At 42.2% G+C, this 56,053-nt stretch overlaps 2 protein-coding genes across 2 annotated transcripts; one reads left to right on the forward strand and one right to left on the reverse strand.

Annotated features, from left to right (window-relative positions):
- Window positions 1-4,532: 4,532 nt before the first annotated feature.
- On the forward strand, window positions 4,533-9,572 carry LOC306972912 (protein-lysine 6-oxidase-like; the record flags this gene model as incomplete). The annotated part of the gene is made up of 7 exons (XM_079569619.1): window positions 4,533-5,481; window positions 5,987-6,095; window positions 7,760-7,897; window positions 8,073-8,229; window positions 9,142-9,237; window positions 9,327-9,442; window positions 9,518-9,572. 7 exons carry the CDS (start codon window positions 4,533-4,535, stop codon window positions 9,522-9,524), a joined length of 1,572 nt encoding a protein of 523 aa, XP_079425745.1. The 3' UTR covers window positions 9,525-9,572.
- Window positions 9,573-25,172: 15,600 nt separating this feature from the next.
- On the reverse strand, window positions 25,173-51,003 carry LOC306973007 (uncharacterized protein). The gene is made up of 3 exons (XM_079569799.1): window positions 49,444-51,003; window positions 42,910-43,547; window positions 25,173-25,425 (listed from the first exon to the last, which is right to left on the reverse strand). The coding sequence occupies exons 1-2, from the start codon at window positions 50,398-50,400 to the stop codon at window positions 43,032-43,034; spliced, it is 1,473 nt and encodes a 490-aa protein (XP_079425925.1). The 5' UTR covers window positions 50,401-51,003; the 3' UTR covers window positions 25,173-25,425; window positions 42,910-43,031.
- Window positions 51,004-56,053: the final 5,050 nt, after the last annotated feature.

Genomic DNA, 56,053 nt, shown 5'->3' on the forward strand with positions numbered 1-56,053 from the left:
TACCTGCAGTCACAACCTGTGGTCCACTCCCGCCTCAAGGAATTTACTTCAGCCATAAATGAATAAATGATAAATGGTCTGAACTGAATCTGTGCAGCACCTTTCCACCTGTATTCGGCACTCAAAGCGTTATTAGTGAAATATAATAACAGTGGATGGATTCTCTGGACCTAAGCAAGGCCACTCACACACAGAATCCCTCTGCGCTTTGGTCAAGGGCATTGTGGAAGTCTGAAGAACATTCAGTCCACTTTCCCACATATACCATCACTAAACCTGTGCAGTGCAAAAATATGAGCTGTCCACGGGAAAGCTACCGGGCAAGAGCTCGTATTGAGTGGACAGACACTCGCAAGGCCGTAAATCCACTTTTTATTGAGTTTCGAAAAGCCAAAGCTGGTGCATTATATTATATTATGCTGTAACCTTGGCGGGGAGACTGCAAGACGCACGCCTGACAAATCAATGAGATTCTAAGTCTGCTTGCATTTCGCACCTGCTCACCTCTCATGGTACAGCATTCTGAGAAAACATGTGTGGCGGAAACTGGCAGACCCTATGGAGCAGGGTGTGGGGGGCATTGCAGAGGGGCCCTCGTGGTCTTGTGATGCCAAGTTTAACATGCCAACAGCTGGCCCGGGACACAGAGACGCTGGCCTGTCCACTTTATATTTAGGCTAAGTGCTCCAAGTGTCAAGGGAGTATATTTTACAAAAGGTGCACGGCCAATTACTGATTGCAACACAAACCACTTGACAGAGCGCCGGCCCCGCCTGACTCAGAGGCCAGCGCATGGAAAGGTGAGAGTGGAGGGGCCGCGCTCACGTCAGCGTCGCCCTGGAAACCCCCAAAAGTACAGACAGGGCGGCCATATTTGGAGCAGGCGTTAGGACATCTGAGCGCAGCAGTCACACGTCCCAGGGCAGCCTCCCGTGAGAGACGACTGAGGGGGGGGAGCAGTTGTGCCAGAGACTGACAACAGTATTCATATTTATGGGACAGGACTAACACAGGGCCAGGCACAAAACTGCAAATGTGAAATCTGCTGCTGTGTGTGTCACCGCTATTTTCATACTATCTCTATGAGAACATGTCTACAGTATTGGAGGAGGAACATGTCTTACACTGCGCTTCATAAACTCTGGGTGTCCAAAGTAAAAGTGGACAGACGTGACTTTATTAGAAACCACTTTTGTATCGTCTGACAGACTCCTAATGTCTTTTCAATATTTTAAATCATATACTCGGTATAGAGAGACGGTATAGTATAAAGATCATGAATTAGATACGATACTAGACAGACAGAAGAAGAAACATACACACAGCATCTTACTGTAATAACTTACTTATTACAAAGTAGTAAAGCCAGCTGTTAATGCACTCACACATGTCCACGGTGTCGTTTTAGTAATGTTATTTCAGCCATTTATTTGCATTCATCTAAATATATACAACAAATCGGAGGCGTATGCTCCTAACTCTATGCCCAAACTTCCTCTGTATCTCTTGGGACTTTTTCTAAAATTGTTCACTTTTCACAATCTATTCTTGAATACAGTTGTTTCTGTTCCTTTGATCTCTTCGATTTGTTTACACGTCTAAATTTGTGACATAATGTGCTGAATATGCCTTAAGCCTTTTTGGATTTTTTGCTTTTCTTTTCAGATGGTCGCCCCAGAACAACTCGCTGCCCTCGAAGTAGCTCATGTTTTCGGCTATTTTTGGAGAGTCATACGTCGGGCACAATTTCATTTACGATTTAATTTATCACCTATTCACCTCCCCACCTCTAGCTCACGTGTGGCTCAGTAAAACGTGAAGATATCTCTGAAACATGAGTGGGCGTCTATCAAAGGCGCCCGGGGAGATAAGCGCCAAGTCACGGGACGCACTAACAGTCTGCACACGAAACATTCTCTAACCGCCGCCCTCAATATACAGAAGTGCCACAACATGAACATAAGTGCATAGAATTTAACACATAAAATGATGCATACATGAAATGAATTTATTTTTGTCATGATTTTTGTCCATCTCACCTGCATTGTCTTCCCATGCTCTGCAGTAAACCATCTGGATCTATCATACACTCCTCAGAAAGGGGCCCCAGGGAAGACAAAGTATAATCCTTGTGGTTTCTTGTTGTAGTAAAACCATTTTAAGACCATCATCTGCTCTTCTTTAAACCTCAAAAGGAGTGAACAGCCTGGATACCTAGATTCATATTCAAAGCGTAGAAGAATTAGTTTTGCCGCAAAGTCTCGCCTTCTGTAGGTGAACCATTAAAGCAACGACAAATTGTAGCTCATTCAGTTTATTTCCAAATTTTCAAACGTCTAATTTACAAGAATATATTGGTGTTAAAGCATGTTGTGATTTGTTTTTTTTACTTCACACAATAAATGCTCAATGTTATCGTCAATACTTACTGATTACACTTGTTAGCTTAAATGTCCTGCTTCTCGAGTCTTGTGCCAAACCAGTGTCCAGGATCCCGGGCTCTTATAAATGTGGACCACCAGGGCACTGTGGAGCGGGGCGGTTCTAAAGGATAAGAATAGCAGGGCAAATATGCCGAGGCCGTATTTGGACAGGGAAGTGCACTGACAGGAGCATGTGTCTGAGGGGTGACCTACTTCATGCCAGGGGCCGCCGAAAAATAGGAAATTAAAGCAATCGATCATGAGGAGGTTGGACATGATTTTTTATGTTGTTTTTTTTAACAGGTCACATTTAGTTTAGCAGGTCTTCTTATGGGTGAAGGTGCCGGCCCCCTGTTTCTGTTGTCCTTGAGCAAAACACTTCACCCACTTTGCCAGTGTGAATGTGTTGTGAGAGAATGATGGTGGGCGGAGGAACTGATGGCTGTCCCAGGACAGCTGTGGCTGCACTAGTACCACCACGAGTATGGACAATGAATCATGACAACATTGTAGCATTTGAGAAACTTGTCAATTCAAGCTTGAAAAGTGTAATACAAGTGTAAAGCATTTTATTATATTATCATTATCATTATTATTATTATTATTATTATTATTATTATTATTATTATTATTATTATTATTATTATTATTATTATTATTATAGTAACATGTAATCTAATGTAAGCGAGTAACTGTTCACTTTGGTTTCATGTCAGAGGAGGTATCTCTCAAATCTCAAGATCATATGAACTCGGATTTAAGATCTATTTATCACGTCTATGTCTAAGATATGTTATAAGATAATTGTTTATGGTGGCATCTGGTGGTGACGGTGTAGAACTACAACCAGCCATCTGTGCAATTTCGAAGAAGAGGCAAGAAAATAAGTGTTGTCTTTTACTGCTTCCTCTTAAATCAAGCATTTTAGGTATAATGCTGTTTTATTCACAAAACACCGAGGTTTACTCACGTTTTCACATGGTGAATCTACTGTGGAAGAAAAACAAGCTGCTCTGTCTTCAAGTCACGTTCATTTCCTCGCGTTGGTAGCTCGGCGCTGTAACAGCCACTGCTTGACCAGGACCTACTGCTTTGTCTTGAAATATCAGGAAAAAACTATAACTAGGCCTAGATTGACCGAGAGGAGCAAATTAATATGTGCGTGTCTTTGACGGTGTTTAGTCTTGTTGGGTGTTAGTAGTTCATTACTTAGCTCTAGTGGCCGGCTATTTTAGCCACTCCAACATTTTAAAACTTTGACAAATGATAAAGGACACAAGACGAGTACAAGGCTCTGGAAACTTAAAAGAAAAAGATACACAGTGACCTCTTGTGGGCAAGTTGCCAAACTGCAAGACAAGGACAAGAAAAGATGATGGCCTCAGTTGGTTCTGGAACTTTTCACACAAAGTAAAACCTCTTAAATAATTTTTGAAATGCAAGTAAAACGTCAAGCCAAGATCAAACACAAAATATGACTAAACTAAAAAAAATGACCAAACTGGACTAAATTATGCCTAAAATGAGCGTAAACCATGTCTAAACCTGCGTTACTCATATCAGAATGAATGAAGTCTAAAATTGCGAAAGGCCCTGAGTACAAACTAAAGAAGTACCACCAGTGGAACACGGGCCACAGTTTGAAAACCACTGTATTATGTCATTTTAGAGTCTGTGCCATGTGTGTAGTATAAATCTGTTTAATAATTTTCAAGCTTATACATTTCATACAGGGTTAAATAACTGTCATTTCATGTGTGGTTTCTGTAGAAACCCTGGGCTGTGCATTCCTATCCTTCAGATGGTCTCAGCTCAGTTGACACCTGTGCGTAACGTTTGCTAAACAAACCCGCCGCAGCCGCAGCAACGGACGGGTTAAAGGTTTTTGTTGAAAGTTTTACTCGGTTCGTGAGTGACTGGAGAGAGTTCGTTAAACTGACCAGAGCTCCTTTATCCCTCCTCTTCTGCAGACAGACCTCCTGGGTACTGATATGTTGTGTATTAGACGTGAAGCTCGGAGGCTTCGTTTTACGCGCGTTGGCAAACTCGTGCTACATGTTGTGAGCTGACTTTTGCCTTCAACAGACAGGACTAGTGTATTTTTTTGCGATGGCACAATGGCCACTTATATTTCTCTACTTTTGTCAAGCCCTAGCTCCGCTCACCAGAGCGCAGGCTCAGCGCGGGGACTGGAGACACCGGATCCAATGGGAGAATAACGGCCAGGTGTACAGCCTGATGAGCACGGGCGCCCAGTACCAGGCCCCGGGGCGATACAGGGGTCCGTCCCGGCTCTTGGTGAGCAACGGCGGCAGGAGCCACCTCCCTGGTTCGCACAGACCAGACCAACGGTACAGGCCCAGGCAATTCGCCGCTCCAGTCCAGTACGCACCGGTCTCAGCGCGTGTGTCAGGGGGCAGACATATGGAGATCCCTGTGCGCGCGGGAACCAATGGATTTCAGGACTTTAGAGGTTTAACCCCACAGTTTACCCCGTCTCGCTCAAACGTTTCTGCAGCCGCATTTACTGATCCTGGATCAGCGAGAGCCAGCGGGGAACCCACAATACAGCGAGCCAGGAGCGAACCTGTGGCCCGTGCGCAAAACCAACTTTTACGCACGGCGCCAGAGGCTTTGACGCAGACGCAGAATCAACCTTCTCGCATTATTCCGGAACCAATCACCAGTGCCCAACAACCTGCTTCACGCACGGTACCAGAGCAATTCACTCGTCCGCAAAATCTGCCTTTACGCACGGTACCACAGCCTGCCCCTGTCTCAAGGGAGCGCGTACAGACGGAACAGTCCATCCCAGGACCTGTTCCAGCTCTGGAGAGAGAGCCCGAGCCCTCCGTCCCTCTTCCAGCAGTAAATACGGACACAGACGATGCAACAAATACAAACCCAGTGGACGTTGTCAACGACGACCCTCGAAACCCGATTAAAAACCACAGGAACTCAGTCCTATATAATCTCTATCCTAACAGAGCGAGGCCAGCGGCACGTTCTCAGCGCCCTCCTACCGGGACCGGCTACGGCACCAGATTCTTCCAAAATGGTAAATTAAAGTTTGGTTTCTTTACTTTAACCTGAAACAAAATGAATTCAGTGCATTCAGTCGGAATAAAAGCTGCTGTGTCGTTATTAGTTGTTTGATAACAAAAATGGAGAATTAATGAAGGTAAAAAAATCAAATCATCAGGGGAAAAAAATGATATTAATGCTTCCCCTGGAAATAGGCAATGCTACTTAACACAGGAATGAATGTCACTCTATTCCAGAGATGAATCAAGTCTGTGCAACAGCATTTTGAAAGTATTCTTTATGCTTTGTGTAAACTTACATTTGCTATGTTTGGATAAATAACTGAACCTGAAAAACAAAAAAAAACAACTTATAATAAAACTGATCACATAATAAATATGAAGCAAAGTATTATAGCACAAATCTTTCTCATTCACAAAAAGTCTATAGGCCTGTAAAGAGTTTTAAACTCATTCAAACATATAAACTATCCTTTCAATGACTCTCCCTCTACATTTCTCTCCCCCTGTTTCTTGTAGGTCTGCCCGACTTGATCCCGGACCCATATGCCATTCAGGCCGGCACTTATGTCCAGCGAATGCAGATGTTCGCTCTGCGCTGTGCTGCTGAGGAGAACTGTCTGGCCAGGTGAGCGAGTTGCCAATGGTGATTCAGAATGTGGCACGCTCCAAACAGCACGTAGACGCTGTGCACAATCCACCTCCACACAAGAATAACTTCCTCTCTTCTCACACTTCAGACAGAGGCCATTAAAATGTGTGCTGTCAGGACGTCCCGCTTTGAATAATCATGGAATTCCATTACAGAGCATAACTCAATGTTCTGCCAATATAAAAATGTAATAGGTTGACTTTCCCAAACAGGCTGTTTTTTATGGCATGTCCAAGCTGCTCACATGGTGGAGACACACAACCAATAATGAGTCCCTTCTGGGGCCAGGATGAATCAGAGTGTATTTGTACAGGGATGAACAGCAGATGGGGATTAGCCCATGTCTACAATTCAGCGAGGTGTGTTTATATGACTGGGTGGCTTGTGCCTCACAGAGGGTCCCAGGTTTGATTCCTGGGCTGGGAGGGGCCTATCTGTATGAGGTCTATGTGTTCAGGTGAATTTCCCCTGAGTGCTCCAACTTCCTCATCAACCAAAAACGTGAAGGACTACGCACGGGTTAATCCTTTTGCTGATAGTAGTGCTCATGCTTCACAGCTAGAAGGTCCTGAGTTAAATCCCCAGCCGGAGGGGGGCTTTGGTTATGCTTGATGCCGTCAGATCTCGGAAGCTAAGCAGGGAAGGGCCTGGTTCGTACTTGGATGGGAGACTGTTGGGGAACAGCAGGAAGCTTGGGTGAATGTAGCGTGTGAGTGAGTGGTTGGCTGGCGGTGGTAGGAGGGCACAGACGCAGTAAAGCGTCTTTGAGTGTCCAGAAAAGCGCTATACCAATGCATTATCATTATTATTCTGTGTGGAGTTCATGTTCTCCTTGTGAGCGGGTGAGTGAGTGAGTGAGTGAGTGAGTGAGTGAGTGAGTGAGTGAGTGAGTGAGTGAGTGAGTGAGTGAGTGAGTGAGTGAGTGAGTGAGTGAGTGAGTGAGTGAGTGAGTGAGTGAGTGAGTGAGTGAGTGAGTGAGTGGTGGTCGGAGTGGCTGATGACACAGACTGGTAGTCTGCTGAGGCTACAATAGTGGCTTACCACCACCAAATATGGTGTGAATGAATAATGACTGCAGTGTGGCACTTTGAGAAACTTGGTAACACATGCTTGTAAAGAGCAATACAAGTATAAACCATTCTAATAATTTTATTCTGAATACAAATGTATACAGCAAAAATACAAATATTTTATGTAAGCTGAGAAGGAAAGGAGAGATTTGTTGTATTCTATTGGTGACAATTGGAAGTCTTGCTGGTCAAATATTCTTAAGGAGAAGTGAATGTCCAACACAATGTCCTGCCAACTCGCAAATGTTCTGGGATGATTTTCCACAAAAGCATTCGGCATAAATGGAACAAACCAAATATACTTTCACTCTGTTATTTTTAGACATTGCTTTACCTTAATAAAACTACTCTTTCCACCTCTCCGTGACAATGTCAAATATTAGTGCTACAGCTATGAACATTGAGTGTGACTGAGTGAATGAGTAATGCATTTTGAAGTGCTTTGGGCATTTCGAAAAGCACTGTGTCCTCCTTGTCATACTGGTGTCCTGGACCAAACAATAACTGACTTCTATTGTCACAGCTCTCATGTCAGTCCACTCATAGGCTTACATGTGTGCTTCTCCTCAGGTCTGCCTACAGCCCCACGGTGCGGGACATTGACTTCAGAGTCCTGCTGCGTTTCCCTCAGAAAGTCAGGAACCAGGGCACGACCGACTTCCTCCCCGTGAAGCCGCGCTATCAGTGGGACTGGCACAGCTGCCACCAGTGAGACATAAACTCTTTTTACTCCAATGCTTAAATCATACTGTTGGGATTTTACCGTGTCAAACTTTATCATCAAGGGAAAGTTCAGTTTCAACAATCGATAATATCATAATCGTGTGACTGGGCAACTCGGGGATCGTTACCAAGATGTATAACGGTACTGTTATTGTCATAGGCACTACCACAGTATGGAGGCTTTCAGTAACTATGACCTGTTGGACGCTGTGACGGGACGGAAGGTGGCGGAGGGTCACAAAGCCAGTTTCTGTTTAGAGGACACCAGCTGTGAGCCCGGCTTCAGGAGGAGATACGCCTGCACCTCACACAGTCAGGTAATGCAGAGATATAACGTGTCAATACTTTGAATGACATAACCTTGTTAAAATGTCTCCCATGGCAACAGGCCTGTTGCTTAAGGTTGGAGTTTGGGTTAGGTTCGGGTTGGATTTAGGCTTGAGGTTAGGGTTAAGGTTGGGATTGGAGTTAGGGTATACACATAAAACTGCGATTGGCCCTGAAATTCCATGGCCCTGGGGTTAGGGTTAGGGCTAGGGTTGGGATTAGGTTTGGGGTTATGGTTGGAGTTTGGGTTAGGGTTAAGATTGGGATTGGAGTTAGGTATACAGATAAAATTGCATTTGGCCCTGACAAGCCATAGCCCTCATTTGCATGTGACAGCATTTAGGGTTAGGGTTAGGGTTAAGGTTGGGGTTGGAGTTAGAGTTAGAGTTTGATTAGGGTTGGGATTGGAGTTAGGGTTCAAGTTAGGTATACACATAAAATGGTGATTGGTCCTGAAAAGCCATAGCCCTCATTTGCATGTGACAGCATTTAGGGTTAGGGTTAGGGTTAGGGTTAGGGTTAGGGTTAGGGTTAGGGTTAGGGTTAGGGTTAAGGTTGGGGTTGGAGTTGGAGTTAGAGTTTGATTAGGGTTGGGATTGGAGTTAGTGTTCAAGTTAGGTAAACACATAAAATTGTGATTAGCCCTGAAAAGCCATAGCCCTCTTGTGACAGCATTAGTGTTAGGGTTAGAGTTGGGGTTAACGATGATTGGTCCACAACTGTATCAATACCAACTTTTACCAGAAAGGAAACACATCCTGTTGAAGGAAGCCAGTTCTTACATGTCTCCTCTCTGTGATCCTGGCCTTAGTCTATTAATCTCCTGTGTTTGGTCTGTCTTGGTCTGTCACAGTTATTCCTGGAAATATCGGTGAAATCTGATCTTGTGTTTGTGTGTTTAGGGCCTGAGCCCCGGATGTCATGACATTTACGCTGCCAACATCGACTGTCAGTGGATCGACATCACGGACGTGCCTGCGGGAAACTACGTGCTGAAGGTGAAAACAGATCATTGAAAGAGGAGCTTCACTTCCACAAGATCATTTTACAGCCCGCAGCCCCGCTCAGACAGATTTATGTTTTCCAGATCACAGTCAATCCCAGTTTCCACGTCCTGGAGTCTGACTTCACCAACAACATTGTGAGGTGTGACGTCACTTACACCGGAGTCTATGTCCAGACGCGAAACTGCCGCATCGCACGGTGAGGCCAATACCAACAATCATTCATAGTTATGCAAGTCAACAAATCTAATCACGCTTTCTCTTCTTTTTGTAGGAGCTGAACCATGTTTCCTTTGGGACAATGCTCAACCTTTTGGTGCTACACAGGGTTCAACACTCTGCCAAAGTCAAGTTTTTGTTGTGTAAAGTTGGAATTCAACCAAGATTTTGACTCAATTTTGTTCTGTTATAACTTCCTTTAAGGTTTATGGCTTGAATTTGCTGCTTTGCCTTAATATTACATTGTACGACTTTTTACCACTTATGCATTAGTCTGTTTAGTGTTGGGAATGTGTAAATTGAATGCATGTCTGAATGCGAGAGTGAAATGGACGATTGGTGTAAATTCAAGTTTCTATAATGGTCTAAAATCTAAATATTTTGTATGTGCATTGCAATAATAAAAGTACGTTTTTTGTTGTAGCTTGGGAGACTTTCTGATCCATAACTTGTGTTGTTCTCTAGCACATCCAGTTCACTTAAAGCTCCTTTATGCAGCTTTATACAGAATGTAGCTTACAATCGCTGATCTTGGAGAGCAAACAAAAAAAGCATGGAACTGTAGAACAACTTTGAGCATCACATGCAATTACTTAAATTCTTAATCGTACTGACATTGTTTTGTTCATGGGATTTACATTCCTTTTCATTGCTAGTAAATGTGGCATTTCTCATAAAAAAATATATGTCTAATTAATGGTGTGGTAAATGGTCTCAACTAATAGCTTATAGCTAATTTTCAACACCTGTCCATAGTCGGCTTTTGGATTGCAATAGATAAAACACATTATTAAACAAGACCAGGCGCATTTTACACTTGGGAACAACTTTGGCCCGATTTGAGCCACATTAGTGCCTTATGTAATGTGGGTGATTTTCCACCTACATTAGGCTCTCAACACACTTTACAGTAAGGATCCACTCACCCATTCATTCATTCACCAATGTACCCAGACATTGGAGGCAAGGTGGGTGAAGTGTCTTGCCCAAGGACACAACGACAGTGTGCACCTTCAGGAGGCGGGATTCGAACCTCCAACTTTTCAATAATGAGACGACCCGCTCTACCATCTGCGCCACTGTCGCCCCACACACATCATTAGTAGCATTCTTCACTCTCATTATGAACCGACTTTAAAATTCAGCCTTTACACGCAGAAGAGCCAACTTCATCCTCATGTTACCAAGTCCTCATAGATTTCCAGTTACATTTCACATTGATTTTGAATTTTGAGTTCTTGCTTTGCAGATTGAAGCCCTCCAATGTATTGTGGATTTGTTGTGCAATTCATTACCATAGGTGAAGATAGGAACGTAGATCGATGAGTAAATCAACCACAACAGTTCGATACAGCGACTGCATTACTGCGGATACTGCATTGATCCGTCTGTCGATCTCACGCTCCGTCCGTCCTTCACTCATGAACACAACCTGAGATACTTGAATTCCTTGAGGACCTGGAGAGGAGGGCGAGCTGCCTTTTCCGGTGGCTGAAAGGCCAAGATATATACGAGATATAGATGATAAAGGCGGCCGAAATTAGTTTCCTAGGGCGAGGAGCTCTGACACCCGGGAGGAGCTCAAAGTAGAGCTGCTGCTCCTTCGTGTCGAGAAGGGCCAGCTTAGGTGGCTCGGGCAACTGTTTCGGATGCCTCCTGGTCGCTGTTAGAGAAGTAGCAATGGTGTTCGAGAGGATAGATGAAAAACAGGCAGCAGTCTGGATGTCTTATACAGGAGAAGTTTATTTACCATCGGTGCGGTACCCGGAGACATGAACTCGAGATTTTGCACTAGTACCATTGAAGTCTGTCTATGCTTCCACAGACAAGGGATAAATACCCTCTCAGAAAGTCATACTGATACGCAAGAGTCAGAGCACCACAGTCAAGGCTATGACAGAGATCGTACAACTGTACAGCCTGACCCAGTATGATAAATAGCGATTAAATGTTATCCTCTTACAGTCGCCTCCTGGTTGCCTCCTGGTGTTCCAGACGTGTCCCATTAGGAGAAGGCTCCCGGGAAGACCCAGGACCATGTCTTTGTGGCCTGGTGTCTTCTTGGGATCCCCCCAGAACAGGAGGTGTGTGTTTGGGTCGAGAAGTCTGGGCATCTCTGCTCAGACTGCTAGACTGATGGATGGATGGATGGATGGATGGATGGATGGATGGATGGATGGATGGATGGATGGATGGATGGATGGATGGATGGATGGATGGATGGATGGATGGATGGATGGATGGATGGATGGATGGATGGATAGATAGATGGATGGATGTGCCTGTATTTCCTTGGAGCTGTTTGATCGGCCCATCTCTTGGCCAGCTCTATGGACTTGTTCAAAAAGCAGCTCAAGGCACTGTCGTTTAGGAAAGCTTTTAAAATGTTGCGTGAATGTTTTTTCATTTGTTTGTGTCTGTAAACCACCTGCCAATGTCTGTGGTTACAGCATGTCCAGCTTTAGTGCTTCTGTTGATCTTTCAAAGGAGGATTTGCGGTTTCTAAGCCCAAAGTGACATGTCCAAACAAATGCACTTCGTCACTGGCTTCAGCTGAATCAATGTTTCCCTGTGCGGTGCTGGGCAGGCCGTTGCTTTGTGGAGGAAGCAGCAGATTGAGGCGCGGAGACAAACAGCAGAAGTGTTTGCTCACGATTCTCTGTGAAGGCAGCACTGACAGGATCTGAGACAGTCCCGCGATATCCACCAAACAGCACCCACCTCAGAATCAAAGAGGGCTTTTCTGATGCCGGCAGAGGAGGATGGTCACCGTATGAATAGTATTACACCATTTTCCAAGCCCATTTACTATTATACACTTGTGCTTTGTGTTAAAATACACTCTTTTTCCTTATATTACCAGCAGTGGAAAGTAATTATGTAAAAAGTCAAATTGTAGGAACTTTTACATCAATTTTATAATGAATTACTTTTGACTACATTTTAGAGCCTGTTTTTGTACTTTTACTCCACAGCACGTTAATCAGAAACATCACAGTAATAGTCAGAAAACACACAGAACTCATTTCTAGTTTTCATCTGTGATGAATGGTAAATGGACTCAACTTATATAGCGCTTTTCTACCTTTATCAGGTCCAAAGCGCCTTACAGTAAGGAACCAGTCACCCATTCACTCTCTCATTCATAAAACCAATGTGCGCAGACACTGGAGGCAAGAAGGGTGAAGTGTCTTGCCCAAGGACACAACGACGCGTGCCTTTCCTTTTAGAATTTTGTCCATTTGAAAGATTTGATAAGATTAACCCCGGGACATTCACACAAGCACTTACTGCGGGGGATACTTTAATTATTTCAGACATTAATAACTGTTAATCTGATGCCAGGATTATTTTTTCACTCGGTGAATGTTTTGTAAGATTATTTTATAATCACGACCACCAGAGTAAGGGGTAGCGTTCTGTTAGACACAAAGATTTTAGGGAAGACACAAAAAACACATACAGTATGGGGACATACATACAGTATATATGTGTATGTGTACACATATTAAAAATGTGTGGCTTTCATATCAATAGCAAGACACGATTGTTTTAGTACTTGAGATTTTCCATATACAACGTATTATTTTATAGCAAAATGTTCCTTAACTAAAATATACCTTTGTACTTTCAGTAATGTAAGGTATTTTTAAACTGACATGAGATTTCATATATTTAATTTGATATCTGATTACATTTGAGCACATATTAACACTCCTGTATTGCGGTTCATTTTCCATCTCACATTACTGCATCTGTCCCGTTGCCAGTGTAATCGTCCTGGACTGATTCGGTCTCCGGTGATAGTGAGCAGAGGCTGCCTCTGAGTGGGAGGTTGGACTGTGCAGCCACCAGTGTCTCTCTCCAACCATTCATTCAGATGTTATTCTATCACAGAGTGTTTTCATAACAGGCAGCAGACTGTTTCAAACTCACAAAGAGCCGCACCTGCCTCAAACATGGCGTAACCTTGAAGGAATGAAAAAGAAAAGCTCTCACATGTGGCCTCTGTTTGTGGGATGCAGTGGAAAACAGGCTGGGACATAAACAACGTATGCACTGTTTAATGTACAGACTGACGACTAAATGGAAAGAAAGAACTTATTGAAGATGTACAGTATGTTCAGCACAGATCCACATCTTACAGGTTTGATTACATCACTTGTCTTGATTCTGCATTGGTCACAGCTTCCTCTTTCTCCTATTGGAGTAATGCACTATATTAAAGTCTATACCTGACTATTTGTTTTATAGAGTTTGAGTTTTTGTCCCAAAAAGTAAATCATGAAAGCAGCTGTGGGTAGAATCAAAAAAATTACTCAAGTAAGAGTAATTTTACTCAAGGTGAAGTTGTAGAGGCCCAAATATTTAATCATGTAAAAAAATACTTTAGAAGTGTGAGTAACTGTTTGAGCGTAAAAGTTCATGTTTTAGTAGTGATATACATTATGAAAAACAAAACATGCAATCATGAAAAAAAACACAGTCAAAACATTGAAAAAATTATGAATAATGAAGTAACTAAACAAACATGTCAGAATGAAGATTTACTCACAGTAAGAGTACAGATACTTAAAGCAGTACTATGTAACTCATGCCCCTTGAGGCCATAAGCGGCACTGCAGGTGTCGAAGCATGTTGAGGTTTTTTACTCATTAATTGTCCGTGAGAGTAAATACTACGCTGACGGAAAAGACAAAGGGAGAGAGGGATATTGCACATTCAATTACACAATGGAGATATTTTTTTTCTCTCAAACTTGGTTGTAGATACTGTTTAAGTAGCGCTAGACCGCAGTTAGCTTTGCCCGTTAGCCTGTTAGCTTCTTCTTCGTGATTCCATTAGTGTGTATTGGGGCTCTGGGTCGGTGCAGGGAAAGCTGCAAGCGTGGTTTTCTGATGAAAGACCCCCCCCAATCATCCCATTAACACTTGTATTACTCCCAGAGGGGCAATGAAAAGGATTTATTAAGGTAGACAGGTTGCTTAGTACTGCTTTAATAATACTCAAGTAAAAGTAGAAAGTACTGCATGAAAAAAATTACTACTTGCAAAAGCCCAATTACTTCACAAAGTTACTCTATCAACCACTTACACTATGGCTATGTAATCCTTGCACCGCTAATTCTAAGATTTTTATTATAGTTTGTTTATTTTATTTTTTATTGTTTGTACTTTCTGCCCCTTAAAGTTTTTGTATCATTGTACAAAAAGATACCTCTATTTGCTATCTAATTATTTGCACACTTCCCGTTTATTCTGAGTGTTTTTCCTGAGAGCTGAATGTAACAAGTGAATTTCTCCATTGTGAGATCAATAAAGGCTTATCTTATCTTAAGTACATGTACTTAAGTAAATGTAACTGAGTCCTACCCACCTTTGCGTCCTGGAAAGATTGGTTTGTGCTGCATGGCCGAGTCTTTTTTGTCAAATCCTTAAATGAGCCGGAAAGTTTCCACTGACACTTGGGTTAAGGTGAAGGTGAGGGATAGGGTTAAGGTTGGTGGGTTTAGGAATTTTCCCCCATTCATCATTGTCTTCCCCTGCCATCCTGTAAACAAAAAATAATGTGTGGCCGCCGGGTCCACAATGAAAACCCAATGCGGCCCTTGGATCAAACATTTAGGTTTTTGTACCATGCAAGTTCCCAGCAAGCGGCTTTGACTCTACTCTTTAAGCACAATTACAATGCTTTGAATTTGCCAAGAAGCTGCTCCTCTTTGCCAGATTAGCTGTTTTCCCAATCATCTGGAAATCCCCCCCCCCTTTGACTTCAGCCTGCCCACTTCACATCTAGGTGTCTAGGAATTCAGTGCAAAAAAAAAAAATCTGTGTTGTCATGAGCTAAAAGTATCCCAACAATTCAACCCCGAAAGAATGGAGGTTTTGTGATCGCATAATCTCGCTCCTCGACTTTTTCATTTTGCGCCGCCTTGAGATTTTAAACATTTCGGAGAGAGAGGACACAGCGGTTGTTTGCTCAGCTGCGAGGCCTTATGCAGACATCTGGAAGCCGAGCCGTGTTAGTCCTAGACAAGTACAAAATGGTGGAGCAAAGGGCCAAAAAAAAAAAAAAAAAACGCATGAGGGTACTTGGAATTGGCCCGAGTTTGAAGGGAACAGGTACGTAGTATACACCAGGGAGTCTGGACCACTGTTTCACAAGCTGCATGTGTGAGTTTAGACAATCCTGGTTTAATCCCGCCTTCTGTAATCTAGTCCAGGTTTACCCTTGGTGTACTGCTTTTGCCATGTCTGAAAATTGCACACAATACCCAAATATTTTCTGGTCTGGGCTAAAAATACTCATGACGGGAGCCTGAATTTTTCCGGGTGAATCAGCAGATCCCTGGATGGGCCGAGTCGTCTGGAGGCCTGACCCCGGGCCGGGCCTGGTATTTGCAGGTCATGTCTCGGAACAAAGCGGGGCCACATTGAAACAGACAAGAGCGCAAGAGCGAGGAGCGGTTTGGACAGGAGGAGAAATGCCTCAGTGGACACTCAAGAGGGGAGCAGGAGAGAGGAGAGGCAGGAGGGAGGGCGGTCACAGAGGCAGAGCAACCACAGCGACGTGTGGGGAAACTGTCTCTCCGTGAAACAGGAACATGCTCTAATCCAAACTGAATATACTTTTCAGCTCTGATTAAAGAGGCATCTCATTTATATCGGATAGCAAACACAGTGGTCGATCTCTTTTCAACAGTTCAGCTTTACCTAAATCAGGAGGTGACAGCCTATAGGCCAGAGTAAAGCCTCAATTGAAAGTTCTTTTTTGTCATTTTTCATCTCATTTTTGTCACTTTTTTGTCCAATTTTCACCACTTTTTCATCACTTTTTTTCTCACTTTTTCATCACTTTTTGTTCACGTTTTTTTGTCACATTTTTTTCACTTTTTTCGTCACTTTTTCGTCACTTTTTTCATTACTTTTTTCACTTTTTCGTTACATTTTTCACACTTTTTTAAAAAAAAAAGTCACTTTGACATCACTTTTTTGTTGCATTTTTCTCACTTTTTCATCACTTTTTTTCACATTTCATCCCTTTTTTTCTTGAATTTTTTCTGACTTTTTAAATAACTTTTTTTTCACTTTTTCGTGGCTTTTTCTCACTTTTTCATCACTTTTTTTGTCATGTTTTCATCACTTTTTTCATTTGCGTCACTTTTTTGTTGCTTTTCTATTGGGTTTTTCTGTCTTTTTCATCATCGTTTTTGTCAATATTTTGACACTTTTTCAAGAAGCTTTTAGATTTAGTTAAAGCTGAACTAGAGATTAATGTGCTCAGTACAGCACATTAACAGGTCAAACTTTTTTTTTATTGTAATTTTTAGGAATTATTTGCCAGGACACAGAACATGGATAATTGGCGGTGCCCCGCTCCCCTGCATTCAGGACATTTACTCCACCGATCTGACCAGGCCAGGTCCAGCCGACTGAAGAACAGCTTTATCCACCAGGCTGCCATTATGTAGTATATACTGTATTGTGTACACATTTTTAGATTTGGAGTTCTCTCTAAATCTTTCAAGCTTGGACCCCACCAAAATGATCAACAACTCCCCCACAATTACCCCCACTGTTTTTGGTCAACCTCTTAACCCCCGCCTGAACCGAGCACATTTTCTCCATTTTGGCTTTACTTAAATCTAAAAGCTTCTCGAAAAAGTGTCCAAAGTGCAACAAAAATGAGACGTAAACAAGGATGAAAACGCAACAAAAAAGTGACCAAAAAAGCGTTGAAAAAGTGACAAAAATGTGACGAAAACCCCCCCAAAAAAGCAATGAAGAAAAAAAAGTCAAAAATAGTGTCAACAATGCAAGAAAAAGATCCATTCAGATGAGTTTTGTAAGTCTTTGCTTTCAAATGAGGCGCTGCTCTGGCCTATAGGCTCTAACCTTCAAGATTTGGGTAAAGCTGAACTGTAGAAAATGGGTTAAGAAAGAGGTTAAGCATGACATTAAATACACTATCAATACATGTCTTTTATATCTTGAAATCATCTTGGGACCCCCAGCTCAGTGATCCCCACTTTACTGTTTGCACCAAAGGTTTGAGAGTAGAGTCATTTCAATTCAGTGTATGTGCGACTGACTTTGATAGTGTGGATATGAGAGACACTATCTATGTATGTATAGGGTTACATTTCTACACTAAATTTAATAACCACTAACCAAACTTTACTCCTCGTTATCTCTTTGGGAATCGCTGTCTGACACGGGCGGTGTTTGCCTGGATTTACTGTTCTGTGATTGCAGATCCACATTTCCATCTCTCTCTAATCTCTGCATCACTTCCTTCAAACACCACAGACTCATTTTTCTCACAAACCGATCCGTCTTCATGCCCTGCAGAAGCCCTGAGTCATGATGAAATTGACAAACGTTCCCGCTCTGCTCGTGTCTTGGCAGCAGACAACAGCGTAAATGGGAGTCGTGTCTTTCCGGAGGTCGCGTCTTGTCTCTGGAGGAGATTCATGATTATATTCTGGGATTACCGCACAAATCATCTTAATGTAATTTGCTTTTCCACTCATTTTAGCGCCGAGAGGGATAGCTGTGGCCATAGCAGTTAGCCGGCCTACTTAGCCTAATGAGCTTAAGTCACAATGTCAAATCTGGTTTTCTTTATAGTGATTGATTTGACAAAGATTATGGACACCATGAACAAGAAAAGCTAAAAATACTCTTATTGTGTAATCGACAATGCACCTAAACAGATACACTGCATTGTTCATTCACCACAGTAACACTGGCTATAAATTACATCTGTTGTTTGGGATTGATAGAAACATGGTTGCAAATCTACGCCTACAACCCCGACCAACCCAATTTGATCATAATTACCAGACAGATTTTCATGGGTGTGACTAAAAATGTTTCCTTGGTTGCGCTGGTGCAGCTTCCCTTCATGATTTACGTCAACTTAAAGGAGTACTAAGTGTTTACCTTAATAAATCCTTTTCCCTGTGGGGGTAATACAAGTGTTTATGGGATGATTGGAGGGTCTTTCATCTCCCCCTGGTGTCTCTGGCCAGAAAACCATGTTTGCAACTTGACTGCCACCGGACCGGAGCAACCAATAAACACTAATAGAATCACGAAGAAGAAGCTAACATGCTAATGGGCAAAGCTAACTGCGGGCTAGCGTCACTTTAAACAGTATTTACAGCCAAGTTTGAGTGAAAAAAATAATTTCCATTGTATAATTGGATGTACAATATCCCTCTCTCCCTTCGTCTCTTCTGTCAGTGTAGTATTTACTCTCCAAGACAATTAATAAGCTAAAGAAAAAATCACAACTTGCTACGACACCTGCAGTTGCGCTTATGGCCTCTAGGGGCAAGAATACTGCTTTAATTCTATTAACTCATTTGTCTTAAAGGAACAAGCCACCATTTTTCCATACATGTTCTTACCTGAGCTCAGAAGAGTTGATGTGTACCTGTCTGGTCTATACGCGTGCGCTCAGTCACACAAATAGACCAAAGACGTTGTTAGCGTTTAGTCTCTCCTCCTCTCCTCCTCTCCTCTATGGGGTCAAACGGTGGTGAAGTTAGAGGCGACCAAGCTCTTCCACGTGTTTCCTACTTAAATACGGTTACGTGAGTAGTTACACGATCCAAGTATAGTTACACAAAATTAAACATGTCGATTTTCTAAGCGGATAAAAAGAGGATCTATATTGTGAGGCGTAATAACACCTTGGGAGCACTTCGACGTCCGCGTTGTAAAGAGCAATGTGACCAAAAAAGTGCAGAAAAAGCACCAAAAAAACGCCAAAAAAACGATTAAAAAAGACGAGGACACAACAATAACACAATGTGACAAAAACACGGTGTAATGGACACTATTTTATATTGAAGTACTTTCTTGTCGAGTAGCGTCACTTCCTGTGAAAGGACATGAGGAAGTGGTTAAATGTTTGTGTGCTCTCATGGCGGGAAGGAACATGGCACTTTACGATCCATTTTTTAGCTCCTAGCTGTACTGGGGGAAAAGGTCATTAATTGTTCATTTTATAATACATTTGGATGTTTATGGCTGTCGTGTAATATTGTATATGGTTTGTCCAGCTCTTACGGTGGAGATTGTTATGATGGAAGCGTAAAGACGGATTTATACACAAGATCCACTTGTACGCTTGATCTGTTCTGCTGGGATGCTACACACGGCAAAAGAGAGACCAAAAAATGTGCCAGAAAAGCAACAAAAGATCAACAACAAAGTGACTAAAAACATGTACAATAGGCCAGGATGAATGAGAGTGTGTTTGAGAGTGCACATGGGGGACGCAGATGAAAATTGGTCCCAGGCTACAATCCGGTGTGGCGTGTTTACATGCATGAGGCCCATGTATGTTCATTAACACGCATTGTCCCGACCAAATAAACCATAAATACATAAACAAAAACATGACAAAAAACACTTTAAAAATGTGCCCAAAAAAATATCGTCAATATCGCAACAATAAAAGTTACCATCAGTTTTGAAGGTCTTAGCTTTCAAATGAGGTCTGACACTGGTCTATAGGCTGTAAGCTCCAGTTCAGAAGCTTTTAGATTTGGGTAAAGCTGACCTGGAGGAAATGTGCTTGGTTAAGGCAGGGGTTAAGACCAATTTATCTTATCTATCTGTAGATTATAGAAGACACATCGAGTACACAGCTATAATTAATAAGTGTAGAATTTGTGTATAGTTTTTTGGATGTTTTTGAGGCATTTTCAAATTGGTGCGCTTGAATTATGAAACCGAAATGTTGCCGTTCACAAGCCCTCGCCAACTCTTATCTTTGTAAACACTGATCAGAATGTGCACAGCTCTAAGGGGAAGGAGGATTTACTCAGATGAGCTTTTTAAGATCAGGACAGTGATGGGAAACGAATCAAGCTGAAACTGACTGTCCACACTTTACTTTTTAGGCCCTGGCTGCCACAGTTACGGATTTTTGTGGAGTTTTCTTTATGTCTGTGAGTGTGGACTGTGGAAGATGAATTGACTGAGCAAATTGCTTGATGAGTCCTGTTTCAAATGTGGTGCTCCTAAATGAAAACACTTCAACATACCGGTGCAACAAAACCAAAAATGTTAGTCTGGAGCCTTGCACCAGCCACACAATCACATTACACATGCATTAGGAAAGGTTTAAAGTTAAAGGGATATTTCAGGATTTTTGACATAGGGCCTCATTTCCTAGTTATCCAGAGTGTTGCTGATTTCTGGAGATATTTTTTATGTAATTCATGCAGTTCTTATATTTGAAGAGTTTCGTGGTGCGAGGCTAGTGCAAGGCTAGCATATTTCTATGGTATCAGCTAGCCTGCATTAAAAACAGTCTTACTCAGCTAGCCTGCATTAAAAACAGTCTTACTCAGCTAGCCTGCATTAAAAACAGTCTTACGCACTCCACAGTGCACCTGAGGCAAATCACTTATAACACCAGACTAATGATATAAATGTCTGTGTCGATAGAATAATTTTTGGAATATAACTGACCTTGCATCACATGAATGATCGCATTTTGAGGGACTATTTTCTAGCAGATCACTCCGCCGCCGCGTAGCTTATACAACCATGAAGCTGATGCTGCTCAAATATAAGTTATTTTAAATGCAAAATGGTTAAAATTACTCTATCGACACAGACATTTGTATGGTCAGTCTGGCGATATAAGGGATTTGCATCAGGTGCACTGTGGAGCGGGTCAGACTGTTTTTAATGCAGTGTAGCTGATACCTTAGAAATGTGCTAGCCTTGCATTAGCCTAGTGCCACGTAGCTCTCCAAACAGAAGAACTGCATAAATGACAAAAAAAATATCTCCAGAAATCACAACACTGGATAACGATGAGGCTCTATGTCAAAAATCCTGAAACATCCCTTTAAGAACACAGCTCAGGACACTCACTTCTTACCGAAACCATGTTGGCCTTTCTGTGTGGAGTCTGGTGTCCTACATGGTTATCTCCCATCAACCTGAAACATGTTCAGTATACTGGAGGCTCCAGCAAAGTCCTGACCAAACGTAGCCCCTGAAGCTTCTGTCGACAAGTTGCCCCGTGGCACTTAAAGATGTGTCAAATTCTGTTCAGCGCTTACCTTAAACCGTTGTAATCTTCAGAGAAAAGCCCATGCACACAGACATAATCAGTGCTGACTTCTCCTTGCACAAATGTTGAAATCACTCCATGTTGCAACAGTTTCTCTCTCTCCCTCATCTTTTTATATAATCTCTGTTGCCTTTTATTATTTATGGGCAGATAAGCCGACTCTCAAATGTGCAAGTCACATCCGTGGCCTTTTTACCCCCCAAATTTCTGAGTTGCTTATATTAATCATGAGTCGGAGGCGAATTACCCCTTCACTCAAATTGCGCTTTTTGGGTGAGGAATTAGGCCGTTTCGGGGCGTTGTCCTTGTCTGGAAGAGCAGCCAGCCGTAGTGTGATTTATTAGCACAAAAAGGGTGGACGTTAGACACAGGACACGAGACTCATGGCCTTCCAAAAACCTTCAAGCGCTCGATTACAGATTCATTCATATTCGCACTCTCCCTTCAAAATCTCTGTGTGAGTCAATATATCTTAATCTGCAAGGTAAACATAGTCTACTCTGTCTTTTCTGATTTGTTTCTTGGCGCGTGGCCTTTATTTGACAGGAAAGGGTGTGACTTGAGACATTGTTATGATAGACATGTTTCAAAACAGTGCCTCTCCATTTGAGATCTTCTATTGAAAAGCTTTGAAAACCCTCTTCAGAGCCCAGTTTGCAGAAGCCTATTGATTGAATGGAGAAAGTGTTCTTTTCGAGCATCACCACAATATCTTTATCCTAATAGTCTGCGCTTGAGTTGTTTATTTTACAAAGAGTGTCTTTTCCATGATAGGTATATAACTATTGAACTTAAAGTGGAGTGCATTTCTCTCTGTCAGTAGCCAGGATGAGATTTAAACACAAAGAAAGATGCCTGTATTCAGCGTCTTCATAACTCAGTTATTTAGTAAAAAGAGAAAATGCTTCCATTAAAGGAACATGCCACCGTTTTTTCCATACTGAGATATGTTCTTACCTGAGCTTAAACGAGTTGATGCGTACCTGTCTGGTCTTTGTGCGTGCGCTCAGTCACGCAAAAAGACCAAACATGTTGTTAGTATCTTCCACGTTTTACTTATTTAAAGACGGCATGAATTCCTGAGCATGTAAATAAAAAAGTGAGTCTCTAGCCCATTCCTGTGCAGAGTTATGGATTTTTAACAAAATAACCAGTTTGCTCACTTCAGCCACTAGGGGGCAGCTAAAATTAAAAAAAGGAAAGAATTCCACACGTGTCCAGCAGAGGGCACTGACATAATAAGAGATCAGGATATAAACAGCATATTGTAGCCACATGGTAAATGGTCAGTCTGCCCCAGGGCGGCTGTGGCTACAATAGAAACTTACTGCCATTGAGTGGAGTGAATGAATAATGACTTTATGAAACACTTTGAGAAACATGTGACACAGTCTGATGAAGCACAATAAGTGTAAGCCGTTATTTATGAGGCCACAGTCCTTTACAATATTTGTGCCCCCGCGACCCGCTGTGGGGGCTGAATTTTGGCCCTCGACCCAAACGACTTCGACACCCCTGTTCTAAACGGATTAAAAGGGTACTACTATAGTGTAACACAGAAATATCTTCACTTTACTGCACGGACGTCGAAGTGCTCCTAAGGTATTATTACCATCCATCCATCCATTTTCTTCCACTTGTCCGTTACCGGGTCGTGGGGGCAACTGTTGGCTCCTCCTGCAGGTGGTGGGTCCACGGGAGAACAGCCTCACGATTCTAACCAGGCCTGTTGGTTTCTGGGGCTTCTGAATCGCTCTTTGTCTGACCCGTCACCTAGAACCTGTTTGTCATGGGAGACCCTAGGCTTGACAATGATAATTTTTTTACATAAGATAATGTAGAAAATTGAAAAGAACAGACAGCAGACTGATTCTTCCAAAGCCACAGGTTGGAATGTGAAAAATCTGGATAAAATGATTATCACTGTATATTGGTAAAGTGTGTCCAGTCTTTCAAAAAAAAAAAGGGGGCTGAATACAACATACATTATTTATCCAGCATGTGTGGATTACGACTTCGGGGTGTGTTGGCAAAAGCGGAGACTCGTCTTGTGAATGGCCTCTTTTTGCTCTGACTGGTGTTGTTGACATTTAGCAGCATCACATCTCGCTCTGAATTTGACCAAACTGTGCCAAGGAGGCAACAGTTGGTAGTGCGTCATCTCCATCTGCGCCCTGCCTCCACCTGCTCCACAGTATTATACTGTACAGTGCTGGGAAACAGGACGGTATATCTGAAACGAAAGCATCTTTATGATCAGCTTAATAATGACACTATCAAACTAAATGAATAATGGTAGATTTCCATGTCCACGCTTTTCCTAGTCTTTACAAAGACATTCAGATGGACGTGATAGACAAATTCATAAATCTAAGTAACGCTTTGTGTCAAAGTAAAAAGCATTTAGGTATTCGTCCCTATTTGATAAGGGAATTTGGCCTCTGACATTGACCCATCCTTCCATGCTATTGAGACAATCTGTCCCGCAATAGTTTTTCAGGCTCACTGCTGCAATGCTTTTTCACCACCAGATGGCGCCTATAAGCCTACCAACACTGCGTGATACTGTGTGACACAGTTTGTAAGGTATCATCTACCCATCACTACCCAGCCCTTGTATTTAGTATCTTAAGATTAAGAGTCAATAATATCATTGATCGCAATATTTTCCTGCCTCAATATATCGAAATTCTATTTTAATATCACCACAAACAGTGGGGCGATCGTTCCTTTGTTGTTGCCGCGCCTAAACTGTGGAACAGCCTGCCCCTCAGTCTGCGTGTTCTCACGGACCTGTCCCTTTTTAAATCAAGATTAAAGACTCATCTCTTCAAACTTGCTTTTAATACTTATAGCACACTGAATTGTGTCTAGGTTGTAATTATTTGGTGTTTTTAAAATGTGTTTTATCTTTCTGTGAAGCACTTTGGTCCTCCTGGTGTTGCTGTAAAGTGCTATATAAATAAACTTTGATTGATTGATTGATTGATTGATTGATTGATTGATTGATTGATTGATTGATTGATTGATTGATTGATTGATTGATTGATTGATTGATTGATTGATTGATTGATTGATTGAATATCGTTACCGTTTCTGCAGCAGACACAGAGAGACCAGGCTTTAAACAAACAAACAAACAAACAAACAAACAAACAAACAAACAAACAAACAAACAAACAAACAAACAAACAAACAAACAAACAAACAAACAGGCTTTGTTTTGCATAGGAATGGATTCTGGGATTCACCTTCAGATCCCGCCCGTTGAGATGAGGCTAATCCCCTCACTGGGGCCACATACAGTAACAACGGCGTTATCCAGTATTGTTAATTTCCTCCACACTGCAGCAATCCCAGGCTTTTCTATTTTAATGGCTCCTCCACAAATTCAGAGCGCTCTCTTTGTTGGATGCGACTGACGTGTTGTTTCAATTGTGAAGCTAAAAACAACGGGTCTGGTGCTTTTGTTTACCTTGTCACCTAAAGCATGAGTTTGGCAGCATTTAAAAATTCCCATTCCCAGAGATGCTTTACAGATTCATAGCGCAAAAGGAGTGTTTTTTATATCATATATTTATTTCAATATAAATATAAATGTCCAAAGTGGCTTAAGCTGCCTCAAAATACAATATAATAATAAAATAGATGTAATAAATTAATTTCTGTATCTTCTCTGTTGGTGGTGAATGGTTTGAGCAGTCCTCTTAATAATCATCCCCACGTGCATAAAGCATGTCCCGTCTCCTGTGGCTGGTCTCTTTCCTCCTCGGTCTTGCAGGACTGGGCTCTGGTTGTTGTCTTTGGTGCATGGTCCCTCGGTGATGCCTCTCTCTCGTCAGGCCGCGCTGTCAGCTCCTGAAACATGGCACACAAACAACAAGACAACGGGGTTATTAACATTCAGGGTTCAGCCTCTGCACAGTGTCTCTGCTCCTGGGGTGGGACGAGAACACAAAAGAGATCAACGGTGGTTATCAAAGTTTACACACCAGCAAAAGCAGATAATTGGCTTCCCGAGCACCACCAGATATAACTTAGGTCTATAACAGGGCTGAACATGCCGCAGTTTGAGGAACACTGCAGTAGATTTTAAAGTGGACATAATATGGTATGTATAATCGTAGCGGTAACACTTTACATTACGGGCCGGTAAGTCCATGGTACTTACAGTGGTAATTACTGGTAATGACAGTGGTACTTATTGTGGCACTAAAAGTGGTAATTACTTGTAATTGGGGCTAGGGTTAGGGAGTCACAGAGTTACCACTGTATCTCTCATTACTAAGAGATACAGGGTAATGAAGGTAGTACTTCTATTTACTATGGTACTTACTGGTAATTCAAGCTGGCAATTCACAGGTAGTAAATGAGGTACTTCTACAAACAGAAGTAATTTCTAGGATTGTGTGACTATAAAACAACATAAAACAGCATTAGGGAAAACAAGAAGTACACCCTTCATTACTAAGAGTTACCACTGTTTCTAGAAGTACATACCTTGTAATTCTCACGATAGTATCCTTTAAGTACCACAATAAGTACCTAGAATTACAACTGTAAGTACCACCATCAGCACCACTGTAAGTACCAAAATAAGTACCATAAGTACCACTATTATTACTAGTATTTACCACTGTAAGTACCACCATAAGTACCTAGAATGTCCACTGTAAGTACGACCATAAGCACCACTGTAAGTACCACAATAAGTACCTAGAAGTACCACTATTATTACTAGTATTTACCACTGTAAGTGCCACCATAAGTATCTAGAATAACCAAGGACTTACTGGCCCGTAATGTAAAGTGTTACCAACCACGGTATACAGTATGACAATGCATTAATCTCATAGTCAATCAGTCAACCACATGACACTTCATCAATCACTACATTTCATTCTGCATCAGTCCAATCCCCATTTCCTATTTACAGACATATTAAAATACATTAAAATCATTCAGTCCTGCCCCCGCAAGTTCACAGTATAGAATCAAAAAGCTACACTGGTCCAAGGACCTAAAACCAGCCTCTGTCAGTGCTGGCAGGTTTGGCCTCTCAGCAGCAACTTTTTCAATTCCCTGGTTAGAAAAAAAATAATGTAACTTGCTTTCAACATCATTTCCTGGACTCAAACTGAGGACTTGAGACTCAACGTTTGACTTGTTTGAGGAGGGGCAATGGCTCCCCTTAAGGTTCAGGCAAGAGCAGTGATTCCCAAAGTGAGGGTGGGGGGACACTGAAGTGGGGGTGGCAGATGATTTTGAGACAATATTTCTTTACATTCCTGACATTGCAAAGCATACTTTAGTAAAATGAAGCCAATAATCAAAATACAGACAGAATCCAAAGGTCGCGGCCTGAAAAGGTTTGGGAACCTCTGGGCTTAGAGGACTGTGAATTGTGGACCATGGATTCTGACGTGACTCTGAATAGACACTTTCAAACACAAGCTTTAAATGATGGTTTTAAGTTGAAAGGGAGTTAAATGTTGCTAGACTTCATAGGAAGGTCCATTTAGTGGCCTTGGAGGAAAATAGAAAGAAAGGTGAATGTGACTCAACGTAGACTCGCACATTCAGAACTTGTCCTTACAAATTGAAGTCTTGAACTTGGCCTCGGACTTGAATTACGCCAGTGCTAAGCATATGCGCCGATATCGTGGGTGCTGGGGGTTCAAGCACCCACCCAAATCTTTGTGCACACTCATGCAATTTTGCCCTGATTGCAAAATGATTCAATAGATATAACCCATAAATCACAAGAGCTCTGCCTATTCCTCTCTTTCCAAATGCGAGCGCTGGTCAGTCCATTACATTAATATCCAGAAGGTGCGGCGGCAGCACAACGTTACGCTCGCTTAACTCAGGAGTTTGTGAGACTGAGCCTAATGCTCGTTTATTTTATTTATAACTTTTTTGGTGGTTCAGGTCGTTTGACTGGGCACCCACTGTGAAAATCAGAAATCGGCGCCTGTTCTCCGAAGTGACTCAGACTTGTGCTTGAACAATGTGGACTTGAGAGTGACTTGGACTCGAAAGATTGTGACTGAAAAGTGACTCACTAAAATGACAGTGCCTTTAAAGTTGGGGTCTAGTAATAATAATACATTTTATTTGTGGACGCCTTTAAAATTCTCAAGGTCTGCTTATAGACAGCAAAAAAAAACTGTATAAAAAATATGCGGCGCAGAAAATATAACCATTAAAAAAACGACCCCGATCTCTGGGTCTCTTTTCACGAGTGAGGGACGGATGGAGCATGGGATTGATAAACAGACCGGTGGTGTATCGGACTGTTGTGGTGAAGAGGGAGCTGAGTCGCAAAGCTCTCGATTTACTGGTCGATCAGCGCTGAGATTTGGGTAATGAAAGGAAAAGATTGCGGATACAAGCGGCCGAAATGAGTTTCCTTCGCAGGGTGGCTGGGCACACCCTTCGAGATTGGGTGAGGAGCTCAGTCACCAGGAAGAGCTCGGAATAGAGTCACTGAGGAGGCATCTGTTTGGGATGCCTCATAGTCGCCTCCCTTGAGAGGTGTTCCAGGCATGTCCTATTGGGAGGAGGCCTCGTGGAAGACCCAGGACACGCTGGAGGGACTCTGAGCTGGCCTGGTGTCGCCTCGGGGTCCCCTCAGAACAGCTGGAGGAGGTGTGCGTGGATCGGGAAGTCTGGGCATCTCTGCTCAGACTGCTGCATTCGCGACCCGGCCCCCGGATAAAGCAGAAGAAAATGGATGGATGGATAAAAAAATTACAAAAGGACAAGTTTTCGTAGGAGTGGATTGGCAGAAGATCAACAATACGGTAAAAGAAATACAGGGGACTATGTGGGCGCGTCTGAACAGATACATTTTTAGACGAGATTTGAATGTGGTGATGGAGGTAATTGTACAGATGTCATGGGAGAGATGATTTCAGAGTCTGGCTGAAGGACATTTGGACCGGAGAGATGGAGAGGAGAGAAGAAGAGGAGGAGCAGAGTGAACTGGAGGGTGTGTAGGTCTGAAGTAGGTCTGACAGGTATGGAGGTGCGAGGTTGTGGAGTCCTCTAAAGGTGAGGAGGAGAATTTTGTATTCAATGTGGATAAAGAACAGGAGTAATGTACTGGGTGGATGGAGTTTTGGTGATGATGTGTGCAGCTGCGTTCTGAACCATTTGGAGTTTATGGAGAGACTTGTTTGGTCGGCCGTCGAGGACTGAGTTACTGTAGTCAAGGCGGGATGTGACCAGGGCATGAACCAGTGCTGCTGTACTGCTCGGGGTGAGAGCCGGACATAGACGGTCGATATAGCGGAGGTGGAAGTCGGTGGACCGGGTGATGTTGTTTATGTACGCTGTGAAGGAGAGGGTGCTGTCGAGGATGTTCCCCAGACTCCTAACCTGAGGGGGAAGGGGGGATGGTGCAGGTATATCATCTTCGAGACTTGAGATGAATTCTTTCTTATGAAAAATGGCTCCTCTCACCTCTCTCTCAAGCCATCTCTTCTCTCCAGCTAAAATTCTGACCTCACTGTCATCAAAAGAGTGGTCGTAGAGTTCACTTGCTCCCTCTCAGAATCCCTCCCCTGCTCCATCTGTGCATTGCAGCAGAACCATCAGCCGCTTCAGCCTCCCGATCTCCTCCTCTTCCCCACCACCACCACCACTGTAAAACTCGAAGCTGTTTTGCAGAACTACAAAAATGCGAGTGAAACAAAACAAAACCTCGTCTGTGCATGTCGTGTTTTCTCAGGCTTTATTCCCTTTGACTAGATCTGCACAAATCTTTACGGTAATGAAAAGAAGAGTCCAATGTTTATCTCAGGAGTGTCCTTGTGAGTCACTCTGCTTTGACAACTAAAAATCCTATTTAAACCTGATCAATGATCCGCCTACATCTAAATGGCTGTAATTCACTTGAGTGGGAGAGTTCAAGGGTAAGGAAAAGAAGTTGTTTCTCTAAATGATTCAGTCTTCTTAACAGCAATTTACAGCATGAACCTTAATATAATGGATGTTTAAAGGTGCATGAGCTATTCATGAGCAATCGGTTTGGACAGTGACAAAAAAACATAGTAAAAGGAGATGTAAAATTCTGTACAGAAACGAAAATGAATACTTACACTGAAGGAAATGAATACTTTAGCTAACTATTCTAGAGACATGGATAGTCCGACAACAATCTTATCAAGGGTTTTACACAACATCACTGTCAACTAAATTTCGAACACATTACTTTGGCAAATGAATCAGCTCATTTATGATGTTGATATTCAAGATTATTACCAATATGGCACCTCCACATGATCACATGGTTAAAATAGCGAGGCCAAAACAAAACCAAAATGAGGATAATCTGCCTTTTCTTTTCTCTCTTTATCTCTACATAAAACAACCTTCAATAAAACATTAAACATGAGAAGGGTATTGGATGAGTAAAGGACAACTAGCTTCATGTACTTAACTGACTTGTACCAAATGTACTTTTTATTATGCATTTAGCACACACTATTATGAAATGTTTTATGCTTTATCTGCACAGTGTTTTGTAAGTTGTTGCAGATGGAAATCCAAGGGCTACACTCTGGTGCAAAGCATCTTTTTCTGTTTGATTCAGGCTCTTTTGTACATGGTCCTTGGGGAATAAATAAAATAAAATAAACTCATTTTCATGATAAAAAATGTTGCATCGTCTTGGTAGAAGTTTAATCCACGTTTCAAGAATGATGAAGCTGGAAGAAAATAAAGCAAGTAACTCTCATGTAACTCTCATGCATTCATTCCTCAGAGATCAATATATATAGGCTATATATATGCACACGGGCGACACATGACGTCTGATTGGACGATTGAAGTCTGTCTCTCACATGTTAATGTGGACAGTAACAGGTTACGCAATCTTGAAATTGATTTAAAATTGAATCAATCCTTTTCATGTTTGGCCTCATTTCGAGTTTGTCCTGCAGTTCTTTGATCTAGGTTATGTTATATTTTAGAGCTGATAAGCCCTTGTTTAGGCCTGGTAAAGTTTTTAGTTCAGCTCAGAAACCCTTTTAGGAGGAACATAATGTGAAAACCTTGTGAGTTTCTCACTCTTTCTCAAATCTCCACTTTAGCTTCATGGACTTGTTTGAGTCCACCTTGACTTCAGTGATTTTGTACTCCTGCCTCAAAAGCACCATTTACGCCCAACACCAATTTTTCTTTTGTGACTCAGCTGATATTCCCTGAAGGCTTACAATGTATTACAATGAAAAGTCCTTCACCTCTGCCTCCTCCCTGCTCCTAGATGAATAAATCATGTAAAATACAAGGATAAGAAATTATTTCAGTCTAACAGCTCTGACACGGCGCTTCTTTAAGGTCTTATGTGGGCTATGTTCAGGCTTTTAAACTTATTAGACGCATAAAGAGCTAAAAAAGGTGACATTTCAGACGTCAACTCAGCCCTTTATCAACATGACCCTATGATGAAGGTCTGACTCCCGAAATGTAAATTTAATGGGAGCTTTACAAGTTGTGCCGACCTTTATTTTTGCCTCATCCAAGGCTTTTAAACCTGCATTGGCTTTTGTATTTTCAACATCTGAAAAGAGTAACATTTCACTGACTCAGAAATAACCCTGCCTGCAAGCTGAATTCTCGCTGTACATGAGTTCACACAAAAAAACATGAGAATCCAACTTGTGCTGCTCCCACAGATCTGTCTGATTCCAAGTGGATTTTAGCATCACTGAATGGATACAACATCAGAATCAGAATCAGAATTGTTTTAAGGCAAAGCAAGGCATGTTTATTTATTCCATGCATTTCGTACACAGGGAACTCAATGCGCCTTTATTGGCCATTGTTAGTGAACAGATTCACAACTAGGATTATTTTTTGGTTCAGTCGTGCAAAATGAAACATATAACAGATGATTTAGATGGATAATAAAAACTAAAACTTAAACCTAAGACTATGAGGGCATAAAGAAGATTAAAATACATAGAACAGTGTGTTTACAAACGAGCAGGTGCATTATGTGTTGGCAGCAGATATGAGTGTGGACAGACCACATAGAGCAATAGAGCAGTGGTTCCCAAAGTGGGGGTCGGGACCCCTCGGGGGGTTGCAAGACCTTGGGTGGGGGTCCCTATGATTCCCAGATGAAATAAGGTATTTATCTAGGATATTTTTGAGTGTAAAACAGCCTATAATTATTGAAATCCAGTCAAATATTTAAAATAAACAGTTTGAATACATAATACCTTGATTTTAAAACATCTTTCTGCCTTAAAGGTGCTAGATGCAAGTTAGTCATTTTATGCTCACTACTGCCACCTCAGGTCATATGTGTAACTGCACCTTCTAGATTAAGCTCGTGCATGACGGCAATTCGGACCCGAAGTGACACCTTTTTGAGTGACAGTGCAGGATTTTAGAGGCAGTTGTGGTGAACAGGTCTGGGCTCATTCTACACATTAGGACATTATTGGAACATGTAGGGGGAAGAAATCAGATAATTTTACCATTTTTGAACTCCGTATAGTCCCTTTAAAGTCGCATAAGAGGCAATAACTTTATTCAATGGGGGTCCCGAGTTGTTTTTAACATTTTTTGGGTCCCAGTCAAATACAGTGGGGGAAAAAAGTATTTCGTCAGTTCCCCATAGACTTATTGGATTTTGGCCAAATACTTTTTTTCCCCGCTGTAAGTTGCAGTGCAAAAGGCTGGAACAGGTTATTACATTCATGAGTCGGATACAGAGTTATTGGGTCTTTTTTTTTTGGTCACGAGCTCGCCTCCATGGACGCACTGCTGCTTTGTTTGCTTTGACCACAGGCAGCCAAACAAAAGGTTTAAATAGATTAGCTCCTTTTCCAAATGCTTTGTTTAACCATTTTCTGCATCCATCGGATCATTGGGAGCATGTTTGGTATCACTGTTTTTCACTACATAGCCACATTAGGGTGCATCAAAAAATATTTTTTGGGAATTTTGATATGGCTGGGTGCCAAAAGTGTTCCAATGTATGTTTTAACAACACATGCAAAATATTTTTCCAATACATCAAGGTTTAGGGGTGCCAACTCACATGTGTTTCTGTGGATAAAGGGGCAATGGTGCTAACCGGTCACCATAGAGCTCTGAGGTAATTTATAAGGTATTTATAAGTTTGTGTTGGGTATGTGAACTCTTATTACATATAATTACCATATCTGCAGTTGTTTCTTTGTATACTGAAATTCTTTTAGTGAAATGTAGTCATATTTAGAGGTATTTCGTGCTCACTACATCTAGGTTAGCTTGCTAGCAACAGTTAGCTGGATAAGTTAAGTTACCCTAAGTTCCCTTTATTAATGTCTGTAGAGAAATCTGTTGTCTTCATTTGGCCCATCCTCCACTTTTAGTGGTAGGGAAAACCAGAGTACCCGAAGGAAACCTATGCGAACACGGGAACAACATGCAACCTCCACACAGTCCCTTGGTGGGAATCGAACCTGGACATAAATATGTTAGCAAAGCTATCAAGCTTATCATCAACAGTAATTAAGAGAAAATCATATTCAGAGTATTGAAGTCTCAAATTTATTGAGTGTAGCAATGTAGCTGTTCAATTCACATTAATTTATTTGTGAGTGCAGTTACTCTGATAGTGATGTTGTTGTAGGTTCTCATTGTTATGATGAATTTTGAACACTATTGGTCTGATGTGATGGATTGGGGCCAAAACATTTGCCGGAACACTCTCATTAGACACCATTATATCAGATACATCTTTTGCCGGATCCTCCAAAATATTTCCCGGATCCTTTACCCTGAAAAAAATTGAATTGGGGGAATGCGTTCCCCCAAACGGGGGATCAAATTAAGCACTGCCTACCACTAAAAACATGTATAATAGGTCAATCCTTCAGCCAAGTGAATCTGACCATCAGCCTGGCTCCACATGGTGGCACTGCCGTTGCCCACTGCTCCTTACGGGCTGCCCCAAACAAACAAAGCCCCAGGATCCAGCTAAGATGTTGCCCTCACCAAGTGGTCCAAGCCAGACTAGCAGTCACAGCCTGGTCTTTGTTCTGGGCCCTAGCATCACCAGTAAGGATGGCATCATCACTGGCGTTGAGCTGTCAGATCTTGCGATGCATGCTTGCCAAGCGGAGGGTGTTCGTTTTGGGAACCTCAAAATCAGGACCTTCAGCGTGCTCTGGGCAGCTGAGTGTGAAGTGGCCGTGATGAGGATCAGCACCTCCAAATCCATGGCCATGAAAAAGGTGCTTCAGCAGTGATGTGGTCGCTGTATCGGACTGTTGTGGTGAAGAGGGAGCTGAGCTCTCGATCTAGGTTCCCACGCTCACCTATGGTCATGAGATCTGGGTAATGACCGAAGGGACACGATCGCGGATGCAGGCGGCCCAATTGAGTTTCGCAGGGTGGGAGTCATATTGGGAGGAGGCCCAGGACACGCCCGAGGGACTATGTCTCTGAGCTGGCCTGGTGTCACCTTGGGGTCCCCCCAGAAAAGCTGGAGGAGGTCTGGGTGGATCGGGGAGTCTGTGTGGATCGGGGAGTCTGGGCATCTCTTCTCTGTCTTTTGACTCCACGACCCGGCTCCGGATAAAGTGGAAGAAAATGGATGGATGGATTTTCCACTAGGGTTTGTCCTTTTAAGTGTCTCACAATTCAATGGGCGAGGGAAGCCCTTCTCTATGGTCCTCATGGAGCTGACATTGCTGTAGTACCACCCTCTGGCGACCAGGGGTGGTAAACAGGATTCTGTTTGGGACTTCAGACCTCCCTAGAACAGCTTAAAAGCCTAGCAAAGATTCATATTTTTTCTATGAGACAACGCTGGGTGACATATTTTAAGGAACAGGCTTCAGAGAAGCATCCATGTAAGCTTCACATATGACTCAGGACCAAAACTATGAGTGGGACTGAATGAAACACCAGCTATATCCAGTTATATCTATGGTAACAATAAAGTCAATTAGATGACAAAGAAAAATGTGAAGCATCATCCATTCCAACATGGCGGCCAAAACATTTTGTTTTGGATCTAACGTGTCTGTCCGTGATTTCCATTAGGGGTTTGGACCAGAATTACACAACATATAAAACAGATTTTAGACAAACTTGATGCAGGCTAGCCAACCTAGAAACACTAAAATGTTGGTGTGGATCCAACCCACAAGGAAGGTTCACAGGCCATGCGAGGATGTCCCATTGCCCTCCATTCATTTGTCTATAAGCTGGTGTAAATGAAGAATCTAGAAAAGTCAATTCTAAGAAATTCCCAAAGGACAGACACACTAATGTTGCTTGAGTTACCCTATAGAACATGTTTCTGTGTAAAATGTAACCTTATTTTACCTTTCTGGGTCAATTTTTTGGAAAATAGACTAAAAATTGCGCATTTTTCGATATTTTACAGAAGTTCACGTGCTAGTTGGTACCCCTAAATCTCAATGGATTTCCACAAAACTTTGCAAAAGTCATTTGTATATGAATAGGAACAAAATGCAATGCCAGCCAAATTGATATTTTGGAATTAAAATTTCACCATGTAAATTTGATGCACCCTAAGCCACATGGAACCTGGAATGTGTGACTTTAAAGAAAACCACTTCATGACATCAGCAGGTGGGGGTAGGGCGAGCGTTTTGTGTTCTTGAGGAGGACACAGACTCATAATGGAGAATCCGTCAAACATGTCTGAATGAATGAAACAAAATACAACTCCAGCGATGTTTGTCATGAAGGGACAGCATTACAAAACCAAGCTCAGAAAAGTCAGTTCAGAACAACAAGGTGTTAGAGTAAGTCTGTGAATGACAAAGGGCTCGCCACACGTCAGAGTTTGCAGCAGCACTGTGCCTCTTCTCCTCTGCCCTGGCACGTGTTCAGGCGCTTTTATGATCAAAACCAGATTGTGCTTGCCCAACGCGGAGCAACGGGGGAAAAACAGTCTGCAATGACGCATTTTCTGCACAAGAGGGCGGTGCAGAGACTTTGTGATGCGACTACGGTGAAGTTTGAACAGGTCGGACCCTAACTTTTAACCAACAACCATAGACTTTTGGGAACCAGTGTCCGGCTCATTATGCAACTATGATGTTATTTAAATCAATGTAGAAGCTTTAAATTTAGATATTTCTGACCAATTTATATATCAGTTTACCATGAACTTGTGATATGAAAGTTATATGCAAGGTTACAGCCTATGGGTCAGCGTAACGCGCCCTACAAAACTCATCTAAATGGAGCTTTTTCCTCATGTTTTCGCCACTTTTTTGACATTTTTTTTGTCGGATTTTCGTCACATTTTTGTCACTTTTATATTGCTCCTTTGTGGCTTTTTCGTCAACGTTTTCGTCACTTTTGGAACTATTTCATTGCTTTTCTGTTGCTCTTTTCTGACCTTTTTCGTCACGTTTTTTGTCGCAATTTTTACCAAGAAGCTTTTAGATTTGGGTAAAGTCAAAGTGGAGAAAATGTGCTCAGTTTAGGTGGGGGTTAAGAGGTTAATAGCAAGTGTAGGAAGGCTATAAACTTAGGGCATTGGCTATAATAAATGTATTTAACTTTGGATTGGTTTTGGTATGGAAGTATTTGTGCACTATCTCCTAAATACAATTAATTTAAATAGCCTATAGCTCGGGACAGCCAGAGTTCATTTGGATATTAATCATTTCCCTTTTTTTGCATTATGTGAGTATTATGTGAGTGAGTACTATTATAATTGATGGGCTCACATTGAGGGCCATTGCCATATTAACCTCCGACTTAACCAAGCCGATTATTTTCCAGTTTGGCTTCTTTACCCAAACTGGTCTGACACAGACGAGATGAAAATGAACTGACAACATGAAGACAAAATCGATGAAAAAGTGACAAAAAGAAGACCAAAATGACAATGAAAATGCAAGAAAAAACAAAACAAAACAAAACAAAAACAAGGCTGAAAACGCAGCCAAAAAAGACCAACAAAAAAGTGGCAAAAATTGTCAACAACACAGCAACAAAGCGATGCAAAAGGTCCATTTAGATCAGATCTGCGGGTCTTAGCTTTCAAATAAGGCACTGGCCAACAGGCAGTAAGAAACGCAGGCCTATAGATTTGGGTAAAGCTGAACTGGAGAAAATGTGCTCTGTTAAAGCGTGGGTTAAGAAGTTAATTAAGGCCTTAAAACAAAATCTATATTTTTATAGGCAAAAAGTCAATCTCATGGGAGTCACTTGGAGATCGTAACCACGGTGATACATAGCATACATAGCAACCACATAACTGTTTACCAACACACTATAGTCTATTTAAATCATTGTTCGCGACTGTAAATTCCAGTTACAGCGTACAGAAAGAAAAAGAAAACAAAAATACCGCATATTACTGCAACTCCCAACGTCACGGGGGCTTTTGACAACACTTCCCACATGTTATTCTTTCACTTTCTTAATCCTCATTGTGACTAATTTATGGACTGACTTCAAGAGTTCCCATTCTCAAGCAGATAAAGGCCTAATTCGAGACAGACTCCGGATCACACCGTAAATAACTAGGCTTTGTTTGCGTCACATGACCAAATGACTGGTTCCCTTTTACTGTATATCTCCAGATCAGGCTGAGCTCCTGCCAGCACACACATGAGTAACTGAGAAACAGGACCAGAAAAAGTTTCCACGGATAATGGTTTCTTGGAAGGGGTGGGCAAAGTCATTTAAATGATTGGTTTTATATTCTCGCATTTGATTGTGCTATTCTATGTGACGCATATAGATACAACAATAAGTGAAAAACAATGTCCTAATATAAAACTGTGTTGTGTAGTCACCTTTTATTTACTTAAATCAAAGTTATAGATGACAGTGGGGATCGTTTTTTGCTTAATCAATTCCTTTAAGTTAGGTGTTTTTCTGGTTTAGACATGGCTTGGTTTGATCTTGATCTAGACCTGCTGGAACTTGAAATGTTAAATGTTTTCTGTGGTGGCTTTGTGTAAAACGTTTGAGAATCACTCGGATAGAGCATGGATCAAGAGTTCAGCGATTTCAGTGTAGCAATCTGTCCCACGTAAAGCGCTTGCTGACCCTGAGAGTAAATACATCTTTAAAAAGACATGAAATTCACAATAACGTGATAGACCAAGGCTAGTTTACTTGCTCTTTGATCTACCTGTGTGGCAGCAGAAAGTCAGAAAATGTAAAAGGATGAAATGTTAATGTTAATTGTGACTTCTGCGAATGCCATAAAACTATATGGAGAAAATGGAGAAATAAATTGGCGCAGATTTAATTTCTTAAAGGGACTATACAAAAAATTATGTATTTTCCTCCCCCTACATGTTCCAGCCATGTCCTAGTGTGTAGAATGAGCTCAGACCTGTTCACCACGACTGCCTCTAAAATCAGTCACTCAAAAAGGTGTTACTTCAGGTCCGAAGTGCCGTCATGCACAAGCTTAATATAGAAGCTGCAGTTACGCGTAAGAGCTGAAGTGGCAGTAGAGAGCATAAAATGACCTACTTGCATCTAGTCTCTTTAAAACTTAAAATCTTAATGCCAGCTCTGTCTCACAATAAAATGTTGTTAGGTTAGAATTGTGCAGACCATCTCTGATGATGTGTACCGATTCAGCAAGAAGCCTGAGGGCCACCAAAAATAGGTCTGATGGCCACATTTGGCCCCCGGGCCGCACTTTGGACACCCGTGATCTAGACCAGCGGTTCTCAACCTTGTGGAGCCTTGACCCCCATTATAACAGTTAAAGAGGTTCATGACCCCCCACCCGGATTACACCGTGAGAAATAGGAACACTAGCCGACATAAATCTAAAATTAAATGTATCAAATTACCAACAAACAGTGGCACATGGTTAAATAACACACACATGCTACAATAAAATATATCATATGCTTATAAAAATGTATGTGTATTTTATCTGCATGATCTGGCGACCCCCCCAAATCTGTCTCGCGACCACACTGATCTAGACAATAGTTTTGCTAATTTCAATGAACTTATGCAGTAAAAATTGTTGAGCAATGTCAGAATTTTTCAGACATTTCATTTAAAGGGGCTAGATGCAAGTTAGCCATTTTATACTCACTACTGCCACCTCAGGTCATATGTGTAACTGCAGCTTCTATATTAAGCTTGTGCATGACGGCACCTCGGACCCGAAGTAACAATGTTTTGAGTGTGTAGGATTTTAGAGGCAGTTGTGGTGAACAGGTCTGAGCTCATTCTACACATTAGGACATTGTTGGAACATGTAGGGAGAGTAAAATACTTAATTTTAACATTTTTAAACTCCATATAGTCCCTTTAATGCCTGAATCCAATTTAATGCTTTTTAAATCCAGCGGAAACCCTCAATAAGCACCGAGTCTCGATCATTGACAGGTCCAACTGACTGACAGACCAGTTCATCCACCAGGCTGCCAGGAAGCTGAACTCTCCCTCTCCCCCATCATGTACATCCATTATTGCTCTGTTAACTTTTGCCTTTTTGCTTCAACCGACTGAGAGAAACAACATCTTCTCTGCATCTAAATGTCGTCGAAAGACAAAAAAAAGCTTAAATACGTCTCATTAATTAAACACTACTCGATCATTTGAGTCAGTTGACATTTAAAGGACGGTAGCAGGAAGTAAGATGGCTTTACCGCATGTAACACTGGATTTGTGGTTTGAGAGATTTACCAGAACACTGTAGTAGACCGTTTGTCACATGACTTTCGCAGGCCCAGTCACTTATGAGTAACCCACTGCAGTGTCTGGTGACCGAGTGGGCTGCGTCTTTAATAGAAGTGTCATTCTTCCATTTTAACACCCCGCTGAAAATGACTAATGACAGACCCAGCTGATTCTCTCCACACTTTAAACTGTGTGGACTTTCTGTGGAAATGATACACACTTAGCAGGACAGAAGTGCTTTGCATTACATCCAAAGTGAGGAAAAGGCAGTTGCATCAGTCACAATCTCTTATCCAGACTTTGTTTTTCTTTTTTTCTTTTTTAGCAGTGGAGCTGGGAGCGGGAAACCATGTGACATCATCAGCCTTGCCCCGCCCCCCTGACTTCAAACGCGTAAACATTGTAACACAGGGAGGACTGCAACTCATTTAGAGTCTGTGAAAACCGCCCCGGCCGCTAAAAACAGCTCACGTCACCAGCGACAGGCTCCGAAAGAATGTAAACACTGAGGAAAGGTTCAGGCGAAAGGACGTAGTGAGTTTAGTGACGGTAAACAACGCGGGGGAAGGCGAGGGTCGGACTTTCTGCAACAGGTTTCAGCTCAGAGCGAATAACGGCTTCAAAAGGCCATGTTTAACCCCTTAACCCCCGCCTGGACCCAGAGCGGGTTCTCCGGTTTGGCATTACCTAAATCTAAAAGCAAAAGAGCGACAAAGTGTGAGGAAAAAGGCAACAAAAACGTGATGAAAAAGTGACGGAAACACAAAAAAAGCCACAAAAAAGGGACAGAAATTAGATTTTAAAAAAAGTGATGAATAAAGGGATGAAAAAGCAACAAAAACACTTCCAAAATGTGACTAAAACTCAACGACAGAGTGTCAAAAATGTGCCACAAAAAAGTGACAAAAATTAGATGAAAAAGTGACGAATAAAGGGATGAAAGAGCAACAAAAACACTTCCAAAATGTGACTAAACCCAACAAAAGGGTGACAAAAAAGAGCCGGGAAAGCAACAGTAATATGACTAAAAAGTGATGAAAAGAGCGAGAAAAAAAGTGACAAAAAACGCTTCAAAAAACTGACAAAAGAGTAACAAAAAGTGACAAATACACACAAAAAAACTATGAAAAAACACAAAAAAGAGATGAAAAGAAGGAAAAAAACAAACAAAGGGGCGACAACACAACAAAAAAAGTTAGGATCAGCTTTGCAGGTCTTAGCTTTCAAATGAGGCGTTACTCTGGCCAATAGGCTTCAAGCTCCACTTGAAAAACTTTAAAATGTGGGTAAAACTTGTCCTTGGTTAAAGCGGGGGGAAAGAGGTTAAAAAAAGTGGCGACAAATAAGCTACGATCAGTTTTGTTGGTCTTAGCTTTCAAATGAGGCGTCACACTGGCCTATTATAGGTTGTAAGCTCTAAAGGCAGGAAGCTTTAGATTTGGGTAATGCTGAACTGGAGAAAATGTGCTTGGTTCTGGTGGGGGTTAAGAGGTTAAAAGGATGAAGTGCCACCATTTGGGAACTAAAGTAATAATAAAAGCATGAATTATAATAAGGCATCAAACAGTTTGAACAAAATGGATTTGGCAACAAGGCAACGGACCAGACCATGTGTGTGATGTCAGCGCCAGTGTGGGTGTTTCTGGTCCTGCTTTTAGGGCCAATTAGCACTACAGAAGTTAAATTTAAGTTTGAATTGTTCTTTATTTAACCAGGAAAGTCCCTCTCTTTTAAAGAAGAGTCCTGGCCACAGCGGGGACCTTATTGTACATGTTTTATAGCGGTAGATGACACCGGGACAACTTGCAAACATAACCTATGACTTTCTAGCTGAGACGAGGCGCTAACAACTGGGCCTGCTGCGATAACAGAATTTGAAGTTCGATATGTTGAGCTATAGAAATGACTAAATTATTAACCTCCCCCACCTTAGCAGAGCACATTTTCTCCGGTTTGGCTTTACCCGAATCTAAAAGCTTCTTGACAGGAGAGTTTACAGCCTATAGCCCAGATAACAAAAAAGATTCTTCCTCCCGTTGTTGCCGTCTTGTCGTTACTTTTTTTTGTATTTTTGAAGGTTTTACATTGCATTTTTGTCATGTTTTTTTTGTCACATGATTTTCTGCTGCTTTTTTGTAACCTTTTTGTCACGTTTTTGTTACGCTTTCATCCCTTTTAATGCTATTTTTTATACTTTTTTCAAGACGCTTTCAGGTAGTGCCGAAGGGGAGAAAATGTGGGGGTTAAGAGGTTAAAGACATTTTAATGCCACAGAAACTCTAAAGCTTCAAAATGATAGTAAAGCTTTGTTTGTAAAGTAGCTAAATAGACTATACGGATTTAAACTAAGTATTTTCCTCCCCTTACATGTTCCAGCCATGTCCTATTATGTAGAATGAGCCCAGAGCTGTTCACCACAACTGCCTCTAAAATCCTGCACTGTCACTCAAAAAGTTGTTACTTAGGTCCGAATTGCTGTCATGCACAAGCTTAATATAGAGACTGCAGTTACACGTATGACCTGAGGTGGCAGTAGTGAGTATAAAATGACCAACTTGCATCTAGGCCCTTTAATCTTAAAAAATCCCCAATTAACATATCATATAATGAAATACAGTCTAAAATATAGTGTTACATGAGAAAAATTTGACAAAAATGCAAATAAATGTACAGACGATAAACATTAAGCCCAAAAATGTATTGTTTATCTGTCAATAATTGAACGATAAGTCGATATAGTAGCTATTGCGACAGTCCTACGTGCCAGTGCTGCCCAAGAGTAACTTTATGAGGTACATGAAAGTAGTTGATTCCCATAAATATGAGGAAAAAGTGCAACATAGGACCAACATTTAATAAACTGAGAGATTTGGAAGGGACAGGCCTTCCTGAGACAGGCCAGCGGGGTTTAAAGCATATGGGGCAAGAGAGCTGTAATGTGCTGTAGGGCGGCACGGTAGTGCAGCGGTTAGTGCTCTCGCTTCACAGCTAGAAGGTCCGGGTTCGATTCCCACCAGGGACGGGGCCTTTCTGTGTGGAGTTTGCATGTTCTCCCCGTGTCTGCGTAGGTTTCCTCCGGGCACTCCGGTTTCCCCTACCACTAAAAACATGCACAATAGGCCAGGATGAATGATGTGTGTGAATGTATGGTGGTGTCAGAGGGTCCGTTGGCGCAGACGTGTGTAGTCGCGAAAGCGCTTCTGACAGTCTCCCCCAGGGGAAACTGAAGCTACAAATGTAGTTTACACCGAGTATGGAGTGAATGTACAACTGTCTCATGTAAAGCGCTTTGTGACCATGTCTGTGAAAGGCGCTATATAAATAAAGATCTTCTTCTTCTTCTTCTAATGTGGCTGTACTCAAAGCTACGCTACGCAACACTTCATCCTATAAATAATAAAAACTACAAGCATATATATTTTATTACGGGTGGAGCGCATTAGTTTTGTCCAAAGTCAAGAACTGTTTTGACATTACCCCTGTAATTGTTGTAACTGGTTGTAATGACCACATGCCTCTGCCATTGCGTCACAGTTTAAGATGTATATCCAGGTGTGTCGGTGGCATTTTTTACGAGAATTCGAAACCCCTAATGTAAACATCCTCTCTTCCCGGTACCCTCCACGTGCACTCTCATTTACGTAAACAAAAAAAGTTGCGTAAAAAACCTATTGTACTCACCACGGTTCGCCCCCCTGCCTGCTCCCGCCTCCACTCCGCTGTAGCAGGGTTTCAAATTTCGACTTCCTCTCTTTCGCTCTCTCTCCATCTCTCTTTCTCCCTCTGTTTTTTTCTTATTTTATTTAGACCACGCTCGAGCTTTGCCGCCCTCTCCCCGGATTGGCAGGAGGGGGGGTCCGGGCAGGTTTGAGCAGGGGGTGCGGGTACTTTCCGCATCGCCCGTTCTGCGGATACGGCGGGGGTTTCTGCGTCCTGGTTCCTACAATGACTTTAGGGTCCAGCGCTTGCGGGCGGGGCGGCTCCTGCGTCGAGATGGCGGCGTGCCCCGTGTGGTTGGCGTTAAAGAGCTGGGGCGGGTGACCGTTTTTTAATCCGTTTTGCTTCAGCGGGACAACGCGGTTCGTTTTGACCACCGACGCCGTGTGGATCGTCGAAGGTGAGTTCGTCCGTAGAATGATGCGCTCTTCGTCCACGTGCTGGGCTATCTGAGGCCTGTGGGCGCCGACGGCAACCAATCTCATGTCGTCAGGGAAGTCCAAGTTGATATTATTAAAATGACAGGCCCCGTGGGTGATGACGGGTGTCTCCTCCTCGCTCAGGTCGATATTGGCAGTCAGGCGATCAATCTGCTCCACCACCTGAATAACAAAAAGGCACGATCAATACGTTTTCACCTTGTGGCAAAAAAGACAAAGTTTCAAAGTATCTCTCAAACTAAGCATTTTCACACAGTCATCAATTCACACCTCAGGCATGCTTGTTAGGATGTTGCCAGATAATCGTTTCCTCAATAGGCCCATTATATGCTGCACTGCTTCTGTCTGCAACTGTGAATCAATGTAATAAACGCCCTCTGCAACTCACTTAAGCTTGTTTTATGGAGGCCACGGGAAAGTCTGGTATCTCTTCCATTTAATGACAGTTGCAATCGTATTGTGCAACACTTTTTCAGGCGATGCCCAGCTTATCTTTGAGCGATTCTGCTCAAGAATGTCATGTGATATCAAGCCGAGATGTCGACATTTCCAACAAAGTACTAACACTAGGTTCTCCTGCTTTAGTCTCTGTTTGGACATAAATAATATATAAAAAGATATGAAGAGGCACCAAGAGCCTCCCACACCTGCAGCAAAGTGGAGGCGTCACAAGAGGAAACACTACCGGAAGCAGTAAACGGACAAACAAGGAGGTATCCGGGCAAGACTCACAACTAAGCCACACATGCCTTCTATCCCTACTATTGTTCTAAGTGATGTGCGTTCACTAGAGAATAAGAAAGATTATATTTGTCTGCTGCACTCTGAAAGACTGTTGTAGAGCGGAGGGAGCTGCGCAGGAGGAAGAGGAAGGAGGAGGCAGAGCTGACCAGTGCAGGACACCACGCTCTGAAACAGGGACAACTGTTTCAGAGGATCAGAAGAGACTGAAGTAACAGTTTCCACTACCTCGAAAAATTGTGCTGGTCACGTCGGCCCATAATGCCGACGCGCTCAGTCGCAGCGGCTCAGGACTAACACAACAATTTTGTTGCACAATTGAACAATGAAAAATAAAGCACTTACTTACTTTAACTGAAAACCTCAGAAGGGACTGACCATACTTTAATATGTGCTTCTCTTAATTAATCGTATGTTAGTAGAATTGCACTGAGATGTGATGAGTATTCAGTTACATTTACTCAACTAACTTATTGTACTTTTTGTAAGATGATTTAATGTGGACCTTTGAGGAGCATGAATTCCCAAGCATGTCAAAAAAAAAGTATCCCATTCCTGTGCAGAGTTATGGATCAGAGTTATGGCTGCTCACTTCAGCCACTAGGAGGCAGCTTAAATTAAAAAAAAAGGAAAGAATTCCACACGTGTCCAGCAGAGGGCACTGACATAATAAGAGATCAGGATATAAACAGCATATTAAAACCACGTGGCAAATGATCAGTCTGCCCCAGGGCAGCTGTGACTGTAATAGTAATAGTAAGTTACTGCCATCGAATGTAGAGTGAATGAATAATGACTTTATGAAACACTTTGAGAAACATGTGACACAGTCGGATGAAGCACAATAAGAGTGAGCCATTATATATGCGGCCCGCAACCCGCTGTGGGGGCTGAATTTTGGCCCACGACCCAAACGACTTTGACACCCCTGGTTTAATCGCACAAAAATTTAAATTTCAGTGCTCTCCCTTGAGAAAAAACATTATTTATTCTCTTCTACTGTGTGAGCAAATCTATAAGAAAAACATTCATATCGGCATAAGAAAGAAAATGAAAGGGGCAGATATTATAAGACTTGTTCTTCTCCTCTGCTCCGTTTCAGTCATACTGTGTTGGCTTAGTGGCTTTATGGTGATTGTATGACATCACTTTTGAATGAAATAACAACTAAAATGAACAAAAAAATGAAATGAAAATGAAAGTGGTAAATTACAATTCTTGCACCATATCTTTATGTCTAACTTTCCATTGTGTCTCCCTGGGGAAATATAAATAATAATATAAATTTCATGTAAAATTATGTTTTGCACATCAGCACTAAGACTATGACACACATTTTTCATCTTTTTATTATTAATAATAATTTATTTATTTGGATGATGTTTTTTTCCTCTACTTTTGAAAATAGTAACATTAGTCAACATGAGTAAATATTCACTCTACTGGCGTCTGCTTTCGATCTTTGTCATTTTCTATTTTGGATTCACACTTCCTATTTTCTGTTCACACTCGGCTCAAACAAAAAAAAAAAGGATTAAATAAATACTTAACAGCAAATCCTTGTTTTGATGCCTGTTTGTAGGATGTCATTCAAATAATAAAGCATTAATGCAACTCAATTCAAGGTAAAGTCAAGGTAAATGCTAATGTTGTTCATCATTTATCAAGACCGGTGCTGAACATCGATTGGAAGCTGGCAAGTTTAAGATACTATGTACATGGGCGTGTTTGAAGTTAAGTGTAGGGCCACAAATCTGATATGCAAATGGGGGCAAAAAATGCACCAATGATTGTTAATGCGAGTAAATTCTTTTCAAAATAAAGCAGCTGTACGTTCATTTGCCATGTCCTTCCTGTCTGTTAGCGCTATTGCCATCTCTGCTGCTGAAAGAGAGAAATGGGGGGAAGACCGCACCATTGTTCAGTCCGGCCTTTTTAGTATGTGTGTCCGGGTCTGTGCCAAAGAAACCTCAGTTCTCTGCAAAAAAGGTCAGAGCAAATTGTTCCCAACTGCGAGATGATGACAAACAATGGGAGTCAGCAGCAGCGGGAGCGGCAGTAGCACATACGCACTAACACGAGCCCGACTCACATAATGCAATTGAACGGACAAAGTTAACAACTCATGACCTGTGTCAGAATGGTCTGTTTTTTTTGGTGCTCCCGTAATGGTTTAAATGTCACAACAACCCGATGAAAAGGTCGGGACAGCAGCACCTGCCCTGGACTCAAATGTTAAACACTGGTTGCATTTGGGAGATAAACAACCAGCCAGAGAAAATAATAGGCCGGGCTAATTACTGAGGTGACCGTGTACAAAGGATATTGTTTGGGGGAATAGGGCTTACTGTTGTTGTAGATAGTATTTTCAGCACTCTATTGCAAATACTACTTATATTTTACATCAGACAATCCCAGTCCCACGAGCTCTCCCGGGTCTATTTAGGAGGTGGGTGTACATAAATGTGAGCTGCTAGACAAGTAGTGGAGGCGAGCGACACAAATGAGGAGCAATGACCGGGTACAGCAGGACTTGGGATTCGAGATCCATAAAGTGGCTCTGACTGAAACTCACTGGAGCGTGATGAAATTAATCTACGGATACACAAACAGCGCTTCAAGGAATTTCTACCACTACTACAGTTTGTCTTGGTTTTTACTTTGTTTTCTTCTCTGTTAAATTGGCCTCAATATCAAAGGGACTAATATTTTCCAATGTACAGATTTTGGGCTAAATTGGTCTCTAAAAGGGACTATACAGAGTTTAAAAATATTTAAAATAAATAAATAAAAGTATTTTCCTCCGCCTACATGTTCCAACAATGTCTAATGTGTAGAATGAGCTCAGACCTGAAAACAATCCTGCACTGTCACTCAAAAAGGTGTTAATTCAGGTCCGAAGTGCCGTCATGCACGAGCTTAATATAGAAGCTGCAGTTACATGTGTGACCTGAAGTGGCAGTAGCGAGCATAAAATAGCTAACTTGCATCTAGCCCCTTTAACATATAAAGAATCACCAAGAAACAAAAAATACCAAATTTTCATAATAACATGTTTAATTATTGGACTGATTCAAAGTTTCTCCATAGATTTATGGGAACTTTCAAGGGTCATTTTCTCATATACAGGCTTCAAATTTTCCAGCTTTGGATTGAACAGGATTTGAAGAAGTTTTTTTCTAATTCCTTAATAATATTTTTTTTTAAAACAAGGCCATTTTTATTTTTTTCCCCCAGCAATAAACCTATTTTAAAACTACAATTTTTATGATATCCAAAATCCCCCCTTTCAACTAATATGCCAACAAAATAAAACCATAAATTTAAACCGGGCTTGATCCACTATTCAGATTTCTATATGAAAACAGAAAATGACAGAAAACTTGCAATACATATTTACTGTGCGCCAGTAATCTACAGCAAATAAATTCCCCTATTCACTTGCAGTGTCTCGCTAACTTGGGTCTTAAAGGCCACCGTATTGAGATATGTTGTTACCTGAGCTTACATGAGTTGATGCATAATTGTCTAGTCTTTGTGTGTGCCCTCAGTCACGCAAAACGACCAAGGATGTTGTTAGCATTTGGCCTCTTCCAATGTATTCCTATAGCTCCAAACGGGGTGAAATTAGAAGCGACCAAGCTCGTCCATGGGCACAAAGACCAGACAGTTACGCATCAAATCGGCTCAGCTCAGGTAAGAACATATCTCAGTAAGTAAATGCCTGTGGCCTGTTCCTTTAACAGATTTATATTTCAATGAAGATTTATTTACATTAGAGACAGTATTCAATACGGCGGCGGGTGGCGTTTTTGGCATGTGACTGGTAAGAAAAAAAACCTGTGGGATTTTACTCTCTATAAAACTACGCACCATTTTATTTCACTTTTGTACAGCATTTTAAAGAATAAACTAAGTGTAACGGTGTGCCAATTCATTTCCCTTGGAGATCAATAAAGTCTGTGCTCTAAACCCGGTGCAGCTTTCTCCATGTTCAGGATTAGAAAGAGCGTGAAAAGAAGCCAGACTGCTTGGTGAAAATGCACACTTAAAACTTCACTATAAAATGGAAAGCTGTGTATTTAGGCTCCCAGTCGTCCCAATGCCCCATTGATTGGACGACTCCTTTACAACCTTTATTGTGATAGAAAAGACAAACAATGAAAAGCTGTCTATGCAAAGACCAAAGTAAAACAACAGAACTAAGCCTTGAGTTCATCGATCGAAGTCGGCGCTTAGCTACTGTTTGTATGGCATTGGTGCGGTGCAGTAATTTAATCCAGGAAAACTTTATTAAGGGATTAACTGGAAATGTGCACAGTGGCAGAAAGGGTATCTCACCAACCAGCGATCTCTAAAGAGGGAATCTGCATCTCATCTCTCTAGCTCTGAAGCTCACAGCACAGAAAATGTTCTATACTGTCTGCAGGTTGCGATCAATACGGTCAGACTGTAGACTGAGTTCAACTGCAGATCATTACGATGAGTCGAGAAATCCGTTTGACTTGAGAACTACAGGTCTCTTAAATGAAGTGATGAAACTTTTAAGCACCTCTTAAGCCTTGTGCGTCGTTGAGAAATATTTACAGGAAAAGGGCAGTCGGTGGCTGGTATGCTGCTGTCTGGGGTGGAGGTGGGACTGGCTCCACTACAGATTAAAATGTCCCATAAACTATAAAGTGCTGCACTGTTTACTGTATAAGGAATGGACTGACGGGGTTTTAAATGGGCCAAAGAAGTCTTGAGGAGAAGGCAATAACTGTGTTCATTTAGGACTGTATTTATAGCACAAAGTGGAGCCTGCTTCTGCTGCGTCACGTGCTTCTGTAAAAACTACGTAATGTTTTTAAGAAACGTCCCCACCCCCTTATCCAAAACAACATGACTCAAGGCTGTAGGCTAAGTGCGTCTGTGTGTTTGTGAAAGCGCATGTCAAAATAACCTTCTTTGACGCAAGGCTTTGGTAAACCTTGGATGGCGATTGATGGAAAAAGTCACCAGGTTTGTCAAAAAAGCTAATCCAGTCAGTGGTACCGTGTTCTGGCTTTAGACCATTTGTTTTGCTTTATCTCTGGCTTGGTTTAATAGAGAAATAGACCTTTCTTAACACATTTTAGCAGTTAATTCCTTTTTTCTGTTCTGCTGATCAAGTACAGTCACACATAAGGTCTTGCTTTGGTGATATTCTGACACAAATGAGGATTCCCCTTCACAAACACGAACATTAAGCGAGTAAACAGTACAGTATTGGTGATGTGGAAGCAGCAGTATTGCATTGTATTGTATTGTATTGTATTGTATTTGCATTCACTCTTACCTCCTTCATCTCCATCTGGACCTGCTTGAGTCCCCCCAGCACATCCTCCAAGTTGGTCACCACCTGTCGAATCTGCTCCCTCACCGTGTCCTTCCCCTTGAGGTCCCCCGGCTCCGGACTCTCGCCGGTCCTCGCCGTCCCGCCGTTCAGCTTCGGACCCTGCGTCCCGCCTGAAGCGCTCACGCACGGCCCGTTTTTCCTCCTGGACGGGTTGAAGTGCTTCGACGGGACCTCGGTTGAGAAGAACCCTTTGTAAAATCCCCCGTGTCCGTTACACCCATGCTCTGATCCACCCCTGCTCCAGTCCTGATGGGTATCTCTTTCCTCCGCTTCCTCCACACCCCCAAAAGTCCCCATCCCGCAGTGACCGTTGGGTAGATAACCCACGTGGGGGCTGAGTTGCGGTTCCAAGCTGCCCCTGTCTGAGATGTAGTCTTCGTCTTCCATTGACGCATACCGGACCGTCCTGCATGGCTTGCCGTACCCCTTTTGGCCTTTCACCTGCAAGTGGGGTAGAGGATGGGGCATGCCGAAACTGAACACCCTGGGATCATTACGCACCTTCGTACATCCACATTGCTCCCTTAAAGGCGGACAGTGTCTTGCGTTGCAGTTACAATGTACAGGGGGGATTTCGTAGGAGCGCACTGGACTCGTGTGGTTGCACGGGACGGTCCCGACAAAAACAGGCCTCCTCTGCGGACTCCTGAGGCAGCTCCTCTCCAGCCTGCCGCCCCCCAAAGTCCTATGCGTCGGCTCCTTGGCCCACGGTTCGGCTGGCCCGTCCCGCCTGGTCTGGTCCCAGAACGCTGGGTGGTCCGTCTGTCTGGAAGTCTGCGCTCCTCCATCATGATTGCCGTGTCCCAAATCAAAGCGGACGCACCTCTGGCACGCGCACGGGGGAGGCTGGCCGCTCTGAACAAACCTGTAGTGTCCCGTTACTTCGGTTGTGTACATATCCAAAGATCGCGCTCCTTTCGCTGAAGAATTCTGGTTTGGTCGCTGCCGCTGCTCCCTCTGCCATCCACTGCTTCTGTTTTCCTCATCTGTCTCAAAACTTTTCTCAACCTTTCTCTCTCAGCCCCGTCTCCCTCCCCTTCCTCTCGCTTCCTCTAGCAGTTCCTCTCTTTGCGCCCACTTCTCTCCTACTTCCTTACGCGACCATTTTCTCTTCCTTCAAACTTTCCTTCTCTCCTCTCCTTCACTGGGCCCCTCTCTCTCTCGCTTCCTCCCCCCTTTCCTTGGCTCCGCGTCTCTTTTGCCGCTGCAGCCTTATTAACCCGCTCAACGTCCGTCTGTGCTTTTTCCTGTTTCCTCCCCCCTTCCCACCTCTCTCTCTCTCTCTCTCTCTCTCTCTCCCTACAACCCTCTGCTATTTTCTCTCCCACATTCTTCCTACCTGCATTGCTCCTCTCTGTCTCTTCCTCCTCCTTTGTACGCCATTGTCTGCAATTCGCAACCAATCTCCCCACAGCCCCTCTGCCTCTCGCTCGCTGCTTCGACAGGGTGAAATCACTGCAATTGGGATTCCTTGGCCAGACGCTCAGAGAGGAGTGAGTGGAGTTTTCGAAAAGGGGAGGGGATTTTTTCTTTTTCTTTTTTTTCCTCCTTTTGCGCTTGGGGAGGTGGGGTCTCGACAAGCTTCACACACACACTTTGAAACACCGAGCCTTGTATCTCTTTCATAATCTTTCTGCATTGAAGACTTTGAGTAGGTCTCATCCTCCCGCATCCCCTTTCAAGTTGTCCTTCGCCGCTTGTCACTGCTTTTATAGCTTTGTCTCGCTTGATTTCAGCAAAGCAGTTAAGCTCAAACTTCCTGGAGACAGCATAATAGCCCGTCTAAGTATAGCAGGCACCTTCCCATTCTTCGCTCCGCGCTTTCAACATGTCTTTTTAATTATAAATCAAGCTCAAAGTACCGCTGTTAATCTCACAAATGAATGGGGCGAAGAGGAAGGCGGAAGGATGAGCAAAGGGAGGAGAGCCGTTTGAAGAAAAAATAGAATAATAGACAAAACAAAACATGCAGGGGGTGGCGGTTCTTTGACCGGAGCGAGTCGAGAGTTTGTTTTGAAAGAAAATAAGTGCAGCTTTGAAAACAATGGGCTGTTAAAAAACTGTGCTGGGAGCAACATCAGAGGATGACACAGCGGAGGAAACACAGCAGGAGCATGGCAAGTGTCCTGGGACAAGATGAAGATTTACTACAGATACGTTTAAACGGTAAAAAAGACGCACCAGAGAAGAGAAAACATATTGCAAGATGTCATTTTGTTAAATTGGTTCAGGTAATTACTCCATCTAATAGTGCAAATAAAGTTAATAACACTCTAATTTTATGGGTTGGAGAGCAGCAGTTTGCTTGTATTAGCCCCAGGTCTGCAAACGCTTGGGAAAGCATTTCTTCCAATATTTACTGAGAATGTGAGGTTTGGATCAAAGCTAAGAAGTCTTAAACCAGTACCAAAATGCATCTGAACAAGTACAGACTTATTAGCCCAGGATTTAAGAAAATCCAAACGCAGGGTTATAAGAACTCCTTTTACTAGAACTATATGAAGCCAAGAAGCAATAACAGCAGGACCACTTTTATGTAGATGCCTGTATTAGCCCAAGAGGAAGAAAAGAAAAAGCCGTCAGAGCTAATTTAGTGTATTGACACTGGGCTGAACTTGAAAACGCAGGCCAAGACACTGACATCTACTCACTGTTGACGCTTGAGCCAAACTAATTTGCAGCGCAGTGTGTCTTTACATAGTGCAAGGAAGTGTTTCCCATGGTAGCACAGGAAGAGTCCACAAGAAAAGGTCATTCAGAGGTTAATCAGGTCACATGACTTTCCTGCCATGGCTGCTAACCACCAGGCACCGCCACCCTCTCTGCTTTTGGGCACTCATTTTCAAACGTATGATCGCTATAGGTCAAGGAAAAGTCAAGGGTGGAGTCACAAACTCGGGCAGCCAAAATAGAAGAACATTTTGAAAAGTTGGCAAGGTTCGCTTTTGCACTTTTCCCCTTAGGATTGCATCACCAAATCATTATCATATCTGAATATACTTATCATCTTGCCTCATATGGCAGCAGAAATGTATGAGTGTCACTAAGAGGGGCACTTTCCGTAATTGAGAAGAACAGGACTCATCTCCATCAAATAGTGAGAGGTAGAAATGTTTTAGATGCGTATTTTAATTTTACTGTGAGAAATGTATTTATTCATGATTCATTTGTGCAAAGAGCCAAGGATCAAATTGATAAAGATTCACAATTTGGTTAAGATCGAAAAACATTTAGATAGAATCGGGATTGTGTCTCAATGGAAGGCAAATATACTCACTCGTCAGCCGGTTTTAATTGTTGTCTAAAGATGACGGGTTGAGCCAACATCTCCAAGACCAAGTTGAGCAGCAACACAACAAGTTTCTATAACATTAAAAAAAACATACACAGCATTAGTTAAAACATTCACACACAAATGATCTGGATTGGACTGACATCACACGAGACTTGAAACTACAAATAAGAAATAAGGTCTGGGAAGTCCTTCCTGCAGTAAGTTCCATGTAAATGGGTCAGAGTAACTGAAAGCATTACTTACTGCAAGGTATCATTATAATGAAGACCACGCGGACTCTGCTTCATGTTTAAAAGACAAGATAAATAAGCAGCTTTCCAAGAATCGCCTTGTAAATAAAAACATACCAATGAGAGAGTTGACCATCCTGAAGTTCGACCCAATTCACTTAAAGTTTAAGAAACAGTGGTGAGTAAGAGGCCGACTGTTGGATATGAAACGCAGCATTCATATACAATAATATGCATGAATACAAATTCCACCAACTGAAAAAACACAATCAACAATCAAATAACAGTAGCAGTTTTGTTCCATGTAGCGACTTGACGGTGGCACTGAGAATCCTCCCCCAGGTAATGATAAAAATAATGACCATATTTCAGTATTTTTGCCTTTTTTTAAGGAGCGATAAGATGTAGTATGCAATCATAAACCTCAAAACCCTTGGTGTACCTTTGTGTACTTTGGCAACGTGTAAACAAGCAGCAACCTCCCTCTCTCTCGGTACAGCTGCATTTTTTGCCATTTTCTATGAACTGCATTGGCTGTTTTTGTGTTCCACATGGTTTAACTGGATACTATTGTACGTCTTTGCCATGTTTTTGTGGGGTTCAGTGGATTTTTTCACTGCAGAGAGTCCATAATGGTCCTGAAGAAAGCAGCTTTTTAAAAGTAAAACAGCAGCTTCTGAGCTAAACCCATTTGAGACCAACACATTTCTTCTTCAGAAACAAACAAGAGCCCCCCACACCTGCAGCACAGTGGAGGCGTCACAAAAGGAGCTACAGGAAACAAAAAAAAGGATACACGAGGAGGTATCCGGAAAAGACTCACAGCTAAGCAACACATGCCTTCTATTGTTCTGGCTAATGGACGTTCACTGGAGAATAAAACAGATTAATGGTGAAAGACTGTTGTGGAGCAGAGGGAGCTGCGCTGGAGGAAGAGGAAGGAGGAGGTGGAGCTGACCAGTGCAGGACACCATGCTCTGAAACAGGGAAATCCTCAGAAGACGCTGCACCGTTTCAGAGGATCAGAGGAGACTGAAGGCAGCCAGCCAGGTTTCCCCTTCCTCCAAAAACATGCTGGTCATCTTGGCCCACAGTGCGGCTCAGGACTAGCACCTGAATACTATTTTGTTGTATGGTTGTACAATGAATAAAGCACTTACTAACTAACTTACACATTTTAAGTGCAAATAATTAGTCTTGTTGTGATTCATGTTGACAAAGGGCATTGTTGTACCTTCACACTACAGTAAATGCAGCATATTTCACTATACTATTGTGAGATTGGCAGTACATAGTTCTAAAACTTTTTAATATCACATTTTGCACATCACTGTTGCCTCAAGGCACTATAAAGCCACCTGTACAAAACATTTTCATCAAAAGCTGTGCCTGCACTATAAGACTATGTGTGGCTCATTGGGTTTTGTGTCTTTGGGACCATCCGCTCCGTGCTGAGCTGGAGGGCATCTGGGATAGAGAGAATATGAGGGAAGGCACTTAGAGACCAGTGATGTGAATGCTGTGTCCTCGCCTGAGTCAACATTATTAAAACATGTGGATCTGCCGCTAATGATGTGAGAGAGATGTTGATTTTAACATCCTTTCTAATTATCAGGCTATATTATGCAGTGAAAAAAGATGTGGACAGGAGTTTGTGCTTATTCATATTCCCTAGTCTTCAGCAGAGGCTTGAACAAGTAATCCAATAAATCCTGACAGCTGTTTTAAAGAAATAAGCTAATGCTGTTATGACTACTTCACTACTTCTCAGCCGAGGCTCGTTGTTTGCCAGAGAATCGCGCCTGGTTGGCTTGTGTTAGATGGAAGACACACAGACAGAAAGAACGGAGAGACCTAGACATGACTATGCACTGCAGGACTTGGACAAAAGATCTGGCCAAAAGATCTGGCCAAAAGATCTTAAAGTGGCTGGAATGGTCTTAGGGGATGACTACAGGGGGCAAGCATATACTTAGCAGGTATATTTTACAGCCCCAGAGCCCCTCTTTCTCAACAATGGAATGGGTTACTCACATAAAACTTGGCACTCAGTCTGATCACAGTTACAATCGCATGCTGGCATAACCAACCATACAGACTGCAGTTTGCCAGATTCCATGGGTTGCAAATGTAAACCATGGCACCCAGTCCCACAGCCTCAATAACCTGAGATGACAATACATATAGCTTACAGCACCTCTGTTTACAAGAGGCAGGTTCTGCAGGTTGCCAGATTTTGCCATAGTTGTCCATCTCATCATTGGAATGGGTCACAATCACAATTTAGGATGACCAATGATTTACTTCCAGATCTTATGAAAGCTACAATGGATTCTACAGTAACATTTGATAAGGATAATCTTTGAGGTCCATCCACAAACAAATTCTGGCACAGTTTAATGTCTCCTCAAGTATTTGCTCAGAGCAGCCTCAAACATGGTGACATTGTTCAAACACATGATGGCTGTGAATTGAAAGGACTTTGAGCCACAACATATGGCAGGTTTATGGATGTAATCTCACATTGTATATAATAATGAAACGGTTCAACTTTTTGGATATTTCTTGTTAGATTTTTCTCCAAAATAGTGGTTCTCAACTGGTGGGTCGCAAAAACGTTTTCAGTGGGTAGCACACTCTTCCTAGAAAACATTTCTTTTAGTATTCATATACAGACAACGTATAGAATCTCTACAAATGACTCCTTGGGTGTTTTTTATCGTAATTTCAGCTAGTTTTTAAGCTTATTTAAAGAGGCTACAGGGTAGTTTGTAATTTTATACTCACTACTGCCACCTCAGGTCATAAGCGGTATTGCAGCTTCTATATTAAGCTCGTGTTGCCTGACTCTGCCATACTCTTCCCTGTCCATTCCATGCAGGGAGTTAGTCTGGTCACGGAGCAATTGGAGCAGTTTGAAGGGGCGGGCCTAACGCGCACAGATTGTCAGTGAAATAAACCAATTAGCGATTAGCGGACGTGACGACAGCTGTGTCCAATTAAACAAATATGAAGTGAATATAAA

This window comes from Gobius niger (assembly GCF_951799975.1).
Source record: "Gobius niger genome assembly, chromosome: 13".
Taxonomy (NCBI): Eukaryota; Metazoa; Chordata; class Actinopteri; order Gobiiformes; family Gobiidae; genus Gobius; species Gobius niger.

Excerpts from the sequence above, each read along its gene's own strand:
- LOC306973007 (XM_079569799.1), bottom strand. The coding sequence starts at position 50,400 with ATGTACACAACCGAAGTAACGGGACACTACAGGTTTGTTCAGAGCGGC. Across the intron at positions 43,548-49,443 it reads TCCAGATGGAGATGAAGGAG|GTGGTGGAGCAGATTGATCG; the intron begins GTAAGAGTGAAT and ends TTTGTTATTCAG.